The 60948-nt window shown below is 50.2% G+C and overlaps 4 protein-coding genes across 5 annotated transcripts in view; 2 read left to right on the plus strand and 2 right to left on the minus strand.

The window, feature by feature from the left end:
• Nucleotides 1-23910, plus strand: part of dnah5l (dynein, axonemal, heavy chain 5 like) — a 28601-nt gene extending 4691 nt beyond the window's left edge. The window contains exons 10-99 of the mRNA XM_028432629.1: nucleotides 71-257; nucleotides 509-674; nucleotides 794-887; nucleotides 979-1077; nucleotides 1545-1726; nucleotides 1883-2002; nucleotides 2079-2184; nucleotides 2265-2360; nucleotides 2657-2752; nucleotides 2843-3016; nucleotides 3088-3177; nucleotides 3278-3433; nucleotides 3503-3642; nucleotides 3725-3876; nucleotides 3944-4151; nucleotides 4233-4320; nucleotides 4414-4537; nucleotides 4639-4820; nucleotides 4904-4996; nucleotides 5069-5172; nucleotides 5355-5451; nucleotides 5525-5605; nucleotides 5685-5939; nucleotides 6058-6207; nucleotides 6282-6400; nucleotides 6520-6656; nucleotides 6727-6889; nucleotides 6983-7094; nucleotides 7176-7304; nucleotides 7472-7671; nucleotides 7748-7901; nucleotides 7970-8080; nucleotides 8274-8429; nucleotides 8566-8694; nucleotides 8772-8987; nucleotides 9063-9209; nucleotides 9286-9458; nucleotides 9536-9606; nucleotides 9719-9826; nucleotides 10087-10274; nucleotides 10777-10971; nucleotides 11092-11226; nucleotides 11349-11406; nucleotides 11489-11620; nucleotides 11695-11912; nucleotides 11977-12111; nucleotides 12204-12380; nucleotides 12506-12595; nucleotides 12678-12812; nucleotides 13074-13175; nucleotides 13262-13429; nucleotides 13544-13750; nucleotides 13825-13917; nucleotides 14011-14247; nucleotides 14333-14398; nucleotides 14487-14627; nucleotides 14754-14885; nucleotides 14970-15080; nucleotides 15198-15352; nucleotides 15528-15649; nucleotides 15722-15951; nucleotides 16042-16200; nucleotides 16275-16431; nucleotides 16613-16758; nucleotides 16870-17004; nucleotides 17131-17232; nucleotides 17315-17428; nucleotides 17980-18147; nucleotides 18222-18326; nucleotides 18546-18659; nucleotides 18740-18916; nucleotides 18993-19187; nucleotides 19267-19422; nucleotides 19498-19680; nucleotides 19756-19926; nucleotides 19998-20249; nucleotides 20355-20481; nucleotides 20567-20688; nucleotides 20765-20914; nucleotides 20999-21163; nucleotides 21256-21473; nucleotides 21555-21610; nucleotides 21682-21803; nucleotides 21891-22041; nucleotides 22165-22370; nucleotides 22458-22646; nucleotides 22839-22971; nucleotides 23058-23266; nucleotides 23352-23573; nucleotides 23683-23910. Coding sequence (XP_028288430.1) covers nucleotides 71-257; nucleotides 509-674; nucleotides 794-887; nucleotides 979-1077; nucleotides 1545-1726; nucleotides 1883-2002; nucleotides 2079-2184; nucleotides 2265-2360; nucleotides 2657-2752; nucleotides 2843-3016; nucleotides 3088-3177; nucleotides 3278-3433; nucleotides 3503-3642; nucleotides 3725-3876; nucleotides 3944-4151; nucleotides 4233-4320; nucleotides 4414-4537; nucleotides 4639-4820; nucleotides 4904-4996; nucleotides 5069-5172; nucleotides 5355-5451; nucleotides 5525-5605; nucleotides 5685-5939; nucleotides 6058-6207; nucleotides 6282-6400; nucleotides 6520-6656; nucleotides 6727-6889; nucleotides 6983-7094; nucleotides 7176-7304; nucleotides 7472-7671; nucleotides 7748-7901; nucleotides 7970-8080; nucleotides 8274-8429; nucleotides 8566-8694; nucleotides 8772-8987; nucleotides 9063-9209; nucleotides 9286-9458; nucleotides 9536-9606; nucleotides 9719-9826; nucleotides 10087-10274; nucleotides 10777-10971; nucleotides 11092-11226; nucleotides 11349-11406; nucleotides 11489-11620; nucleotides 11695-11912; nucleotides 11977-12111; nucleotides 12204-12380; nucleotides 12506-12595; nucleotides 12678-12812; nucleotides 13074-13175; nucleotides 13262-13429; nucleotides 13544-13750; nucleotides 13825-13917; nucleotides 14011-14247; nucleotides 14333-14398; nucleotides 14487-14627; nucleotides 14754-14885; nucleotides 14970-15080; nucleotides 15198-15352; nucleotides 15528-15649; nucleotides 15722-15951; nucleotides 16042-16200; nucleotides 16275-16431; nucleotides 16613-16758; nucleotides 16870-17004; nucleotides 17131-17232; nucleotides 17315-17428; nucleotides 17980-18147; nucleotides 18222-18326; nucleotides 18546-18659; nucleotides 18740-18916; nucleotides 18993-19187; nucleotides 19267-19422; nucleotides 19498-19680; nucleotides 19756-19926; nucleotides 19998-20249; nucleotides 20355-20481; nucleotides 20567-20688; nucleotides 20765-20914; nucleotides 20999-21163; nucleotides 21256-21473; nucleotides 21555-21610; nucleotides 21682-21803; nucleotides 21891-22041; nucleotides 22165-22370; nucleotides 22458-22646; nucleotides 22839-22971; nucleotides 23058-23266; nucleotides 23352-23573; nucleotides 23683-23910 — 13224 coding nt within the window. The remainder of the gene's footprint in view (nucleotides 1-70; nucleotides 258-508; nucleotides 675-793; nucleotides 888-978; nucleotides 1078-1544; nucleotides 1727-1882; nucleotides 2003-2078; nucleotides 2185-2264; nucleotides 2361-2656; nucleotides 2753-2842; nucleotides 3017-3087; nucleotides 3178-3277; nucleotides 3434-3502; nucleotides 3643-3724; nucleotides 3877-3943; nucleotides 4152-4232; nucleotides 4321-4413; nucleotides 4538-4638; nucleotides 4821-4903; nucleotides 4997-5068; nucleotides 5173-5354; nucleotides 5452-5524; nucleotides 5606-5684; nucleotides 5940-6057; nucleotides 6208-6281; nucleotides 6401-6519; nucleotides 6657-6726; nucleotides 6890-6982; nucleotides 7095-7175; nucleotides 7305-7471; nucleotides 7672-7747; nucleotides 7902-7969; nucleotides 8081-8273; nucleotides 8430-8565; nucleotides 8695-8771; nucleotides 8988-9062; nucleotides 9210-9285; nucleotides 9459-9535; nucleotides 9607-9718; nucleotides 9827-10086; nucleotides 10275-10776; nucleotides 10972-11091; nucleotides 11227-11348; nucleotides 11407-11488; nucleotides 11621-11694; nucleotides 11913-11976; nucleotides 12112-12203; nucleotides 12381-12505; nucleotides 12596-12677; nucleotides 12813-13073; nucleotides 13176-13261; nucleotides 13430-13543; nucleotides 13751-13824; nucleotides 13918-14010; nucleotides 14248-14332; nucleotides 14399-14486; nucleotides 14628-14753; nucleotides 14886-14969; nucleotides 15081-15197; nucleotides 15353-15527; nucleotides 15650-15721; nucleotides 15952-16041; nucleotides 16201-16274; nucleotides 16432-16612; nucleotides 16759-16869; nucleotides 17005-17130; nucleotides 17233-17314; nucleotides 17429-17979; nucleotides 18148-18221; nucleotides 18327-18545; nucleotides 18660-18739; nucleotides 18917-18992; nucleotides 19188-19266; nucleotides 19423-19497; nucleotides 19681-19755; nucleotides 19927-19997; nucleotides 20250-20354; nucleotides 20482-20566; nucleotides 20689-20764; nucleotides 20915-20998; nucleotides 21164-21255; nucleotides 21474-21554; nucleotides 21611-21681; nucleotides 21804-21890; nucleotides 22042-22164; nucleotides 22371-22457; nucleotides 22647-22838; nucleotides 22972-23057; nucleotides 23267-23351; nucleotides 23574-23682) is intronic.
• A 555-nt stretch (nucleotides 23911-24465) lies between these two features.
• Nucleotides 24466-29457, minus strand: cavin4b (caveolae associated protein 4b). Its single transcript, XM_028432630.1, has 2 exons — nucleotides 28411-29457; nucleotides 24466-25832 (listed from the first exon to the last, which is right to left on the minus strand). Exons 1-2 carry the CDS (start codon nucleotides 28771-28773, stop codon nucleotides 25260-25262), a joined length of 936 nt encoding a protein of 311 aa, XP_028288431.1. The 5' UTR covers nucleotides 28774-29457; the 3' UTR covers nucleotides 24466-25259.
• A 1644-nt stretch (nucleotides 29458-31101) lies between these two features.
• LOC114453218 (tomoregulin-1-like) lies at nucleotides 31102-38327 on the minus strand. Its single transcript, XM_028432990.1, has 10 exons — nucleotides 37698-38327; nucleotides 34998-35107; nucleotides 34500-34629; nucleotides 34390-34416; nucleotides 34189-34279; nucleotides 33958-34106; nucleotides 32954-33001; nucleotides 32756-32876; nucleotides 32447-32608; nucleotides 31102-32371 (listed from the first exon to the last, which is right to left on the minus strand). The coding sequence occupies exons 1-10, from the start codon at nucleotides 37822-37824 to the stop codon at nucleotides 32287-32289; spliced, it is 1050 nt and encodes a 349-aa protein (XP_028288791.1). The 5' UTR covers nucleotides 37825-38327; the 3' UTR covers nucleotides 31102-32286.
• A 5704-nt stretch (nucleotides 38328-44031) lies between these two features.
• Nucleotides 44032-59777, plus strand: LOC114452981 (melanoma receptor tyrosine-protein kinase-like). Of its 2 annotated transcripts, XM_028432562.1 has the most exons (27): nucleotides 44032-44215; nucleotides 52255-52406; nucleotides 52473-52680; nucleotides 53588-53722; nucleotides 54040-54108; nucleotides 54228-54346; nucleotides 54426-54567; nucleotides 54746-54859; nucleotides 54931-55057; nucleotides 55148-55221; nucleotides 55290-55380; nucleotides 55464-55669; nucleotides 55742-55874; nucleotides 55955-56045; nucleotides 56144-56301; nucleotides 56378-56410; nucleotides 56662-56806; nucleotides 57001-57123; nucleotides 57203-57301; nucleotides 57380-57565; nucleotides 57737-57892; nucleotides 57968-58043; nucleotides 58216-58362; nucleotides 58441-58538; nucleotides 58622-58765; nucleotides 58932-59025; nucleotides 59095-59777. In XM_028432562.1, the coding sequence occupies exons 1-27, from the start codon at nucleotides 44134-44136 to the stop codon at nucleotides 59448-59450; spliced, it is 3558 nt and encodes a 1185-aa protein (XP_028288363.1). In that variant the 5' UTR covers nucleotides 44032-44133; the 3' UTR covers nucleotides 59451-59777. The 2 variants fall into 2 exon arrangements, with proteins under 2 accessions (XP_028288363.1, XP_028288362.1); XM_028432561.1 differs by having other exon boundaries at nucleotides 58932-59777.
• Nucleotides 59778-60948: the final 1171 nt, after the last annotated feature.

Genomic DNA, 60948 nt, shown 5'->3' on the forward strand with positions numbered 1-60948 from the left:
TGATGATGATGATGGTGCTGATGATGATGATGATGATGATGATGATGATGATGATGCTTGTGATGTGCAGACGTGGGGGGCGGTGCAGGAAGGAGTGACCTGTCCTGATGTCCAGTCTTTTCTGTCCTCGGTGGACCAGTTTGTCTTTAACCTGAGCTCAGCCAGACTCAACATGGAGAGAAAGTTCCAGCTACAGCGGGTGGAGCTGCCCGACGCCATCAGCCGGCTGATCAGCACCGCGGACTACAGGGCTGCAGGTAGGAGGCTCGCCCAGAGGTCCCACCTCCATACGAGTGTCTGAGCACAGAGAGGTCCCACAGCATCACTTCAGATCGGATCTGTTACGCTCGTCTCAAAAACTGTTTGCTTTTACAAAAAACTCTCAGACAAACTTTGTTTATTAAAAACAAAGACGAACATAGTTGATAAATATATATATATATATATATATGTTTTCAAGGTTTGAAACAGAGACAGTATCAAAGATTTGATGCGTGTTTGTTTTCAGCCAATAACAGCGAGCTGGTGGAGCGCCTGGAGGGCGTGGTCTGTGTGTGGGCCAATCAGATCAGGCAGGTGCTGACGGAGAGTGAGCAGATGAGAAGGGAGGCCGATGACGTGGGACCATCAGCAGAGCTGGAGCACTGGAAGAGACGCATGGTCACCTTTAACAGGTGCTTCATCATCAGTCCACCTGATACCATCATCATCGGCTCTGTTGGGGTCCACCAGATGTCCCCTCTGAGACAAGAAGAACTGATTAATTAAACCTGTGTGTTTGTGTGTGTGTCAGTCTGATGGAGGAACTAAAGCGCTTGGAGGTGAGAAGGACTCTGGGAGTTCTGCAGGTTGCAAAATCTCGGACCCTGCGATCCTGGAGAGAACTGGTCAGTTTCTGAAAGACATAAATAAGAATATTTCATTTACAGCCATGATTGATTGATTGAGTGATTGATTGATTGATTGATTGATTGTCAGGATGGAGACATCACAGTTGTGGCCAACGAAGCGAAGGACAACGTGAAGTATCTTTACACTCTGGAAAAGTTCTTCGGCCCGCTGGGGAAGTGCACTCCGGTAACCATGAAGTGTTTGCGTCTTTATTAAAGGTAGGGTAGGAGATTCTGAAAACTCAGTGAGAGTCGGCCAGATTTCAAAGTAAACACACCCCCCTTTCTCTCGGAACTCACCCCGAAGCCACGCCTCCAATCACATGGACATGCATTACTTGAAGACTTCGGCCATCATGCACGTACCTCTCTGGTGCGGGCAGAGCAGGAAGAGAGTGACAACCAGCCAATACTCCACGCAGGGTCCACCCGGAGGATTGGCTGATGTTTTTATGTTTTATAGCTTCCACAGATGATTCATATTCTTCGTTTTAATGCGAAACTGCCAAACTAACTAGTTGCTATCGGATTGTAGAGAGAAGTTACACTAATTTAACAAAAAGTGAATCAGAATGAAATCTCCTACCCTACCCGACAGATTTATACTAAATAATTACTGGCTGAGGATCCTGAGGTCACCCTGTTCTCTGACAGACCAGCATGCTGAAGCACATTCCCAGTCTGATGAGCAGCATCAGGATGATCCACACTGTCTCTCAGTACTACAACACCTCAGAGAGGATGACCTCGCTGCTGCTCAAGGTCACCAACCAGATGATCACCACCTGCAGGAGCTACCTGTTGCAGGGCGTGAACCGCATCTGGGACCACAGCAGGTACCGCAGTGTGGAGCTAAGACCAGATAGAGCTCTGTAGAGGAACGTAATGTAAAATTCTGCAGAACTACAGACAGGAGGCCAGATCAGAGGAGACCAGATAGAATGACAGGAAGAGCTGCAGTCTCTGAACTGTATGTGTGTGTGTGTCCTTAGGCCGGTGCTGCTGGAGAGAATCTCTGACTGTTGTAACCTGAACTTGGAGTATCAGAGGAGCTTCCAGAGTGTCAAAGACAAACTGAGAGAAAACCCAGAGCACAGACAGTTTGACTTCAGGTAACGGCTCGGTCTGAAGGCCAGCACGCCTCCCCTGTGTGTCACTGCAGGTCAGCATCACTTGCTTTCTTTTCAGTGAGAACTACATCTTCGGGAAGTTTGATGCTTTCTGCAGACGCCTGGAGAAGATTGCTGACATGGCGTCCACTCTGGAGAGCCTGGCTGCTCTGCAGAACATGAAGGTTGCCCCTGTTTGTCCTGTCTTTACGTAGAGACTGGTATCATGAGCATAAAACTTCACAGTTCTCCCACTGTGTTCCAGGTGGAGGGCATTGACAAAATCTGTGCTCGCTATCAGACCATCGTCTCCACCACCAAGTCCAAGACCTACAACATCCTGGACCACCGCAAGCTGGAGGTGACTCAGTGTTTTATGATGGCACTGTTGAGTATGCTAACACAAACTGAAAATGCTATGTTAGCTCTCTGTATTGTTAATAGCTAAGAAGCTAGCTAAGGTCAGTGTCAGGACCAAGCCTGGGCTGTTGTTACAGTACAGGGTCAACAGCTGTGGCCTTTGTGGCTAAGTTATTTATCAAACGTACATTTGGCCCTGTACGGTTTGTGCTTTAGTTTGGTTCGTTTTGGTAACATTAACTCCCGAAAGGATTATTTTTATTTGTGTAAACAAACATAAGCCAACATCTGTGTCAGTTTGACAGTGACTACGCAGACTTCCAGCTCCAGGTCCAGGCTCTCTTTCAGTCCCTCCAGTCACTGCTGGACTTCTGGTTCCGTCAGTCTCTTACAGTAAGTTTAACCCTTTCAGAACTGTCTCCACTGATGGAGAACCTCGTTGACATCCACCCATCCTTCAGAGCGAGTGTTTGTGTTTTTCAGATGGAGCGGATGCTGGAGCTGCTGGGGGTGTTCGAGTCAGGTCCAAGTGGATGTCTGGACCTGAAGCAGTACTACCTGCAGCTGCTGCAGCGCTATGGCAAGGAGCTAGAGATGCTGAGGAAGACCTACCAGAGACAGAAAGACTATCCACCCATTGGACGGAACCTGCCACCGGTACAAACTGCTCCATCTTAGTCCCTCTGTGGTCAATAGCTCCTTGAACATTACCTCTCTCCATGTGTCAGGTGGCAGGTCGGATCCTGTGGAGGCGACAGCTGCTCAGAAAGATGGAAGCTCCCATGTTGATCCTGAAGACGAAGCTTGATGTCCTCAAGGTCTGGGTTTACCTTATTAATAACTGATCAATAACTGATCAATAACTGATCAATGTGACCCCAGTGTGCCCCCCCCCCCCCCTGTGTGTCTCTGTTTCAGGGGCCAGAGCTGACTAGAGTGATCCACAGTTACAATAAGATGGCTGTGGTGCTGCTGCAGTATGAGGTTCTGCACCTGCAGAAGTGGAGTCAGGCTGCAGAGGGTGCCCCACAGCGCTTGAACACCACCCTGCTGGTCAGACATGAGAACAGCAAGGTGAGCGACAGATCCTGGACTGTCCTGCTGTTAGCACAGACAGCGCTCTAACCACAGGCTGTTTCTCAGGAGTTCTTTGTGAATCTGGACCCGGTGGTTCTCGAGGTTCTGCAGGAGGCCCGGTGGATGAACAAACTTGGAGTGACGGTGCCAAAGGTCATCCTGAAGATCACCTCCAGAGAAGCAAAGCTCAAAACTTTGTATAACCAGTGAGTCCACCTCTGTCCTGTCCGTCTTCTCTCTGACCTGCCTGAGGTAAACTTTTAACTTTTCTCTTCACCACTGGTCCAGACTGCTGGAGTTGCTCCTGGACTACAGGTCTGTGGTCGGCAGGATCCCACCTCTCCTCCTGCCTCTCATGCAGCCCTTCATCAACCGTGTGGAGGCGGCTCTGTCCCCAGGACTCAGCACCCTTACCTGGACCGCTCTCAGCACAGACGGATGTAAGCATGGTTTTACTTCCTGACATCAGAGCCCAGCATGCAATGAGACTGTCCCCTTTGTCCTCAGTCATACAGAGTGTGTATGTGGCTCTGAGAGACCTGGACCATGTAGCCAAAGTGGCTTCGGATCTGCTGGACTGCCGCATCGGCCGGCTGCTTGAGGCCATGTCTTCCTGCTGCCTTCTGGTTCTGCCTGAGGACTCGGCTGTGGCCCCTCAGGACCTCCTGCTGGAGACGGAGCGCTTGGTGGGAGCTGCTGCTGTAACCCTGAACTGGTACTGACACACACACACACACACACACACACACATGACTACACAAACCTAAACATACGAGTGAGTCGCTGCTGTTTACAGGCAGAGTCGGCAGGTGGAGAAATATGTGTTTGAGCTGATTGAGGAGCTGAAGAGGAAGATGAAGATGACAGAGACTGTTAATTTGGAGGTAACACAAAAACACACACAAACACACACAAAGACGAAAAATGAACCAAACCCAAATAAATGTCAGTGTCCTCCTCCTCCTCCTCTTCCTCAGGAATCTTTCCAGTGTCTCCACCCAGACTCCAAGCAGAAGACCCGCTGCCTGGATTGTCTTCCTTGTCGTTTCTACAGCCTGATTGGTCAGCTCTGTCACCAGAACACTGAAGCCCTGGTCAGAGGTCAGCCTCCTCCCCTCTCCTCCCCTCTCCTCCCGTCTGCTCCTTCCTGCACTCTTTATTTATTCAGAAATTGTTGTCATAATGTTTCTCTTTCCTTTCAGCCACTAAATCCTCTCTGGAAGCTCTGAGGCGAAGACTTCATGTTCCCAGACACCAGACATCCTCCTCCTCATCTTCCTCCTTATCCACTAGCCAATCATCTCCTCCTCCTCCTCTCTTCAGAGCCTCCATCCAGCTCGCTATTCCCAACATCGTCCTCAGACCCAGTCTGGATGATATTCAGGTCTGTCTGAGTGGAGGCTGTCATGGTTTGGGTGTCCACATACTTTTGGTCAGCTAGCAGCCTCTCTCCCTTCTCTGTTTCAGGCTGCAGTCAATAAGCTGGTGAGCGTCGTGCTGTCTGTCACCAAAGACATCCCCCTGTGGACCTTCGCCCACCTGCAGTACAAACAGCAGCAGGTATGCTCCACCTTCATCTCACCTGTCCTGTTTTGGCAGACACCAGCATTGATCCCTCTCTGTCTCTGTCAGGTGGAGCAGGCGGCGATACGTGATGCTGGAGACGACATCCCGGTGAAACCACCAGTGCTGCGACCTTTGGACAGACAACTGGCCGATCACAAAGACGTCACCAAGTCAGACCAACAGCTTTTTACCTTCAAATCTTCATTTTAAGTGTCCTTCCTGTTTGTAATGTTTTTCTGAGAGACTTTCTGAGCACAACAGCTAGCCGTCATAACACTGATATCTGTTATCTGGAATGTGAAGTGACTGCACACACACACTAACAGCCCACACCTCCATGTGTTCGGAGCAGGTTGGTGATTCAGCTCAGCTCCATCGTGGGGTCTCTGAAATCTAAAGCTGCAGACACTCTGAGCAGACTCGGCCACTTCTCCACCCTGTGGAACCAGGTGTGTGTGTGTGTGTGTTTGTGTGTGTGTGTTAAAGATGCTGGTTGATGCACTAACAGCTGGGTGTGTTTAGGACCCTGAGGAGCAGGTGCAGGCCTTCCTACAGGGCGACCCCTCTCTGACAGAGTTCAGCTCTCAGATATCCTTCTACTCTGTGAGTTTGAGGCTCCTCTGTTTGTATGTGTGCTGTATGTCATGTTCTCTTTACCCATAATGCCTTGCTGCTCCTGCAGAAGCTGGAGGTGCAGATCTCGGAGCTCCTAGCGTTTTACCCTGTGGGCTCCGTCCTCTGCGACACCGAGCAGCTGAAGCTGGCGCTCACTCAGGAGTGTCGTCTCTGGAAACGAGCTTTTGGTGCTGCACTCAACCAGCGCGCCTCTGCCCACATGAATGACATCCTGTCATTCATGGACGGGCTGAATAAACGCCTGCAGCGGCCAATCACAGACCTGGAGGATGTCCGAGGAGCCATGGCAGCACTCAGAGAGGTCAGCCGGCCTCTGGTTGGCTGTCACAAAACACTTAATGGACATCATTCCTTCATTCATTTGTTGAATGAAATACCGTCAATGTTGTTATTTATTCACTGGATTGTTTGCATTCAAGGTTCGGGAAGAGGAGGTTCGTATCGATGCCACCATCGGTCCCGTGGAGGAATCCTTCGCCCTCCTCCAAAAACACGAGCTTTTCTTTAATGACGGGAATGCTGAGCGTGTCGACAGCCTGACGTACAACTGGAAGAACCTCAACGCCCTGGTGAGACAGAGGGACCTGACCTCTGACCTGTGGTCCTGAGTAGTGTAGAGATGCTAAGTGTGTGTGTTTTTCAGGTGGTCCAGAACCAGAACACTTTGGTGAGGATTCAGCCCACCATGCAGGCAGACCTGCTGTCAGCAGTGCAGAGCTTCAAGAGCCATGTTCAGAGCTTCTGTAGTGACTACAACCACAGGTACACACACACCACACACACACACACACACACACACACACACACACACACACACACACACACACACACACACACCACACACACACAGTGAGCAGGCAGTAAACTGTTTGTGTGTGCAGGGGTCCGGGTGTGGAGGGCGTGGCGCCGGCTGAAGCCAGTGAGCGGCTGCAGAGTTTCCAGGCTGAGTTTGATCAGTTGTGGAGGAGATACACCACCTACTCTGGAGGGGAGGAGCTGTTCGGACTTCCTGTTAACGGTACGTCTTCCACACTGACCTCGTCTCTTCTTCTCCGCCTCTGTCCTGATCAGCGCTCTCGTCCTTGCAGATTATCCTGAGCTGCAGAGAATCAAGAGGGAGCTCTCTCTGCTCTCCAAACTCTACAGTTTGTACAACGCCGTCATCGAAAGCGTCAGTGGGTACTTTGACATCCTGTGGGCCGACCTCAACATTGAGAAGATCAACACAGAGCTGCAGGACTTCCAGAACAGGCAGGATTTGATGCTGCCCCTTAGACTCCGCTGTCAGCCCTGACAAACTGAATGAAGGAGGTAATGTTTTCATTCTTCATTTGTCTTCTTCAGGATCAGGAAACTGCCCAAGGCGTTGAAGGAGTGGCAGGCCTTCAGAGACCTGAAGAAGACCATTGATGACTTCACCGAGACTTGTCCTCTCCTCTACATGATGGCCAACAAAGTGAGACACGAGTCTGAACTTGAGTCTCCCATTACATGTACAGACAGACATTAATGGTCCGCTGTGTGTCGTACCCATCAGGCCATGCTGCAGAGACACTGGACTCGTCTCAGTGATTTGACTGGTCACAGCTTCCACGTGGATTCAGACAGTTTCTCCCTCAGAAACATCATGGAGGCACCGCTGCTGAAATACAAAGAGGACATCGAGGTAGGTGAAACTTCTGCATATTTGTAAGATGGAAAAAATGTCAGAATAATCCTGAAGGTTTGAACTAGTCTTGATGTCTTGATGTCTTGATGGAATTAAAACCATGTTCAGGGTTCTTTGTCTGTTAAGATGTTTGCTGACAGAAGCTGATTCTAATTGTCCAACAGGACGTCTGCATCAGCGCGGTGAAGGAGCGGGACATCGACGCCAAGCTGAAGGACGTGGTGGCGGAGTGGAGCGGCCAAAGTCTCAGCTTTGCCACCTTCAGGACCCGCGGAGAACTGCTGCTGAGAGGGGCAGAGACCGCCGAGAAAATCTCCATGATGGAGGACAGCCTGATGGTGCTGACATCACTGCTGAGCAACAGGTGGGAGGGTGAGAAAAGAAAAATATGTGCAGCACAGGATGAATGACTGAAGAGTCTGCGCTCCCTCCTCCTGCAGGTACAACACTCCGTTCAAGCCCTCCATCCAGCTGTGGGTCCAGAAAATCTCCAACACCTCTGAGATCATTGAAAAGTGGCTGTCCGTTCAGAACCTCTGGATCTACCTGGAGGCAGTGTTTGTGGGTGGAGACATTGCCAAGCAGCTGCCTCAGGTCAGAGTAAAGGCTGAGGAGGGAAGACTTAAGTATTTTTATCGCGTTTAACACTGTCTCTCCTTCAGGAGGCGAAACGTTTCCAAACCATCGACAAAGCGTGGCAGAGGATCATGCAGCGAGCACACGAGATCCCCAACGTGGTGCAGTGCTGCGTGGGAGACGAGACCCTCAGCCAGGTGATGCCCTTTTGCTATGCCTGCCGCTGTGGTTGCACCATTAGTGTGTGAATGTGTGTGTGAAAGGGTGAATGGGAAGTAATGCAAAGAGCTCTGAGTACCTCTGAGTCAGTAGGAAGGCGCCACATAAATACAGAGTGTTGTAGCAGAACGTCTCTGACTCAGACCTGCTTCTTCTTCTCTGCTCCTCCAGCTGCTGCCTCACCTGCTGGAGCAGCTGGAGCTCTGTCAGAAGTCTCTGTCCGGTTACCTGGAGAAGAAACGGCTGGTGTTCCCGCGGTTTTTCTTTGTGTCTGACCCGGCTCTGCTGGAGATCCTGGGCCAGGCCTCAGACTCACACACTATACAGGTAACACACACTATACAGGTTACACACATGTATTGAGATTCGACACAAAAACACCACTGTTTGATTCAGGTTGACCACTAGAGGGTGCTGCAGATGCAAAGAGTATGTGTGAGTTTGTGACGTTTGTGTGTCTCAGGCTCATCTGCTCAGTCTGTTTGACAACGTGAACAGAGTCGTCTTCAATGAGAAAGTGTACGACCAGATGATCAGTTTTCAGTCCCAAGAAGGAGAAACTGTGGACCTGAGCCAGCCTGTCCTGGCACAGGTACTCTCTCTCTCACACACACACACACACACGCTTATAATGCATGTTATAACGTATCGACTGTTTGTCTCTTCTAGGGAAATGTGGAGGTGTGGTTAGGACAGCTGCTGGCTGGGGTCGGGCAGACCCTCCATGCTATCATCCGTCAGGCCTACATGGCCATCAGTGACCCCGGGATGAAGCTGCTGGAGTTCCAGTCAGCTTTTCCAGCTCAAGTGGGGCTGCTGGGAATCCAGATGATCTGGACCAAGGCTGCAGAGGAAGCACTTGTCCTTAGCAAGTCTGACAAGAAGGTGCTTTTACTTTGAAAACAGGATCATGTATGGAAATGTGTAATGCTTAGTGTACCTGCTGTGATTGGCTGACAGATCATGCAGACAACCAATCAGAAGTTCCTGGACATCCTGAATGAGCTGATTGACATGACGACCAGAGATCTGAGTAAGAATGAGAGGACCAAATATGAGACCCTCATCACCATCCACGTCCACCAGAGAGACATTTTTGATGACCTGGTGAGTGGACAGGGGGACAGACAAAATGTGGTTTACCATCAGTCCCAGTGGTCATTAGTCATATCATCTCCATCAGGTGCATCTGAATGTGCGATCGGCCTCAGACTTCGAGTGGCAGAAGCAGTCGAGGTTTTACTTCCAGGAGGATGCGGACAAATGTGTCATCCAGATCACAGATGTGGAGTTCAGCTACTGCAACGAATACCTGGGCTGCACGGACCGGCTAGTCATCACACCACTGACAGACAGGTACACCCACACCCACCAGAGACTCATCACACTGCTGCCTTCATCGGCGCTGACAGAGGTCATCTTCTTCTGTCCAGGTGTTACATCACTCTGTCCCAGGCGCTGGGGATGAGCATGGGCGGAGCTCCCGCAGGACCCGCTGGGACAGGTGAGACAGAACGTACAACATCCTCAAACGCTGACTGTGCATGGAGATTAGGGACGCAAATTGTCCATTAATTCATTAATCTCTATGTGAATGACACTGTGTGTGTGTCCAGGTAAAACGGAGACCACTAAAGACATGGGACGCTGCCTAGGGAAGTATGTGGTGGTTTTCAACTGTTCAGACCAGATGGACTACAGAGGACTGGGGCGGATCTATAAAGGTTTGTAAAGACTTCTGGGTCTTTCGACCACCCTGATCGGTGCTTTTATTGGCCAGAAATGGATCCAATCTCTGGATAAACAGTTCAGGTCAGATGTCAGGTTCCTTGTCTTCATACAAAGACACTTCCTGTCTCATCACTGTTCAGGTCACATAGTAAAGGTCAACTGGTAAACCATAGAAAGATGTGAACCTTGCAGGACCTCTCAGTGTGGCTGACGGTATGAAGTCGTGTCTGCATGTCTCTGCCTGTCTCTGCAGGTCTAGCTCAGTCTGGAGCCTGGGGCTGCTTTGATGAGTTTAACCGCATTGAGCTGCCGGTTCTGTCTGTGGCTGCGCAGCAGATCTACATCGTCCTGCAGTGTAAAAAGAACAAGAAGAGACAGTTTATCTTCACAGACGGAGACGTGGTCGACATGGACCCGGAGTTTGGCATCTTCCTCACCATGGTACCTAACCCATAGACAGAGCCTGTTTCTGGAGCAGCCTGTAGCTCAGTGGTTTCTAACCTGTGTGGAAGCAGACCCCTCACAGAGTTCCAGATTCTAACTATTGTCAGAGTTCTCCTCCCAGTTCTGTAGGAATGGTGAGATATTGTGGAGCCAGAAAAACTGAATCCATGGGTGTAGACAATCTTCAGAATCAGTTGACAAAAGTTCTAGAGTGCTTTACAACAAACCAGGGAGTACTCAAGTCAGGGTTCAAGAGATGTGCTGTACAGTCAACATTCTAAAACCTTCATAAGTAGATCCACAGTTTTAGATGTTCTTCAGATGCAGTTCCAAAGTCATACAGTCAAACTACCTCAGAACTACAATTAAGAAGAGTTGGGACTGAATTAGGAGTTGATCTGCCTCAGAATAAGAGTACTAGTCCAACCACTCAGTTCTAGAACCGGTCTACTTCGCCCACAAAGGTCTGGACTTTACAGGTAACCTCTCTGTCCTCTAGAACCCCGGTTATGCTGGCCGTCAGGAGTTGCCCGAGAACCTGAAGATTCAGTTTCGCACGGTGGCAATGATGGTCCCTGACCGAGCCATCATCATGAGGGTCAAACTGGCCAGTGCAGGTTTCCGTGACAACCAGGTCCTGAGCCGGAAGTTCTACACCCTGTACAAGCTGTGTGAGGAGCAGTTGTCCAAACAGGTGTGTGACCTGATGATGAGGCTGAGTCTGATGTCCATCAGGACATTGTTATTGACTTCTTATCGACCTCTAACAGGTAAACCAAACCTGATCCCGATCTGTATTCTGTCTTTACACCAGGTCCATTATGACTTTGGCCTGAGGAACATTTTGTCGGTTCTAAGAACACTTGGAGCTGTGAAGAGATCCAACCCATCAGAACTAGAGAAGACCGTGGTGATGAGAGTCCTGAAGGACATGAACGTCTCCAAACTGGTGTGTTTGGACCAGACGTGGTCTAAAGATGGATGGATGAATTTCATCTCTTATTTTTGTGTTTTATATCAATACTATTTTGTCAGACTTTATCACAGTAAAACGTCTCTGTGTCTCTGTAGGTGGACGAGGACGAGCCGCTGTTTATGAGCCTGATCAATGATCTGTTTCCTGGCATCGGTGGGTCCTTGTCTCATAGTCAGTCAGTGTTGTGTTACTTTTGTTCTGTAGCTGTCAGTGTGTGTCTCTACGTCCTCTGCAGTTCTGGAAAAAGCAGGTTATCCTGAACTGGAGTCGGCCATCTCCAGTCAGGCTCAGCAGGCTGGTCTAATCCCTCACCCATCGTGGGTCCTCAAACTGGTTCAGCTGTACGAGACGCAGAGAGTCCGACACGGTATGATCACATGCACACGCACACACACACATCCTTAGATCAGAAAGTAGTCCAGCAGTCCTGATCTCCTGCAGGTATGATGACGTTGGGTCCAAGCGGTGCTGGAAAGACAACCTGCATCAACACCCTGATGAAGGCCATGTCAGAGTGTGGCTCCCCCCACCGGGAGATGAGGATGAATCCCAAAGCCATCACAGCTTCACAGATGTTCGGCACGCTGGACGTCACCACCAATGACTGGACGGACGGCATCTTCTCCACGCTGTGGAGGAAAACTCTAAAAGCCAAGAAGGTTAGGCAGACTGGTCTATGTTTGAGGATTAGAATACAGCTGTTTATTTGTGTGTGTGTTTCAGGGGGAATACATCTGGATTGTACTGGACGGTCCGGTGGATGCCATTTGGATCGAGAACTTGAACTCTGTTTTAGACGATAACAAAACTCTAACGCTGGCAAATGGAGATCGGATCCCCATGGCTCCCTGCTGCAAGGTGGAGCAGTTCCTCCTTCATTGTCAGCCAGTCAGAATCCTTCATGACACCATGTAGAAGGTCTAAAGTGAGGGTGTGTCCTTTCTTTTCAGATTTGCTTTGAACCCCACAACATCGACAACGCTTCCCCAGCCACAGTGTCCAGGAATGGGATGGTGTTCATGAGTTCCTCGGTGCTCAGCTGGAGTCCCATCCTGCAGGCCTGGTTACAGAAGCTACCAGAACAGCAGGCCAAAACACTGAAACTCTGCTTTGACAGCTGTTACCAGGTGAGGAGGGCAAGGTCCACATTGCTCAGTGACGGTTTGTTGCCGTTGCCATTCTTCTAGCCCCACATAAAGTACTTGATTACAGATCCCCTTCTAGACTTGTGTGTGTTCTGCTCCACCTGCAGGACCTGCTGAACTTTGTCTCCACTGATGTGTCCCCTAAGATGCCGGTGTTGGAGTGTATGTACATCAAACAGACAATTGATTTGCTGCAGGTAAGACACACCTGTAAAAGGCCCTGAACACTTCCTGATGTCTCCCCTTCCTCAGTCCTCATGGTTTGCGTTGTGCTTTCAGGGTTTGCTGCCAGCAGCAGAGGAAAAACAGGGTTACCAAGGTGACTTGGGTTGCCTGTTTGTTTTTTCGGTCATGTGGTCTTTGGGTGCACTGCTGGAACTGGATGACAGGGCCAAGATGGAGGCCTACCTAAAGGTGTGTGAATGTGAGGCATCCTCCCAATGAACTTGGTTGTGGTCAGACAGACCTCAGCAGTGATTTTGGGGTTAGGGTTCGGTATTACCTGTTTACTTTGTCCAACCAAATACACCTAGACAAAGAACTGATTCAGATCTGGGGATCAGAGGTCGAAGTTGCTGTCACTGTGACATGTTTTTGTCCATATTGCTTGAACTCAGTGATTTTCTTCAGCTCTAACAATTGAAGTGACTGCCTCTGGTTGTTGTTGTGTTGAAGGGTCATAAATCCTCTCTGGCCCTGCCACACACTCAGGACGACCAGACTATCTTTGAGTTCACCATCGGCGACCAGGGACAGTGGGAGCACTGGTCCACTAAGGTCTGTGAACATCACCCTGTTTACTTTAGGACTTAGACAGAGCCCATGTTTCTTCCAAGTCTAAACTAGATTATGTCATGATCCAGGTCCCAGAGTACGTCTACCCTAAAGACCATGTCCCTGACTACTCATCCATCTTGGTTCCCAATGTGGACAATGTGAGGACAGACTTCCTGATGCAGACCATCCTGAAGCAGAGGAAGCCAGTGCTGCTGATTGGAGAGCAGGGAACCGCCAAGACCGTCATGATTAAAGTGAGTGTACAAACCTCCAAACACCCACAGACCAACCCACAGACATGCTCGGCTGGCTTCTGTGCTCAGATCAGTAATGCTAATGCTACGTGTCTCCCTCTGGCTGTCCCGCAGGGCTACACTGGTAAGCTGGACCCTGAGGTAAACCTCACTAAGACCGTGAACTTCTCTTCCGCCACGCTGCCCGGCATGTTCCAGAGAACCATCGAGAGCTACATCGATAAGCGAATGGGCGCCACCTATGGGCCGCCAGCTGGACGCAGGATGACTGTGTTCATAGATGACATCAACATGCCTGTGATCAATGAATGGGGAGACCAGGTGACCTTCAGACTTTGTGCTGATCCCACATGATACTCTTGAAATTCTAAAGCAGTCATTGTCTGCTCACACAGATAACCAATGAGATTGTGCGGCAGCTGATGGAGCAGGGAGGTTTCTACAGTCTGGACCGGCCGGGCGAGTTCATCACTGTGGTGGATGTTCAGGTGCTCTGAAATGTTTACTGTGATCTCAGAAAGGTGGATGTTTTGACTAAATGATAAATGTGTGACAAACATCTGTGGAATAACCATCCACAGTTTGTGGCAGCCATGATCCACCCCGGTGGCGGGCGAAACGACATCCCTCAGCGCCTGAAGAGGCAGTTCTCTATCTTTAACTGCACGCTGCCCTCCAACTCCTCCATCGACAAGATCTTTGGCACAGTGGCTCAGGGATACTTCTGCGAAGAGAGAGGCTTTCCCGATGAGGTCTGCAGTCTTGCCGCGGCCCTCGTACCCACCACCAGACGGGTGTGGCAGGCTGTGAAGGCGAAGGTGAAGTGTTCTTGACTCCTGGGTTATTTCAGTGCTTTTATTGTGAAGGGCAGCTCAGAGGAACAGCTTCCTCTTCTCTCCTCAGATGTTACCGTCTCCTGCAAAGTTTCACTACATCTTCAACCTGAGAGACCTGAGCAGGACCTGGCAGGTATGAAACATGTGTCTGAAAGGGGAGCAGGACGTGGCTAGGTTGTGGTGTCAGTGATCAGATGAGTGTGTGTTGTTGTGTGTTTCAGGGAATCTTAACAGTGAAGTCTGAGGTGTGTCGGAGCCGGCAGCTCCTCTCCGCTCTCTTCCATCATGAGTGCTGCAGAGTGATAGCTGACCGATTCATCGACAGCAGCGACAGGCAAACATTCAACAGCATCATGGAGAAGGTGTGTGTCTGTCTGTGTCTTTGTGTGTGTGTGTCTTTGTGTGTCTTTGTGTGTGTCTGCCCGCCTGTTGTTTCAGAGATTTTAAGGTGATCAGTCAGTCTGTCTTTTTTGCTTCCTCTCACTCAGATCACAGCAGAGGATCATGGGAGGGCTCTGACTGAGCATGCTCAGTGGGACAGCTGCTTTGTGGACTTCCTGCGTGAAGCCCCAGAGGCAACGGGAGAAGAACCCGAAGATACTGAGCTGGAGGCTCCGAAGGTGCAGACCACAAAGACCACATCTATCTGTGTGAATTTTTATTGATCTGAATCATTTATGGTGTAAAATTGATATGATTGACAGATATATGAGCCAATACCATCACTGGAGGGCCTGGCGGAGCGGCTGTCAGTGTTCCAGCTGCAGTACAATGAGGCGGTGCGAGGCGGAGCCATGGACCTGGTCTTCTTCAAGGTCTCTATTAGTCTCCATGTTTACAAACACAGTGATTGAAGCCCTGTGATTGGATGATTTCTGCCATTGTTCGTCACAGTTGTGCTAAAACGTCCACATACTTCGCTCCAATGGCAGGATGCAATGATCCATCTGATGCGGATCTCGAGAATTCTGCGGACACCACAGGGGAACGCCCTGCTGGTCGGGGTTGGGGGCTCAGGGAAGCAGAGTCTGACAAGGCTTGCGTCCTTCATCGCAGGATACCAGACTTTCCAGATCACACTGACCAGGTCTGACAGTCCAAACACACACTGCTGAGGGAGGCCGCACTGTTTCTGACTTAAACAGAAACACATAACAAACTGTAACAGGACTTTGTGCTGGTCTTTAAATGTATCATATCTAAAAGCCTAACCGATAGAAGATGTTTTATCAAAGTGTTAAGCAGGACTCTGTGTGCCGCAGGTCGTACGGCAGCAGTAACCTGCTGGAGGATCTGAAGGTTCTGTATCGACTGGCAGGCCAGCAGGGAAAAGGAGTCACCTTCCTCTTCACTGATAACGAGATCAAAGATGAAGCCTTTCTGGGTAGCTGCCCCTCACACCGAGCTGCTCTCACTGCAGAGGTGCCACATGCTGACTCCTTCTTCTCTCCTGCAGAATACATGAACAACGTCCTGGCGAGTGGCGAGGTCTCCAACTTGTTTGCTCGTGACGAGCTGGATGAAATCACTCAGGATCTGTTCTCTGTCATGAAGCGAGAGCACCCTCGCCGACCTCCAACGCCGGAGAACCTGTACGACTTCTTCCTCTCCCGAGTGCGCAGCAACCTCCATGTTGTCCTTTGCTTCTCTCCGGTCGGGGAGAAGTTCCGGGCCCGGTCCTTAAAGGTGCGGTGACTTCAAATCTTGAATCTTGATTATTGATTGATTCGTGGTGCTCAGATGTGATTGATCACCCTGCCGTCTGCCCCCGGTCAGTTCCCCGGTCTGATATCGGGCTGCACTGTGGACTGGTTCCAGCGCTGGCCACGGGACGCCCTGATTGCTGTATCGCATCACTTCCTGTCTCAGTACCAGGACCTACGCTGCTCTGAGGATGTAAAGCGGAGCATGGAGGTTACCATGGGAACATTTCAGGTAGTGCTCACGTGGTGATTACATGGGTACGATCAGTTTGTACAAGTCGACTCATCCTTCTGATGCTCCTGCAGGACCTGGTGGCAGAAAAATGTGGCGAGTACTTTGAGCGCTTCCGCCGACAAACATTTGTGACGCCAAAGTCCTACCTGTCCTTCATCGAGAGCTACAAAATCATTTACACTGAGAAGATTGCGTTGGTGGGCACGCTGGCTGAACGCATGAAGACAGGTGAGGCCTGAAAAAATGGAAAATGATCATGAAAGCTGAAGGAGCATGCATAAGGGCTGACTTCCGGTTGAGTTATGGCTTGAAGGTTTATGTGAGATATGTTGGGTCTTAAACATCAGGGCGTTCTCAGTGTTTGGTGCTCAGGCTCGGCTGGTTCACATTCTTCTGGTGTCCTCTGCAGGTCTGAGTAAACTGATGGAGGCTGAGCAGTCAGTGTCTGAGCTCTCCGAGGAGCTGGTGGTGAAAGAGAAGGAGCTCGCCGTCGCCTCTCAGAGGGCAGACGAAGTCCTGCGGGAGGTCACTGTTAAGGCTCAGGCTGCTGAAAAGGTCAGAAACAGGATCTGTGTGTGGAGTCTACCTGTCAAAAGCCTCACAAAGCTCCTTTCATTGATCATGTCCGGGTGGTGAGAGCCCTTTTCGCTGGACTTCTATGTGCAGGTGAAGCAGCAGGTGCAGAAAGTGAAGGACGGAGCTCAGATCATCGTTGATCAGATCGAAGCTGATAAAGCGGTGGCCGAGACCAAACTGGAGGCTGCCAAACCAGCGCTGAAGGCAGCAGAGGACGCACTGCAGGTACGCACACACACACTGTTTCTCTGGAAACTCTTTCTGTCTTACCAGTAGAGGGCGTCGTAGCACAGCAAGTGCAGTTTTCTGTGTTGAATGTAGAGATGAAGTGAATCCTCTTTGTGTGCACAGACCATCAAACCTGCAGACATCGCCACGGTCAGGAAGCTGCAGAAACCACCTCACCTCATCATGAGGATCATGGACGCCGTGCTGCTGCTCTTCCAGAGGAAGGTCACTATCAGGATTCTGCTATGGTTCCAACGACACAAGCAGCCTCACTTCCTCCTGCCCTGATCATTCTTTTATTTATTAGATCGACACGGTGACCAGTGACCCGGAGCGACCCTGCCCCCGACCATCGTGGGGAGAGGCCAATAAGCTGATGCAGAACTCAGCCTTCCTCAGCATGCTGCTCAACTTCAGCAAGGTCTCTCTCTCTCTCACACAGACACATACTTTGTTATGTTAAACATAAAACTGGTGAGGACAGTTTTAATATAATGTTGAACAGAGAAGAGCATTGGATTTACAGTCAACACAGAGGAGGTGACAAAATGTGCTCACAGCCTGTGTGTGTGTGTGTGTCAGAGGGAAACTCCCGCTCAGTGTGACACAGCTGCTAAGCTGTGGATTAGTGGAGCGCCTGCCGTTGGTCTGTATGTTTGGAGCTGGAAAAACCGCTGAGTGTGTTCAGAAATATCTCAGCGTTTAACACGTCATTCTATCTGTCATGATCCAGGTCCCAGGTCTGGGTCTCCCAAAACATCTCCCCACATCAGCATCAGTTAAAAGAGCTCAGATTTGGTGCTGTGTGTTCTGGTGACTGGTCATTTTTCCTACAGGGATAAATACAGTCAATCTTAAACTAAAACTAAAATGCTAAACTAAAAATTTGACTGATGCAGCAAAAACCAGCGGAGGATGCTGAATGAGTGTCTGTGCTGAGATGGCGCTCTGCACCGTGTCTTTGTGCTGCAGGACTCCATCACTGAGGAGGTGGTGGAGCTGCTCGCTCCCTATCTGGAAATGGACGACTACAACCAGGAGTCTGCCAAGAGGATCTGCGGAAACGTGGCAGGTCTCTGCTCCTGGACCGAGGCCATGGTCGACTTCTTCTCCATCAACAAGGAGGTTCTGCCTCTGAAGGTACAGCGGAGCCAATCCCAGAGGACACGTACAATGAGTGCCAGTGTCATGAACGCTCATTTGTGTGTGTGCAGGCTAACCTGGCCCTGCAGGAGGCCCGTCTGCTGGTCGCTCAGGCTGAACTTGCTAAAGCTCAGGAACAGCTGGATGCTAAACAGCAGGAGCTCAATGCTGTGCAGGTTAGTGGCCCTAAAGTCGACCTGTGGAGTGGACCCTCTGCTCCACCCATGAGCAGCAGGAAGTAGAAACTGAGTTTCAGGAAGCAGGGATCATGTAGCTTATCCAGTTGTCTCAGTGTGTTTAGCATGCTAGCCTCGAATAGATATCATAGCTCTTCACATTCTGGTTTCTTCTGAGCTTTTTAAGACTAAATAATCCGGTCTGAACTTGATCTTCAGGCACTTTATGACTCGGCTATGAAGGAGAAACAGGATTTGGAGGACGATGCTCAGGCCTGCCGCCGCAAGATGGCAAACGCTACAGCTCTGATTGACGGACTGGGAGGAGAGAAGGTCAGCTCTCGCCTGTCATCCATCACTTGATCTGGCCTTTCACATCTCGCTCATTCCCCCTGTCTGTTGGTGTGCTTCAGGTTCGGTGGACGGACAGCAGCGCTGGTTTTCAGACTCAGATCACACACCTGGTCGGGGACGTTCTTCTGTCCACAGGCTTCCTGTCTTATGCTGGGCCCTTCAATCAGGAGTACCGCAGCCACCTGATGGAGCTGTGGAAGAGAGAGATGCAGGAGAAGCTTATCCCGTTCAGTCCGGTAAGACTTCCCTGCTCCCTCACTGAGTGTCATGGTTCGACTTTAGGATCCATCGTTAAACCTTTTGTTAATGCAGGATTTGAACGTGATTGGTCTGCTGGTGGACAACGCAACGGTGAGCGAATGGAACCTGCAGGGTTTGCCCAGTGATGACCTGTCCATCCAAAACGGCATCGTGGTGACAAAGGCATCCCGCTACCCGCTGCTGATTGACCCCCAGGGCCAAGGCAAGACCTGGATCCAGAACCGAGAGAGAGCCCAGCAGCTGCAGGTGAGGATGGACAGTACCACCCTCAGGCAGACCTGATGGAATAGACTTCTTTCTTTACTCCTTGTCTTCTGTGTGCCAGGTGACGTCTCTGAACCATAAATACTTCCGCTCTCACCTGGAGGATGCTCTGTCTCTGGGGCGCCCCCTGCTGCTGGAAGATGTGGGGGAGGAGCTAGACCCCGCCCTGGATAACATCCTGGACAAAAACTATATCAAATCTGGATCCACTTATAAGGTCAGTGGACTCTAGGGGAGGATCCACAGTAAAGACTGGTATGCTAACAGAGGGATGATCCTTCCTGTCCTGCAGGTGAAGGTTGGAGATAAGGAGGTGGATGTGATGAAGGGCTTCACACTCTACATCACTACCAAACTGGCCAACCCAGCATACAGCCCCGAGGTCAGCGCCAGGACAGCCGTGGTGGACTTCACAGTCACGCAGCGAGGCCTGGAGGATCAGCTGCTGGGACGAGTCATTCTGCTGGAGAAGCAGGTCAGCACACATGGCAGTTGATGTTAGTTAAAAAGCTCTGATCTGAACGTCACCACCACACTGTGGGTCTGACAGGAGCTGGAGGCGGAGCGTGTGAAACTGCTGGAGGAGGTGACGTCCAACAAGAGGAAGATGCAGGAGCTGGAAGACAACCTGCTGTTCAGGCTGACCAGCACTCAGGGGTCTCTGGTGGAGGACGAGTCTTTGATTGAGGTTCTGAGGGTCACCAAGTCCACCGCTCAGGAGGTATGCCCGCCCGTCTTAGATTATTCTGTGGAACGCCGTCTCCTGGCTCAGCTGACACTCTCATCTTCCAGGTCAGTGAGAAGTTGTCAGTTGCTGCAGAGACAGAGTTGAAGATTAACCAGGCCCGGGAGGAGTACCGGCCAGTGGCCACCAGGGGCAGCACTCTGTACTTCCTGATTGTGGAGATGTCGCTGGTCAACGTCATGTACCAGACATCGCTGCGACAGTTCCTGGGCATCTTCGACTTGTCCATGCAGAACTCAGCCAAGTCGCAGCTCACCTCCAAACGCATCAGCAACATCATCAGCTTCCTCACCTACCAGGTACTGATCAGGCTGACTGATGGTCACAGCGTCATGATGACGTGGCAGCCCATACCTGTTGTCTTTCGTTTTGATTGGACAAGCCTCTGTCTCTCTCTCTCTCAGGTGTACTGCTACACTGCCAGAGGTCTGTACGAGGAACACAAGCTGCTCTTCACTCTGCTGTTAGCCCTGAAGATAGACCTGCAGTCACAGAACATCTCCCAATCCGAGGTTCTCACCTTCGTCAAAGGTCACACACCCCTTCTCCTCCTGCTCCTCCCACTCCTCCTCTTTCTCCATCCTTTCTAAAGTAACAGGCATCTGTCTTCGTGCAGGCGGTGCCTCTTTAGATCTGAATTCTGTGGAATCTAAACCGCGGCGCTGGATCCTGGATCAGACCTGGCTGAACCTGGTGCAGCTGTCCAGCCTGCCTCCATTCATGCAGATCCTGAGCCAGGTTAGAGGCTGGATCCACTGACATCAGAGCAGGTGGAACACAGTTACAGAGTGGATGTTTACCTGTGTGTGTCCAGGTGACCCGGAATGATGCATCGTGGCGAGTGTGGTTTGACAATCCGGCACCAGAGGACACCACGCTGCCCGACGGCTATGAGGAAAAGCTGGACGCTTTCCAGAAGCTTCTGCTCATTCGGAGCTGGTGTCCAGACCGAACCATCGCTCAGGTTTGACTGCTGGTTCTGCTCAGACCAAACAGAGACAGATGACTGTGTACTGACTGACTGAGTGTGTGTGTGTGTGATGAGCAGGCGCGGCGCTACATCTCTCAGTCCCTGGGTCCACAGTATGCTGAGGGTCTGGTTCTGGACCTGGATGCCATGTGGGCAGAGAGTGACATCAAGACGCCGATGGTCTGTCTGCTGTCGATGGGGTCTGACCCGACAGAAAACATTGAGCGGCTGGCCAAGAGCAAGGTGACTGCAGATGGATGAGGGTGAAAGTGTTAAAAAACAGGTGGGTGAACTGTGTAAAGACACCGTCACTGTGTCCTATCCTCTACCTGCAGGGGGCGCCGTGCCATCCAATCTCGATGGGGCAGGGCCAGGAGGTTCACGCTCGCAGGCTGCTGGCCAACAGCATGACAGACGGCGGCTGGCTCCTCCTTCAGAACTGCCATTTGGGACTGGACTTCCTGGACGAGTTGCTGGACACAGTCACCATGGCAACACCAGAGGGCGTACACAAAGGTTTCCGGGTTTGGCTGACAACTGACGTGCACCCCAGGTATCAAAGATGCAGATAAGACTCAGCCTGGACTGTTTGCTGTGTATGGGCTCTCATCCGTGTGACGATCTGTGTGAACAGGTTTCCCATCACATTCCTCCAGTCCTCCATCAAGTTCACCAATGAGCCTCCTCTTGGTATGACACACCCACAGGTCTTCATCTTCCTGCTCGTACTGTTCCATTTTAACCTCACCTGTCTGTTTCAGGAATGAAAGCGGGCCTGAAGAGGACTTTCAGCAGCGTCACTCAGGATCAGCTGGAGATCAGTAACCTGCCTCAGTGGAAACCTCTGCTGTACGCCGTGGCCTTCCTCCACACCACAGTGCAGGTCCACCTCCTTCAGGAATAAACTCACGCGCCGTCCTGTAAGGCGAGGAGCGAGAGTGCCATTTTCTGTCTTTGTTCTTTCTTTCAGGAGCGTCGTAAATTCGGTTCTCTCGGCTGGAACATCCCGTACGAGTTTAACCAGGCGGATTTCACCTCCAGCATGCAGTTTGTCCAGAACCACCTGGATGATCTGGATGTGAAGAGAGGAGTGAACTGGAACTGCCTGCGCTACATGCTAGGTCCGTCCTCTACATGCACCGTGCACACACACACAGACACACACATTGCTTTAACTGCGAGACAGCCATTCACTCTCACACACAGCAAAGGACACCCAATGACTCTGCTCCATCCTGACTCAGGTGAGGTCCAGTATGGCGGACGGGTGACTGACGACATGGACAAACGCCTCCTCAACACCTTCACTCGTGTTTGGTTCAGCGAGAACACCTTTAGTGACAAGTTCTGCTTCTTCAGAGGCTACACCATCCCTACACCAGCCAAGGCCAAGGCCGTCCAGGACATCCTGCAGCACATCGAGGCACTGCCGCTGGTCGACTCACCTGAGGTCTGAGCGTGCTCAGAGAGACACGAAGGATACATCACAGACAAAATAAAGGCTAACGCTGACATCATCACACCTTCCTGTCTTTAGGTGTTTGGGCTCCACCCTAATGCTGACATCACATACCAGACCAATCTGGCCAATGAGACGCTCAGCACCATCATCAGCATCCAACCAAAGGACAGTGGCGGGGGGGGCGGCGAGACCAGGGAGGCCAGCGTTCAGAAACTAGCCAATGAAATGCTGGAGAAGCTGCCACCTGACTACGTGCCACAGAAGGTCAGCTGTTTGATTTCGTATTTCGTGTCTTTTTATTAGTATGATGCTAAACACCGTTAGCTTAGCATAACTAGAAATAGCTATATGGCAGGGAGTGAAAACCTTTATGAAGGTTTATGAAGACTTTCATTATTCTGAGTGGTTGCCAGGAAGCAGCATAGAAACGTCACGTTTGTCTGCATGTGTTTAAAGGTCAAAGATCAACTGCTGAAGATGGGACCACTTCAGCCAATGAACATCTTCCTCCGACAGGAAGTGGACCGCATGCAGCGAGTCATCAGCATTGTACGGAGCACGCTCACTGACCTTAAACTAGCAATTGACGGTCAGTCACAGCTCTCTCACACACACACACACACACACACACACACACACACACACAGGTCTTCTAACAGACCCCTCTGTCTGCAGGTACCATCATCATGTCGGAGGACCTGCGTGACGCCCTTGACTGTATGTTTGATGCTCGGATCCCTCGCCTCTGGCTGCGCCTCAGCTGGCCGTCAGCCACGCTGGGCTTCTGGTTCAGCGAGCTGCTAGACAGGAACCAGCAGCTCAGTGTCTGGATCAGCAAAGAACGTCCAAACCAGTTCTGGCTCACCGGCTTCTTCAACCCACAGGTCGGTCCAGAGTTCTGTGACAGGGCAGGTGTGGGGGGTGGGGGGGTGCTTGATTTTTACTGACAGGTGAACGTTCTCCTCAAAGGGCTTCCTGACCGCCATGCGCCAGGAGACGACGCGCTTCAACCTGTCCAAGGGGTGGGCCCTGGATACCGTCGCCCTCAGCAACGACGTCACCAAAATGATGAGGGAGGACGTGTCAGCCCCACCCCCTGTGGATGTGGGTGGGGTCTACATCTACGGTCTCTTCCTGGACGGGGCGGGATGGGATCGACGTGGTGCCAGAATCACTGAGGCCCCGCCCAAGGTTCGAGCAGCATGGGCTTATAGTGATTAATATTAAAAAAAGAAAATACTGAATGCACTGTTTTTTAGTGACAAAAATCACAACAGCTTTCTCCGTGCTGTCTCCTCAGGTCCTCTTCACCCCCCTCCCCGTCGTCCACGTGTATGCTGTCAACTCAGCCAGCTCAGACAGTAAGCGGCAGGGCGGCGCCGCCGGGGTCAACCTGTACTCCTGTCCCGTTTACAAGAAGCCACAACGCACCGACCTGAACTTCATCTTCTCGCTGCAGCTGAGGAGCGTCCAGCCAGCCGAACACTGGACTCTGCGCGGCGCCGCACTGCTCTGCGACTGCAAATAAACAGGTGGCCGAGTGATGATGTAAAACTTTATTGTTCCATGACAGACAGACAAACAGATAATTTAGAGGCATTAAAAGGAAGCAGGTGGTTTTTAGGGTTTGTTGTCTCTGTGATCTGACGTGTGATATTAGATAAAATATATACTATATAAAAACAGGAAGGTGTGATGTTAGCGCCATTGGTGTTCTAATGTTACCTTCCATAAGAACCAAACACAGAAGTTCTGCTGAGGAGTTCTTCTGGAACTCTACATGCTGTGTTTATATTACAAAAAGAGTCCTGAAGCACTTGTTGTTTTCTTGTTTACCTCAGCAGGAAAATCAGAAAAACTTTACTGAAACATCACAGTTAAAACCAAACAACACTCCTGTCCTGTGTGAGAGGGTTCGAAATGAACCACTAATGTCTGTCAGACCTCTGTGACAGCTGTCACATCAGCCTCTGCTGTCAGAAACTGAAGGTTCTGTTCTGATCCGCTCACACTTCCAAACACATGTTTGAGTCTGGGCTTCACTGCCTGTGATGAAGAGCAGACTTCACGCTGGTTACAGAAATGACTCAAGTAAACTTTTTATTTTCTCAACATGACAAACACAAACTGCTTTAATATCTAAGTCCAGCCATGCAGTCACTCGCTAACAGAAGCAACACACGCCCAGAATACTGCGGCTGCACGGTCCACCTCCAGGATCGGCCTCAGCCGCTCGACCCGCGCTGTCAGTGGACCCCCCATCATTAACAGCAAACGATCAATACAACAACAACAACAAGGACTTCATGCTCTGTGTGCAGCCAAGCTGTCAGAGGGAGGACGACAGTAGTTACAGCTGATAATCCTCCCACTGACAGCCTGAACCGCTTTACAGTTATTCATTAATATCATTCATAGATCATGGTTTAAACCTGGACTCCTCTAGTCCTGTTCTGAGTATGGTTTCAGGTGTCTCTGTATCTCAGTGGTCTGGGCTGGTTCTGCTGCTGCAGGTCTTCACATCATGTTTATCTTTTCTTCTACATACAGAGTGTTTCTCTCCAATCCTCGGCATCACCTCAGACTTTATACCCACCTGCTTGATCAGAACCAGACGTACCAGAGTCCCGTTTCATCCAGAGTTTCACTCTCGTCAGCAGCAAAGCAGAGAGCAGCAGTGATGTGAGGCGCAGAACACTTTGTTTCACAGAGTTTATTCAACACAAAAATAAATATCTGGCTGATTTGGTAATAATAAAAGTCCAGAACCACTTGTGACGGTGTCTTGATGTTCGGTCAGGGTTCAAATGTTAGTCTTCATGGCTTGCAGCAGGTTCTGTGGTCTCAGAAGTCCAAAGTAAACGGAGCAGATCTGGTTTATGATAGCTGCTTCATGTCGTACATCGGCACCTCGGACTCCTCGGCTTTGCCCTCATTGTCAGCCGCCCGGGCAGCCTGTGGGCTGGCCTTGTGGCCCTTAGGAGGGGGGACGGGCACGGCCCCCTCTGCGGCACCCTCGGCTCCTTCCTGGCCCTCCGCCACAGTCCTCTCCTTCTTCAGGTTGAGCTTGGCTGGAACACTCTTGGTGATGGTCTCCTTCAACCTCTCACCTGACTGCTTCAGCCTCTCACCAGACTGGCGGATCTTCTCACGCCTCTCGGCCGTCACGATGCGCTCTCCCAGTTTGTTGACTTTGGTGCCCAGGTTCTCACGGGTCTTGCTCATGTTCTCCCTGGAGAACGTGGCCTTGAAGCTCTCGATGCGCGTTAGCCCCGACTTCTTCATGCGACCAGCCGATGAGGAGTCTGCCTCCTCCACTACCATGTACTCCTCGTCCGACTCTGGAGGGAGCTCAAACTTGTCTGGTTCCACCTCCGCTCTGGCTCCAGCACCACCACTGGGTTCTGCTGGCTCATTCCCGGGAGAGACGGCTTTCACCTCCTGGTCACCCTAAGAGAGAACACAGAACAGTGTGAACATGTGGACCATGAACTGACATGAACATCAAACCGCTTTAAAGGCCCATTAGTAGGTTCTGTGCTGGTTGGTAAACACATGGTTACAGAAACAACAACCTACAAGAAGCAAAGGGGGGCATCATCCAGGTTCCTGTGGTGGAAAAACCCCGTTTGTACAGGGGAGACGTTCCAGGCGTTCCAGTGTTTCTCCTCTTGGACAAAGTTTAATTGTGATGTCAGATTTAAATGTGGTCAGTGTGCAGGCCTTGATCCGGCCTCCAGAAATAACCTGCAGCACCTGTTTCTGCAGCTCAGCCGCGGCTGCTGGAAGCTAAATATCAGTCAGCGTAGCCAACAAGGCCGGATCACTTTCGGCTTCAGGCCGCGTCATGGCATGCATCTGTCTGTGGCTCAGGTTACACTCAGCACGGAACGGAGCAAAGATGTGGAGACTGAAGCTGCAAATGGACGCAGGCCTCTGTTCACACTCTGACCCTGGCTCTAAAAACTGGAAGAACAACACCTGTAACACCCAGTCACAGAGAGTAGCTGTCTCCACACCAGGCGCCAAAAACTCCCCAAACAGTGAAGGATGAAAGCAGCAGTTCAACATCTTAATCATGTCCTTCACTGGGGCTCGCCTGAAGCCTACCCAAGACCCCCAAAGGCCCCCAAACACCTGAGCCAGAGACAAAGTATGGACACAGAGGAGGCCTCCTGTTAGCTAACCAGTTTGTAGCATGCTAATGATAGCATTGGGATATTTAATCTCTATCGCTATCTGACACCTGATCAGGAGTCTAACAGACCGCATACCTGAGCGACAGCAGCATGTAGCAGAGCCCGCTAACAAGCTAAAGGTGCCGAAATACCCGAGCTCAGTGTTTGAAGGGTTTGATAATAAAAAATTTAAAAAATTGAAACATTACTTGAATACAACTGTGATAAAGCCATAAATAATAGGAAAAAACTATTAGATAGATAGATAGATGCTTTATTGATCGCCGAGGGAAAATTCAGGGCAAACCACGAGTATTCTGGGAGATTAACATGAAAAAAAGCAAAACAGAAATGACCTGAGCTGAACTTTAATAAACATTATTAAAAAATCACTGAGGACAAAAACATGGATAATCTCTGAGATTAAAGTGTAAGTTGTAATAGTTAATAGTCATTATGCTAAGCTAGGCTAACAGTGTCAGACTGCACTGTGCTAGATGTAAATTAAAGGTCTTCCTGTCAGAGAACAGAGGTCAAAGAAGGTCAAAGGCTGTGATCCCATGTGACCTCATGACATCACAGCTCCAGAGGATTTCCTCCATCAGGTAGCAGCCAGTTAGCGGTTAGCAGCTAATGAAATGATTGATAACCCGGCAGACTGTGGCCGATCCAGAGAGAGAGAGAGAGCGAGGAAGGGCAAGAGAGCAGACAGCTATATTAGGAGATGGTGGAGCTCAGACTCAGAATAACCTGGTCTGTCAGCGCTCAGCTGGCTCAGTCACTTACAGGACAGCCGCTCACTCTGCTCGTTTCATGAGAGCAGCCTAAAACATGGAGTTAATACAAACGTGTATTAACTCCATGTTTCCTGCCTCTCCTCCCGAGTCTTCAGGTGACGGAGTGTGGAGTGTGTGGATGTCGGGGTGGTGAGCGGCCACCAGAGGCTGTCCTGTCTTGATCCCCCCTCAGCCGCTGCATCCACCCTGCTCGGTAAAAATGGAAAATACAAAGTACGTGAGATATTCCACATGACGTGAACGCACCACGGTCAGCCAATCCCAGCATGATGCTGAGATGTAATCAACAGGCGACTGCAACCTGAGTCCAGATTACTGTAATGAGCCACGCCCTGCAGAGGCATTCATACACTGAAAGGCTAGCACGCTAACCTCAGAGCTAGAAACCTTTCCTCTGTTAAAGGAGCAGAGAGAAGTTCAGGACTGAGACCACCCAAAGTTTGAATTCTGAGGGAAATCAGCTCAAAGTGAGTGGGCTCAGTCTGAGTCTGTGCTGCAGCAGACTGACGTTTACACAGAGCTAAAATAACCAGGTCACCGCCGGCAGCTGCTGACTGTGAAGGCCAGCGAAGTAAACCGAAGCCTGTGTGTGTATGTGTGGACATTCCCCTGCTAACACTAATGTGAAGAAGAAGTCAGTTTCAACATGTTTGGTCTGTGCCTCAAGATTTGAACCCCTTAACTCATTTAGTTCCCTTAAAAATCACAGCTGCTATTTTTATACTCTCTTAAACGATCAGCTGCTCGGGGGTCCAGGATGACGGAGGAGGACGGCCATGTTTAGACCCTCTTTAAATCACCAGTCAAACACCAAACAGATCTTTAGGCCTGTCAGTTTGAGGGTTAATATTTGCCTCAGATCAGGTTAAAGATGTCTGAGCGAGCTGGAAGAATACTTCAGGGTGCGGTGGCATGTTAGCTGAAGCTCTACAGCCTGTCTCAAAGAGAAGGACCCTCCACTGCCAGGCGGATGAACCAAACCCTGAAAAGGTCTTTAAGGACCCATGAAATGACACAAGCAGCCACACAGGACCAGTCAGCGGTGGGTCTTACCTGATAGATGACCACCCTGAACTTGTTCTTGGCCAGCAGGTCGCCCTGAGTGGCCTCAACCTTCTTCACCCGCACGTTCTGGTTCTCCACGCGCACCCTGACATCCTTGACATGGCGGCTGACCTTGCGTGTCTTCTCCAGCAGCCGCTCCACGGTGGAGCTGGTGTTGGCATGCTCGCTGGTCAGCTTGACCACGTCGGCCTGGATGGTTTTCACCGTGCTCTCCAGCTCCAGCTGACGCTCCTCCATGCGCTGCTGCGTGGCCTGGACACTGTCCATGAGGCCCGACACGCGCTCCAGCAGAGCCATGATGCTGCCTGCGTCGTCTCCTCCACCCGGCGGCATGCCTGGTTTGTCTGTCATACTTGCTCGTGGGGTTTGGTTTGTCTGGTTGACTGTTTGAATCCAAAAGTCCAAAAGGTAGGATGGGACGAAGAGGAGAGACCAAATCCAAGATCTGCGGTCAGCAGAGAAATCTTGAAAAAGGTCAAAGGTGCAAGAGGGACCGGGCTGGATGCATGGGGGACCCAAAGAAAGAGAGAGGAGCTCAGAAAATGAGGAGCGGAAACCTCCTCTGGAAGGAGACGAAGAGAGGAGGAAGCAGAACTGGATCGCCCCTCTGGAACTGGAGGTTGACCCTGAAGCTGTGCAGATCAAATGAGACTCCACCCTGCTGGGCAGAGAGGGGAGGAGGGACAGGAGGCGAGAGGAGGGAGGGAGCGCTAAAAAAAAAGACGAGGGAGGAAGAGCTTCAACGATGATTAACCCACGATTTAACAGCAGACTCTGAAAGTGTGCACAGAGAAGATCCTCTGAAGAGTGTGTGATCAGAAAACCTCTGATCAATGAGAGCGATCATAAAGGAGACGTGAGCCTGTCGATGAGGCCCGGACCTGCTCTGTGTTCTCTGCTGCTAAATATACTCAGTGAAAAGTGACTCCTGAGCTTCTTTGGGACATGACACTATTAAAAGACCTGGAAACCCCCTCCCATCGACTCCTCCGTCACCCATCAACCATCAGCTTTTCACCTCTTCTCTCTTTAATCCCTCCCTCTAGCTTTAGACCCCGACATGTTTCCAGAGAGCATTCCTCATGCTAACACCTGCCGCTACCAGCTTTGTTAGTGACTTCTGAGCCAGCTAGTCCACATTTGGCAAAACAGGGTGGAGCCTGAGGTGGGAGGAGCAAAAAGCAAACGGTGGAGCGGTTGCATGCTCAGTTTGTGTGTAAATGTAGTAGCCTACATTACCCACAATGCAACAGTGTCCACGCTGTCAGATGTCTGGATTTGCATGGATGATTGGTTGAAGTCTTCCTGATAGAGATGGTGACTGACACACAGCTCATCCAGGCATATTCATTGGATGATGATGTAGCTGATGAACCTGTGAGCAAGAGCTCCAGCAGGAGATGTATAGTCTAGAGGCAACAGGGCTAACGGGACTGTTGGCTGGATGTGACACTGATGTGATCTGAGCACTTCTGTAGGTCTGTCCTGAAGGGGGAGCTCTCCTCTTATATTTGGAGGAAAACAGGTCATGTTTATTCCAAAGGTCGGAGCGCCTGGACTTGTGGGGTTTCTTGAAGACGCTTCACTGCTCCTTTGAGCAGCTCCATCAGCTCAAACAGCTCAGGTATGAGACTGCAGGAGCTGAGTCAGGGTGGTGTCATAGGGTGGTGCCGTTTAGTCAGACACACCTGAGTCAGTTCCATGAGCACAGGGTGGTGGTGGGTCTGTGTCTCCCACAGACCCCCCACTGAGCTCCTCCACCACATATAAACCATGTTTCCCCACCAAACAGTTGGAACTGACGGAGCTGCTTGGAGTCCAGATGCTCCACCCTTCTGAATGAAGATGACCTGGATGACTGAGAACCTTCATCAGCATGTCTGTTCATGGAACTGAACTAATGTACTTCTCCCGAAAGGGTTAAAGCAGGTGATGAACTCGTTTAGGAGTGATGATGATGAAGAAAGTATAAAGTATCGCAGTCCTCCACCAGCTGCTGAGACAAATTTAACTCCACCTCCCTGCAGAAGACATCCATCAGCTCTCAGGAGCTCTTGGTCTTCACCTCTTCAGCTTTCTGAGCTCCCTGCAGTACAGAAGAACTCTGGAGCCACCTGTAACCCTGATGAAGGACGAGACCAGGCTGAAAGACCTGAAGTCCTCCTGAAGTCATCAGAGACGGATGAACTGACGGTACTGAGGGTTAACACAAACCCTGGACTGCTGGACAAACTGTCAAACATCCAGAGGGAGACAAACTGAAGCCTGTGGGGCAGGAACCAGAGCCTCCCTGTGGTGACATCTAGTGGCAGCTTCAGGAAGTGCACGTTGCACACATATTGGAATATTTATTGATTTAATGTGATGTCATCTGCTGCAGAACCCATCGCCGATGCAGGCTTGGAACGCCTCCTGTGTTTATTCAGTGCTCTGAACGCAGCAGCTGATGAACTTTGGTTCAAAACTTTCCCTTCATCTCTTCTTTCAACCAGAAACCATGCAGGTGTCAGCATCAGCCTTTAACTGAACTGAGAGTTCTGTTGGACCTGAAGGCGTCTCTGAAGCAGCAGATGGTGTGAGCAGGCCCGGGGTCCTCTGGTGGAGTCTCTACATCCTGTGAAGCAGCATGAGGGGGGGGGGAAGGGGGGGGGTGAACAGATGGAGGCAGAGCCACAGCGGTTCAAACATCATAATTTAATTCTAGTTCAGCTACAGCACAGTCTAAACATCAACGTCACTGGTTCATGCAACATCTACAGTAAAACAGGCCTCAGGCCCCATGTGACCCTCAGAGTGGCGCCACGCGGAGGCCCGGGCGCAGCTGATCAGCCTACTCCTACCACGAGAGAACACGGACACTTCGTACCATCGTCACTACCAAAGAAACATTTAAATTATCCTCCGCTCCTCAAAACACACGAAACATTGGACTCCATTTCCGGAATGGCATCTGAAAATCAATCAATGCAGTAATTATAATAACAACCTGTACACGTCAGCTGCACCGCGTCACTTAGAAAAAACAGCATTTTGGTTTTTTAGGTGCGTCTCATCAAAACAAATACCAAAAAATACCAGCAACGTTTTTAACCCTGTGAGACGCCGACATCAGCTGTGAGTACTTGAAAAGACCAGAGAGGGCGCCGGTGGTCCCTGATAATCCTGCAGTCCCAGTGCAGAGCGCCCCCTGGAGCATTAAGGCGATACAACATATGTCAAAGGAAAACAGAAGAACAAGGGCAGCAGCAGCGCTTCAAAGGACCTGGAGCACAGACTGAAACTGCGACATGCTGCAACACAGAAGCACTCAGAGACGAGCTGAAGGATGCCCGGAGGTAAAAAAAAACAAACAACATCCGGGAAAACAAGGGAAATAAAAAATCATAACAAAATAGAAATTCAAATAACAAAAATAAAACGTATCATACAGTGGCCTGAATTCACAATTTAAACGTTTACATCAGGATTCAAGTAAAAAATCTGTTTAAACTCAGCAGACTCAGGATGAGGCATCACTGTGGACACGGACGGGGACATCCAGGCAGAAAGGACAGCGTCAGCACGCGTCCCACAGGGCGGAAAGAAAAGACACGGTCTGAGGACGGTCCAGAGTGAGCATACAATCAGATAAATTAGGTTTCCTGCTGGAGGATCCACAGTGTTCCAGAGTCTGAGAGGACGCCTCCGTGTCGCCTGAAGGGAACCGAAAACATGGAGGATGATCCTAAAAATAAGGCCCCTTCAGAAATGACTTAAAAAAAGAGGGAACGTAAAGAGGCACCCAAAAGTCCAGATATCAAAACTGCAGTCTGTCCGAGTGGTACGAAAAACCTTATAAAACACGGGAGCAAAAGAGAAGAGCAGCTACATCATCCTGGAGGACGTTCCTGACGGGAAGTGGCCGAGGTGCTGCTTCTGTCTGCGCCCTCGCTTCGTCTTGTTGCACCTCCTGCAGGACAGCAGAGGAAGTACATGTCAGCAAGCAGGCCAGCAGGAGTGTGTGTGTGTGTGTGTGTGTGAGCACCTGGTGAAGCACATGACCACGGCTACGATGACGGCGATCTGGACAGCTCCTATGATGGCAGCGATGAGGACGTAGTGCAGCTTCTGCCCGCTGGGCACCACGTACAGGATGTTGAAGTCCAGCAGCTGGTCGCACTGAGTGCCGCCATACGCCGCCTCACACCTGACACACAAACAGGCCGTTTCTCTGATTATTGAAGGTCATGTGACTGTTATTATTTTCAAAGCTTTGATCTGACGATGCATTCAGGGACCCTCAGAATCTCTGACCCCTCCACCTGCCCCAGCTCCCCTCAGCCTCAGCTCTCACCTGCAGGTGGGCAGGTTCTGTCTCATCTCACACAGGCCGTGCTCACAGAACTGGGCATAGTCCTCAGGACAGGGGGCGGAGCTATCCACAAAGCCCTCCCCCTCGCCGGACTTGGGCACAGCTGGAGACAGAAGAAGCAAAGGCTGGATTATGATTGGCTGTCAGGGACAGACGCAGAGTCGGCAGACAGAGTCTCACCGTAGATGTCGGGCTTGTTCTTCAGGCCGTCATCCTTCCTGCTTTTGTCTGAAACCACAGAAGAAGAAAAACATTTGATGAATTTGAGGCTCTCGGATGTTAAAATTTCACGTGAGTCATCAAAGATCAGTGATTCGTTCAAAATGATCAGCTCCTGCTGTCATTAATGATGACATCATCACTGAACACTCCTGCAGCAGCGTCCTTTGAATCCTTTTCACTGCAGACAGTTCTTATTAAATCATCTTCAGCACAGGCTGAGATTTACCACCACAGCCCCGGGACAAACGTGTCCTCTTTAACGGAGTGTGTGTTAATGTGACCGAGCAGTGGACACACACACACACACACACACACTCCGCTGCTTCAGGGCGCTGCTTCATCAGCTCCGACGATGGCCCGACTCTGTAACGTGTCTCATCTTTGATCAACTGAACTTTTTCTCGCTCACACACTTTAAACTGTTTAAACGCTGATGTTTAGATCGGATCAGAAAGAAGCTGCTGCTTCCACACTGTGACACACTGTAATCTCAGTGTTTGTATAAGGTGTAGATTAGTTCAGATTAAACTGTGTGACCAGATCTTTGTCTTCTCCTGCTGTGATCGGATGATGTCCAGCAGGTGGCGCTCCTTCTCACTGCTGTTTACTGTGACTAAAATCCAGAGGACAGAGAACAAAGACCGTGTTCCACCAGTTTGTTCAGTCAGCTGTGCTAATCCTGAGTGTGTGTGTGTGTAGTCAGTGAAGGTCCCCACAGTTATAGAAGAATACGTGTGTGTTCAGATTGGGGTCAGGGCATCATTTAATATAAATGAACTAAAAACCTTCCTCCTCCTCCTCCTCCTCCTCTCTGACTCCGTCCTCTGACCTCCTTTCTCATCCTCCATCTTTCTGTCTTCCTCCTCTTCCTCCCCTTCCCCCTTTGTGTTCTGCACTGTTGTGATTGATTTGTCGGTCTGTCACCTGACGTGTCGCGGCTCACTGTTGTGTGTTCTTGTTACCTTGGCAACGGCCCACATGCTTGATGTCGATCTTGAGCTGCTTGAGGCAGGACGCCTCTCGGACGTGGCACGGAGTGTCGTAGGTGATGCCGTCGCTGCCGCACACCGGGTTGTCGTTGTGGCCATTACACACAATGTTACACATGCAGCTGGACACACAACACACACAGTCAGTCTCTGTCATCACAATGAAGCCTCTCAGTGTGTGTGTGTGTGTGTGTGTGTACTCACAGCATGTCCTCGGAGTCTTCATCACACTCAGCTCCAAACTTGCAGTTTCCACATTTGGACACCTTTTTCCCATGACCGGAGCCCTCGTCATCTGCACACACACACACACACACACACACACATCAACACGTCTCCGCCGCGTCTGCTTGTGACGTTGTAACATTGTTTAAACCTCTCTTTGGTGAGGTTGAAGCCGTTTACCTCCGTCTCCAGATCCTGAGCCGGCGTCTGTCAGACAGAGAGGGTCGGATGTCAGTAGGCTTCAGTTCGTAACTGTTGTTAAAGGTGTGTGTAACGTGTGTGTGTGTTACCGTGGTAACATGGTCCCTCTGACATGATGGTGATGGCCCTCTGCTTCTTGCAGGCGGCTCTCCTCAGGAAACACTCGTTCTGGTACGTGTCTCCGTTGGAGCCGCACACGGGGACATACTTCTTATTGCACTAAGGCAAAAACACATTTGACTCAAATATCACTCAGACTACAAACGCTGCTTCTGACATTAATGACATCTGAGAAATATCTGATTTTCTCAGATTTGAGAAAAAATTTAAAATGTTAATGGGTGAACAATGGGTAAACATTTGTTTTGTACATTTGTAAATTACTTCCAGATTTCTCAAATTTCCATCAGTGTGAGGAAGAGGAGTCACTGACAGAGCAGGGACAGGGGCTGGAGTCTCTGTCTCCACAAACACTCCCCTTTGGTCCAGCTTTGGATCCAGACCTCATGATCCCCGAAAAAAAAAACAGGAAGAAACAGGCTGCAGGCAGGAGAGAGGTGCATTATGGGAGTGCTGGTGTGACTCACATGGAACTGGCAGACACACTTGATGTCGGCTCCGTTCTCGCGGCAGGTTCCTCCGAAGCGACACGTCCCGGCGTCGCACACGCGCAGGTCGCTCTTCTTGTCCGACAGATCTGAGAACACAAACACATCTCTGATGACTGACAGCGTGACAGTCGGTTCACCTCGGAGGGTTAAAAAGTCCTCATGATGTCTGAACCTCTGCGTGAACACACCGACATCAAGCTAACGTTTAACCTGAGCTGATGCTCTCGTGTTTTTTTAGGGTTTCAGCAGTGGCCCGTTTCCATGGTTACAGCACAAAGTGGAACTGCTGACAGAAAATTCGGCTAAGTGTCAGAGTGAAGCTTTGCACACTGTAAACAAACAGAACACACAAACACACAGTGACAAACACACACTATATTATCCAGGGTAGTAATTTCCCGATGGCAGCTGATTGGCTGACAACCCACAGGCAGGCCAATTAGAGCCTGTAATTACAGGGGCCACGACCTCCACCTCCTCTGTAATTAGTAAATACCTCAGTGTGCTGAGCCAGCCACATCATCCTGCTGACACACACACACACACACACAGAACCTCTGTTCCCAGGATTCTCTCTGTCTGATGTCATGAAGCTAACAGCTCTGCCTCAGACTCTGCATTGTTCACAGCGTGTTAGCCTGTTAGCATGCTAACAGGTGGAGTGTGATGTTAGCTGGTGGTGGCAGCTTTTTTAAAGCTCTTGTTTAACAGGCTGGTTTAAAAGGTGGCTGCGTTCGACCAATCAGGACCCTCGTCACTCCAGTCTGTGCAGTATGGCCCTTTAATGTGAGACCTCCATCAGCAGGTGATCTTTAATGTGAGACCTCCATCAGCAGGTGATCTTTAATGTGAGACCTCCATCAGGTGATCGGAGCACTGAGACATCCGTAAAACACACACACACAGTTTTTACTAATGTGTGGTTGCTATAGTTACTTCGGCCGGATCTGTAGCTTGTTTACAGGCAGACAGGTCTGCAGGGACGGAGTCAGGAGAGACCACACACTCCCAGAATGCACCTCCAGCACTCAAATATCCAGCTCTGCCCAAAGCTTTCCTGTCAAATGTTTTTGGACGCTGCAGACAGAGACTCCAGCAGCTGTCCATGCCCGGCACCAGCAGCCGCTGCTGTAACACACACACAGGTGTGTGTGACTCACAAACTACAACAGGAGTGCTGGACTTTGGTTTGTGGTGCTCAGCCTGAGGAGCTGAGGCCCGGCGCCCTCAGTGAGGCTTCTTTGGTTTGAAGTGTGTCACTGTGATGTAAAGTGGATTCAGGCGCTGATTAAAAGTCAGTGAACTGTGAGAGCGGCATTATCTCAGAGCGAGGCCGAGCGCAGCGCCGCCATCAGAAATCACTGGACGAGCGCGGAGCGTGTTACCGTCCTCCGAACACCAGTCAGACCTTTACACGACTCACTGAAGGGGACAGAGCTGAAGAAAGATTGACGCTCTGTGACATCATAGCGCAGCAGATCATTCTTTTTCTCGCTTTCTTGGTGGTGCCTTGAACAGCACACAGCCAGAAGTATGTGGACACAAACATCCATAACTGTCAGCACTTCCTGACAGGATGCTGATTGGTCCGAACCAAACGTGGTTCAATACGGTCTCAGAGAAGAGCAGCAATTATTTAGAGACAGACAAACAGAGGCAGAGTGGAGCCTCTTCCCAGGAGAACATCTGTGGAACAGAGCTGGCCAAAAAAACAAAGTGAGAGCTGCTGAAAATAGAAAAAGACCGACTCCATGTTTAGATCAAAGGCTGTCATCAATAATCTTTCAAAAGGACGTCACTGATCTGAAGGACCAGTTTTTACTGGGGACTATTTTCAGCAGCGGATGTGGTGAGTCTGACAGTTCTTCATCCTTTGGACCGAAGACTAATGAAATGTAGTAACCTAAATAAAGTACTGATACAGCTCATATATAATCAATAACATATTGATCACAACAAAAGACCTGCTCCTGTTACTACACAGTAATCAGTTGATTATTTGTCGGGTTTGCACCTCCATCTAATTTACAGTCTGTGACCTGAGCCAGCCAGAAACAGGAAGTGATGTCACAGACATAACTTTAAAAATCATCACATTTCTTGTGATTGGTTGTGACTGCAGTCATGTGGCCTTATGGCTTAAAACTGTCAGACTGAGCACGGTGGAGTTTCATTTCCCCCGCCGATGAACCTTTGATCTAGCTGTGGATCTATATGTCACACACACACACACAGTAATGACACATATGGATCTACACACATCTCTCATTTAACCTCGCCCTGTTTCTCCACCCTGTAATTAACCCTAAAATAGAGCCTGGTTAAAGTGAGGAGTGGTCAGCGTGCGCGCACACACACACACACACACACACACAAGTTAAAGTTAAACATCTGTTCAGTCCCCACATCACAGGTGTTCTCTGCTCTTGTTGCCATGACGATCACAGTCATATTTTGTGGGGACAGATGTCAGCCTCCATCAAATATCTCTTGATGGTCGTCATGGCAACATAAAGGTGTGTGGAGGTCAACAGCTGGGTCACGTGATGAGCTGCACTCCAATAAAAAAACAATAAATAAATCAAGACGGCCGTGACCTCTGACCTAAACACCAGCGACCCCCCCCCCCCCACCCACCAACCCTCCACCACCTTCCGGCGTGTTCAGGTGTCTCACCTGGGCAGTCGGCGGCCTTTCCCGGGCCGCAGTCCGCGCCGCTGCGGGGAAAGGAGCTTCGGACGGCGGGGAGGATCAGCAGCATCAGCAGGCAGCAGGAGCAGGAGAAGCGGCAGCCTGGAGCCATGATGGAGGACGGAGGGAAGGAGATGAATGGAGGAGGTTTCCGCACAGACACCAGGACAAATAAAGAGGACCGGATTTTCTGCAGTCTTCAGCGCACAGTCACACAAACAGCAGCTACACCCTCCGCTGCTCCATCGGACGCTTCCAGGAACTCCTCCAGGAGGAAACACGACGGCGGAGCCGCAGCACGAAGCCCGGGACAACAAAGCACAGCAGGGCCTGGGGCTTCACACACCGACCCCCACACCTCCGCCACCCCCTGAAACCAGTCTGCTCACAGCCCGGACGGAGCCTCCATCCCCCAGCCGGGAGAACCGCGGAGCAGCGCCGCGGAGAAACAGATCCGAGTGATGGTCCGGATGGACCCTCAGCAGCATCCAGGCCGGAGCGGAGCGAAGCGAGCGAGCGCCGGCTGAAGACGGACGGGTGCAGACGGTGAGACGGACCGGGACCTTTTTTGTCCTCCTGTTCTTCCAGCACGGAGTCACATCAACAAAGGCCCGGAGCACGTGACCTGCAGGAGACCACTCCTACAGAGAGAGAAAGAGAGAGAGAGAGGGGGGGGGGTTCCCAGCATGCATTGCGGGCGACCTGATCTCACAGCGGTGAACATCTGCGTCCAAATCATCCGATCAATCAAACTATCGATCACATTATAATAATAGTAAGTCCTGATACTCATCAATAAACACACTTTCAGGTGCAGGGCTCACCAGCAGGGGGCAGTATGTGCCAATAATACACACAACATTTCACACTGTGACTCCACCTGAGACAACACAGCTGATTATACATGCAGCACGCACAGATCTCCATAAAATACTTTTTCAAACCACAAATAAAAAACCATAAAGATATAAATTAAATATTCACATGACACTTACCAAAAACAATCATCATCTTATCACATAAAATTATTTCCTTAACAGAAATATAACGGTGATCAATAATAACATTTATCTGTAGTATTTTAAGAACTGAACATTGCAGTCATTATTATTATTATTACTAGTGGTAGTAGTAGTATTACTGGGCTCTTTATGTAGAATTACAGTGGTTGTGATGACAGCCTACAGCCAGCAGGGGGCGTTGCCGGCCTGTACAACAGCAGGAGAAGCAGTGAACTGTCCCTTTAACCGCAGGCTCACTCAGCGAGTACAGAAGCTCTCAGGTGACAGTACTCAATCAAAACGATGCAGTCACATGTTTATTCTCAGCACAAACATGTATGACCGTATGTCAGAGGTCATCAGCATCATCTACGGCTCAGAGTGGCACCGTGTGGGCCAGATGCTCTGATTCATTTACCTTTAAGTTCCTGTGGTTTTGTCAGTAGTGGTTTTTGGCGTATTGATCATCTCACTGTGTGGGGAACTGGCAGCTGCAGGCGCCCCCTGCAGGCCGAGGTCGATCAGGTGCCATTCAGAAAACGTCCTCAGGTTTGTCCATCCTCTCTCCTCACGGTGCTCACGGGTCGTGTTGTGTGAAGTTCTACAGTAATTGCAGAAGCACCATATTGTCAGTATTGATCGACTCATTACCGACTGATATTCAGGCTTCATACTGTGAGGCTGTCAGGCTGCTGCTGTGTAGCAGACCTGAGACAGAGAGTGGCATGAGAGAGAGCATGAAGAAGTGTAGCTCTGTTTGATGACTTGGATTCATTGGATCATGTGACCTGCTCACATCAGCCCCATGTGTCGCCAGGTGGAGGTGGACCCAGTGTCTCCTGAGAGCAGTGTGTGGAGGACTGTCATCAGCCTGACGACAGAGGAAACAGGAAGTAACAAAAGGAGTGTTCAATGAGAGCCACCACTCATTTTAGACTGAAGATATGCAGCCACAGCTCAGGGGGTACGAGTGGTTCCATCCCTGCCTCCATGTGTCCCTGTGTCCATGAGTCCATGTGTCCATGAGTCCATGTGTCCCTGTGTCCATGAGTCCATGTGTCCATGAGTCCATGTGTCCCTGTGTCCATGTGTCCCTGTGTCCCTGTGTTCATGTGTCCATGTGTTTATGTGTCTCTGTGTCCATGTGGCCCTGTGTCCATGTGTCCCTGTGTTTGTGTCCATGTGTCCCTGTGTTCATGTGTCCCTGTGTTTGTGTCCATGTGTTTATGTGTCCCTGTGTCCATGTGGCCATGTGTCCCTGTGTTTGTGTCCATGTGTCCATGTGCCCATGTGTTTATGTGTTCATGTGTCCCTGTGTTTATGTGTCCCTGTGTTCATGTGTCCACGTGTTTGTGTCCTTGTGTTTATGTGTTCATGTGTCCCTGTGTTTGTGTCCCTGTGTTCATGTGTCCCTGTGTTTTTGTCCATGTGTCCCTGTGTTCATGTGTCCCTGTTTGTGTCCATGTGTTTATGTGTCCCTGTGTTCATGTGTCCATGTGTCCCTGTGTTTATGTGTCCTTGTGTTTATGTGTTCATGTGTCCCTGTGTTTGTGTCCATGTGTCCCTGTGTCCCTGTGTTTGTGTCCATGTGTCCCTGTGTTCATGTGTCCCTGTTTGTGTCCCTGTGTTTGTGTACATGTGTCCCTGTGTTCATGTGTCCCTGTTTGTGTCCATGTGTTTATGTGTCCCTGTGTTTATATGTCCATGTGTCCATGTGTCCCTGTGTTCATGTGTCCCTGTGTTTATGTCCCTGTGTTCATTAGTCCATGTGTCCTGAAACCTTTTACCTGTACACACTCAGGAGGCAGCAGGTTGGTCCTTCAGTTAGTTTAGTTTGATGTGTGTCAGCTCCCAACACTCAGGGATCTTCAGTTGTGTTTTTGTCTGTGTGTGTGTGTCTGTGTGTGTTCGGTAAGATGATGTTTTGTACAGATTAACGTCTGATCCTCAGATTCTCTGGATCAATAAATAAAGGATGTGAGAACAGCAGCGTTCCTCTGAGCGGCTCATTTCACACTCGCTCCATAATCCTCAGACCGTCTTCATAAGCCATCAGGGCTTGTTAGTCTACTCTCCTTCCTCTTCCTCCTCTTCCTCCTCCTCCAGGCTAATCTCTTCTTAAACTGATCAACAGCAAAGTTTATCAGAACAAAGAGCAGTCGGTCATTTTACAAACACATTTATCCATTTATCATTTATGACCTCATTTTTCATACATGTGTGATTTCTGCTGGTTCAGCAGGCCTGATGTGTGTGTTCTCTGTGTGTGTTTGTTTCATGCAGGAAGCAACTAAAATAATCACATTTACTCATCTATTTTCCTTCCAAAATGTGACGAGATGACCTCATTATTTGCTTTGTCTTAATTACCACACACACAAAAACACTCTCTCTCTCTCTCTCACACACTCACCCTTCCATCATTTTCCACTGAAAGCTCTCAGTCAATTAACCAGATCCCATCTGCAAACACAGGAGACACTTAAAGCACAAGGAAAAAAATCTTGTCATGTTTAATCCTGATTGTACAGGAGGAAGGAAGGAAGGAAGGACAGAAGGAAAGAAGGGAAGGAAGGAAGGAAGGAAGGAAGGGAGGAGGGAAGGAAGGAAGGGAGGGAGGAAGGAAGGAAGGGAGGAGGGAAGGAAGGAAGGGAGGGAGGAAGGACGGAAGGACGGAAGGACGGAAGGACAGAAGGAAAGAAGGAAAGAGGGAAAGGCAGAAGGAAGGAAGTAGGGAAGGAAGGAGGAAGGAAGGAAGGTAATGAGAAAAAATGCATTCACAGATACTCAGCCAGCTCGGCCGGACAGTCAGCCGCGCCCTCCTGAGGGCCGTCTGGATGAAGCTATGACCAACAGTCAGCCATGTTGTTGGGTTACGATGTATTTTTGAAGTCCACCATCTTTGAACCTCTCAGTGTCGCCTTGTCCTGACATGTTAGCCCTGTCATGTGAACCTGTCAGATGTCCTTCTCCTCCTCCACAGTTCAAACTGGTGTTTCTGAAGAACCCGGGGGACACGTTTCCTGGATGTGGTGATGGTATGTGATATTTTCTCAGGTAGATGACACAGAAATAGCACATTGTGTGTGTGTGTGTGAGAGAGAGAGACAGAGAGAGACAGCCATGACTTGCTGTAGAAGACAAGCTGAGACACTGCAACTCTAACACTGTTGGACCAGGGCCAGGTCTCCCTGTGTGTGTGTGTGTAGCTTTTGTGTGTGTAGCAGAGCAGAGTGTGTGTCTGTCAGTGCTGTCCTTGTCCTCCATGTTCCTGAGTGTGTTTGTGGTGTAGAACCTGGAGGACCGTCCTCAGGTCTGAGCTCAGCTGTTTGTGACCTGCTGCCAGCTGTGATTAGAGACAAACCAGTGAGGACGTCCATTAAGCTGTTTATTCTGCCGCCACGCTTCGTTAGCAGGAACACAGAACACGCAGCGAGCGCAGAGCGCCGTTTAATTATGGATGCTGACCCCCTTAAACAGGCACATGTTGAACAAAGTGTTTGTGAGTCTGCAGCCGGTCGCTGTGTGTTTTCATGTCAGACTGACAAACTGAACCCTGTTTACAAAAACACAAAATTAAAGCAGAACATTCCACAAACAGGAAATAACAGCAGCAGCATTTCATCTGTCTGCAACACACGTCATGTCTTTAATGTGTGTCTGCATGTGTGAGTGTGTCTGTGAGTGCGTCTGTGTGTGTTTGTGTGTGTTTGTATGTGAGTATGTCTGAGTGTGTGTGAGTGAGTGTGTGTGTGTGTGTTTGTGTGTGTGTATGTGTGTGTTTGTGTGTGTGTTTGTGTGTGTTTGTGTGTGAGTATGTCTGAGTGTGTGTGAGTGAGTGTGTGTGTCTGTGTGTGAGTGTGTGTCTCTGTGTGTGTCTGTAAGTGTCTGTGTGTGTGTGTGTCTGTGTGTGTTTGTGTGTGAGTGTCTGTGTGTGTTTGTGTGTGTCCATGTCTGAGTGTGTGTGAGTGAGTGTGTGTGTGTGTGTGTGTGTCCGTGTCTGAGTGTGTGTGAGTGAGTGTGTGTGTGTCTGTGAGTGAGTGTGTGTTTCTGTGAGTGTGTGTGAGTGAGTGAGTGTGTGTTTCTGTGAGTGTGTGTGAGTGAGTGTGTGTGTGTGTGTCTGTGAGTGTGTGAGTGTGTGTGTGTGTGTGTGTCCAGCAGTTTGTCACATCACCTCAGAAACAGGCGGCTGAATGAGGACAATAAATAAATAAACTCAGGAATAATGAGGTCATACAGGAGGAAACAGGTAAACAGGCCTTGTTGGAGCACAGCAGCCAATCAGACGCTGCGGGGATGAAACTCAGCACAAAATCATAAAGTTAGTTTGTTTTCCCTCTGTGATGGTTTTAAATACATCCTGTGGATCCGGCGAGTGTACAGGACGCTAACTCACCGACAGACAGTGAACTCTTCTTGTTTGTTTTTCTGTTTGGTGCTTGAGGGTTTTGGAGTGTGTAGGTTTAGTCTGTGACGATGCTCTGAGCTCCAGCAGCAGAGTTCAGACTCACCTGAGCGTCTGACTCAGCTTTGTTTTCAGTTTGTTTGCAGAGTCTTTGTTTTTCAGCAGATCACATCACAGAGATCATTCAGCTTTTTTTCTTCCACCAGAACCAAAGACTTTTATTCTGAAGGGTCAAAGACTGAAGGGTCAAAGACTTTTACTCTGAAGGGTCAAAGACTTTTACTCTGAAGGGTCAAAGACTTTTACTCTGAAGGGTCAGTTTTATTCTGAAGGGTCAAAGACTTATTCTGAAGGGTCAAATACTTTTACTCTGAAGGGTCAAAGACTTTTACTCTGAAGGGTCAAAGACTTTTATTCTGAAGGGTCAAAGACTTTTATTCTGAAGGGTCAAAGACTTTTACTCTGAAGGGTCAAAGACTTTTATTCTGAAGGGTCAAACTGAAATACTCACATGTATATGTGAACTTAAAGACTTTTATTCTTAAACTGAGTGGCTACACGGGGCCCTGTGGCCACCAGGGGGCCGCTGGCAGGAGAAAACAACGACCAGTGTGATTTGAATGATTTTAATAAAGATTTGAACTTTATTTAAACCTGAGTGACCGGATCTACTGAAAAAACACAACTATACAAATGTTTAAAAAAAAGAAACATGAAAGAGAACAAAAGACTGACAGCAGATTGTTATTGTTGTAATTTTATGATTGTTGGTTCTTCTGCACAAAACAAACAAACAAACAAAGAGAAATGCTGATTTGCATGTGAGGCCAACGATCCAGTGAGCAGAGGGAGGCGTGGACCGCGGAGGAGGAGGCGTGTGTGTGTGTGTTAACCGTTCAGCCTCAGCACGCGCACACACTCACACAGACACACACCGTCGCTGCTGCTGCGGCTCATGGAGGAACCGACCGTCCGCCTCCACGCCGACATCCAGGATCTCTGCTGACGACCCGACATGAAGTCTGTCCCCGGAGCTCCGCTGCTGCTGCTGCTGCTGCTGCTCGGCCGCTGCGCCGGCACCAGCCCCGGCAGGAGAGGTAGGACTGCGCCCGGGGTGAGATCTCCGAAGTGAGGGCAGGTCAGAGCGGGGAGGTCCGGGAGGGCTGGAGTTTAAAAACTTTAAAAGACTTCACAGATTATATTCAGCCTATCAGAAAGCTCTCAGAGATTATTTTAGATTAAAACACCCAAACAGAAGTGAAGGAGGAAGAGGAGCTGAGAGTCAGAGGCAGGTTGAAACATTCAGGGATCTCAGGCTGAAGCATCAATTAAAGCTTCATTTCCTCTGTTTGCTTTGACATCAGACATCAGCATTTATTTTCACTCCGTGCTGCGTTCAGGGCTCGCTGTCAGTCATGATGAGCGGGTGGAGGAAATCCTGGAGCTTCAGGAACAGTAGAGGTTCTGCATTACAGTCCTGCTTCAGGGGGAGTCTGGAGTCCTTCACATGTACTGAAAGTATTCAGAGTAAAAGTACTCTCACAGGGAGCTCCTCTCAGGTGGAGTCATGTTAGAGTGCAGGTGTAGCTCCTGGTGGTTCTTCTGCCTCTCGTCTCTACTAGTGAAGGTCTGCAGCAGCTCTGTTTAACCTGCAGTCAGTAAACGCAGCATGGTGCCTTCAGCTCAATCTAATTTTACAAACATTTAAACCAAATGTAACTTCATGTCTTCTGCCGCACTGGAAGCAGGAGTCTTTGACTGGATCAGCTGATCTGTGCGGTCCCCTCGCACGCCCGCCGCCTCAGACAGGAACAGTGATAAAGGGCGATGTGATGGTCCCACAGGGAGCTTCAGCCTCACAGAGGAGGCCCGGCCAGTCTGTGGATGTCAGCAGAGGACAGACGCCTCAGCTTTCAGCTGTGTTAGTGCAGCCTGGGGCACGTCACACATGTCACTTCTTGTCGGTTGTCGGAACTCTCTGTCCACCGTTTTCATCCTCGTCACTGTGTAGAAATGACCACAGGGGGGCGCTACGTATGCTGCTCATTTCCAGGGTCTTCTTTTAGTTTTAGTGAGGACGGCCATTTTAGCATCAGGAGAACTGAGACTGGATCCTTTTCAGGCACCGCAGGGTAGATAGGGTGGGACTTGTTACCACGGTAACCACGATCTTTCTTCCTAAATGCATCGATTGATTGTCGTTTGAATGTGACCTCAGCGTGACAGCAAACAAAACCTAAACGAGTCCTCCTGAGAATCAAATAGGGACGTCCTGGGTCTGTCCCAGGTCTTTGCTGGCCTAGGTCTGGGTCTGGCCTGGCCTGGGTCCTGACTGTGTCGGGTTCTGAAATTTTAAGGTCGCTGGCGTCATTCTAACATGAAGCAGCAGTGTCCACACCTGATAAAACCACCTGCTGGCTTTGTTTGTGTCGCTCTGCATGAGGACCACATTTCCCATCAGCCCCTGCAGCTGCTTTTGTCTTTCACCTCCTCAGAAACACAAAGAAACAGCAGACTTAAGGATTTTCCAAATAATTTACTGTTCACTTTAATGAGTTTCCAAACTCTCCTATAGCTGAGATCTTTTTTCTCTGCTGAACAGTTTCTGGTCGCGCAGCTCGGCATTCTGGGAATGACGAGTGATGAATAGATTTGGGCGTATCTTGGATAAATGACTGTTATCTGTGTGTTTGTGTTATAAGTGAAAACAGCTGATGGTCCTCTGTCTCTGGCTCAACAACACGTTGATTCTGAGCGGTTTAGTGTGTGTGTGACTCCTTGTTGTGAATACACTGTTGTGTTGTCACTGAGCTCCTGCAGGTCCAGACTCAGGGTTCACTTTCCCTCCGTCCACTTCCCTCTGAATATCAGGCTCCTTCTGATGGTCTGTCTGAGACATCTGTCATGGAGGTCAGGTCAGAGGTCACAGAGGAGTGTCAATGTCTCTAAAAGTCACAGAAGGTTCTGGAAGGTTCTGAGGTCCTCAGAGGGCTTCCAGAGAAGAGGCTGTAGATGGGATAGGTCTTTGAGCACCTGTGTAGGTCCTTCAATGGTTGTAGGTACCATGAGGAGGCCTGGTCCAGAGGCCTGTAACATCCATCAGCAGGGGTTCATAGGGAGGTGCTACAGAATGTCAGAGGAATGACGGAGTCTTTTACCCCGATCACACTGGTGAAATAAATCTGGCTAAAGCGGGATTAGGGCCGCATCCAGATGTATCCAGATGTTTTTTTTCTGAGTGTGAACACCTCCAATCCGGCTGTATCCAGTTTGATTTCAATCCGGCTAGACGGATTGGCTCAAATGTGGCTCAGGTGTGAACGCAAATGTGGCTAGCGAATCCGGCTAGCGACGTGATACTTCCGGTTAGCGACATGCTGCTTCCGGTTAGCGACATGCAACTACCGGGCGCGACACGGGACAAAAAAAAAGCACGATGCATGCGCACACGGGGTCCTACCGCGTCCTGAACGGACTCTGTATATTACGAGGCGCCACCTAGTGGTTTGGAGGGCCGCAAACAAGCCGGATTAAGCCGGATTGAGTGCGGACACGCTTGTGTGATAGCCAGATTTGAAAATAGGTCTGAATGTATCCAGTTTAAAGACTATCCAGATACAATCCTACTCTAGCTGGAATGACTTTCTCCAGTGTGAACGGAGCCTTTGAGAGGTGACCTCCACTGAAGTGAGTCCAGGCCTCCCAGTCGAGGGTACTGCAGTGACCTGAGGAGGGGGGTCCAGAAAGAGCTGAGCTGTGTGTGTCTGTCTGTGTGTGTGTGTGTGAAGCGGCTGGGTTGTTTTTAAATCTGAACTTTAGCAGCAGAAACTGATGAAATGATTGTTGTGACTACAGAGAGCTGATATTCAAGGCTGCAACGACTCTGTGTGTGTGTGTGTGCAGTTGAGTTTGACTTTTTGAAAGGACCTTGGCAGTGTGTGTGTGTGTGTGTGTGTGTGTGTGTGTTTCTTTCAGCTGACTGGAACTCCACACTGACAATGCAGCAGACGTTGGAGTCCTGTGGTTGCCATGGCAGCGCTGTTATACTGAGCTGCAGCGTGTTGACTGAACAGTTAGCTGTGTGTGAAGCGCCTGCTTGTGTCTGTGGTTTGTTTGTGTCTTGTTGTGTTTGTCTCTTTATGCTTGTGTTCATCATGGCTGCCGCTCAGACCCTGAGCAGCATGTGGAGGCTGCAGCTCAGACTTTGGGTGAAGCCGTGTCGAGCCTGCAGGCTGACGGCGTCCGTGTGCGGCGGCGGCGGCGGCGTTGTCGGTGTTGACGGCCGCTCGCCGTCGTCACTGCAGCCTGTGAGATTTTCAGAGCTGGAATGTGAAGAATGTCAACAATGGAGCTGAGAAAGTGTTGCAGGATTAGACGGGCTGCTCCATCCCTGCGCCGTAGCAAAGCTCTGACCTGCAGCCGAACCTTTCACACTGGCCCTGCTGGACCAGGGTCTGCAGGTCTGAGGTCACACAGCTGGACATCAGCTGTCTGTTTGCACACCTGTAACCTGCAGAGTCTTCTTCTCTGTTTATAGAGTGCTTCTGTGGCAGCGTTACAGCGCCACTCACAGGCCTGGCATATGTACCGCAGTGTTTTCAGAGGTTTTGTTTCGCAACAATTTATTTAAGACACGAAAACGAGTCTCCGTGGTGACGGGGCCTTACTCTCTGTCAGACATTATCTTTGCTGCAAAGCTGCAACAACCAATCAGAACGCACTAAGCTTTAAGCTAACCCTCAGGCTTAGCTGTGTCCCCTCAGCAGATCCACGGTTAACTGTTAAAAATGGCGAGTGTGGAATTTTCCTTCAGCAGCAACAGAAAGAGAGTGAAGCAGCTTCAGCCTGACAGACAAGCAGAGTCTCGCTCTGACCTGCTGCTGCAGGCAGGACACACACACAGACACACACACACACAGACACACACACAGACACACACTCACACACACAGACACACACACACTCACTCACAGACACACACACACACACACACACACACACTCACACACACACACACGCACTCACACACACACACACGCACTCACACACACACACACACACACTCACACACACACACACACACTCACACACACAGCAGCAGGTTTGGTGGTTAGAGTCTGATTGAGATAAAGTGTGTTCAGGGTGTTGCATTCGCTGCCTGTTCACACGGCTGTGACAGAAACTTGTTGTTGTGCCAGTGAACTGAGCACGGAGCGGTTAAGAAGCCACAGAGACAGAAAAGCTCCTGCGGAGGATTCTGGTTTCACTCTGAAAGCGACGGCAGAGTCAGATGAACCGGTCGGACCGATCAGACCTCATCCTCCTGTCAGCTCATCTGATGTCCTCAGCTGAGCGCTAACCTGCTGAGTTCATGTTCGACAGGACAACTGATCCTCAGCTGGGCGAGACATTCCTGAAGAGTGTGTGTGTGTGTGTGTGTGCATGTGTGCGCATGGCAGAGACACAGGGCCACTGTGTTCCTGTTGTGGCATGTTGCAGGACAGCGTTATGTCTGTCTGGTCTTTGCGAGTCCGGTCGTCCATGCCCACTGCTCAAATATAACCATTTATAGATGAAAGCGAATGCACCTGAATGCATCACAGCTTGTAACTCAGTGGTTACAGATGTCAGTGAAGGCCTCATGTCATCCTGCTGTGTGTCAGGATGTTTAAAAGCATCAATAAAAACGTTTAAATCTGAAAATGTTTTTATTGATCTCTAAAGCTGCTGCAGGCAAGGTGACACTGTTCATATTGATCCAGGGCTGAACTGTCCTGTTAGTGTTTTAATGCACCATGAAACATGCAGAGACATGAAAGACATGTCCAAAACAGACCTCAGTCTGAAGGGACAGAGACCAGGAACAACTTCTGACATCACAGCAACGTGTTAAAAACAGGAAGTTTAACTGGACCCGTCCTCTGACCAGTCCACCCAGAGCAGAGCTCAGATTCGGGGCACTCTGAGTGTGTGTGTGTGTGTGTGTGTGTGTGTCCTCCTATGAAGAAGAACGGACAGGAGACATTTATTCAGGGAGGAGACATCAGAGCGCAGGACGGAGCAGCCGGCCGAGCACGGAGCTTCCTCTTCCTCACACAGAGACATCAGCAGCGTGGAGGACTAGAAGCCTGGTCCCTGATCCAGCAGACCATCACACAGGCTGCTGCTGGAGGCTTCAGGACCACAGACACCAACACCAGCCCGGTGCCACACTACACTGTCCCTGTTAGCCTGTTGGAGGGCGAGTCAATGTAGCCCACCCAGTGGATCTCAGTGGTACTACACCTGTCTGTGTCTTTGTGCTGCAGCTGTGGTTGTGTGGTTGTGTTGTTGTGTTATGGTTGTGTATTTTTTGGTCCATGTTTTCAGGCTGCTCAGTTTGTGTTCAGGTTCAGGTCATCAGTGTGTCATTGTTGTCCATCAGTTTACTGTTCAAGCAGCTGATTGGACGACTGTCAACAGGAGGACAGACCTCAGTGTGTGGACTGACTGACGGCTGTTATAGTGACACTGAGGGCGGAGGAGCAGCAGCTCACTCATTACAGCTAATTCAATCCTGACACACACACACAGAGACACACACACACAGAGAGACAGAGACACACAGAGACAGAGAAACACACACAGAAACACACAGAGACAGAGACACACAGACACAGAGAGACACACACAGACACACAGAGACGCACAGAGACACACACACAGACACACACACAGACACACACGGAGACACACAGACAGACACACAGAGACACACACAGAGACACACACACACAGACACACACACACTGACCTGCCTCCATGAGCACATTTCATTCCTCTGAGAGACCTGGATGTTGCAATAAGAGAGGAAGAACCGTGAAGGGTGTGTTTGGGTGCAGGTGTGTGTGTGTGTGTGTTATCTCTCGCTCCATCTTTCACATTGTGAAACAGACACATTCTTTGCTCCTCTCTGCTGTGATTGTGATCAATGGCGTCATCTGTCATCTTCAGTGGACATCTTCAATGTGACTTTCACTGGACCTGAGAGACGAACCGGTCCAAAAGGACCGCTGCCGTGTGTTTGCGTGTCTGTGTTTGTCCTCTCTGATGTGACCTCCTGTCAGTGTCGTCCACACAAACATTTTCATGTTTGTCAAACCCTGAAAAGGTCAAACTCCAAAACAGAAACACACTTCCTGACAGAGACACACAAACAGTAACAACACTCCGTGTCTCACAACCTGTTACCAAAAAACCAGCAGATTAAAGCAACACAAACATCCACTGAGCGCTCAGATGAATGTGTCTGATGACTCATTAGAATGATAAACTCCGCCCTCCGTGACATGTGACGGCTCCTCTGGTTTTGGAGCTGGATGTTTTGATGCTATGCTCTGTTTCCACTGTTGTGCTAAGCTAACACGCACCAAAGCTAGCACAACTGATCTAAACTGGAGAGACCTGTTTACACTGACAAACAAGACAGCATGACCCTGAACAGTGTGTCCTGTAACACACACACAGACACACACACGCAGCAGAAGGACGTCCTCCTGCTCTGGTGTTCTGCCGCACCGGCGCTGCTGACGTTTGACTCGGGTTCATAGATTGTGTCTCTTCAAGTCGGCTCGCTCTGATTCATTGCTGGTGTTTCTCTGAGCAGACTGACGTGTGCGTGCTTGAAGCACAGCACAGCTTCCTCAGGCCGGGTCAGCACAGAGTGGATTCATCCGCTGCAGAAAATAGAGCCAGACAAATGTGTCTTTAAAGTTCAGCTGGCTGATCAGTTCTGCTGCAGGGAAGTGTTAACACAACTCTGATGCTCTTTAACACACTCCACAAACTCCCATAACTCCCTCCTTCAGGCTTCGGTCTGTGTGACCACGGTCGGTTCCACCAATCAGCGCCCTGTGAGGACCTGCTGTCGGGTCTGATTGACTGCTGCTTCAGCCAAACAGCTGAACACAATGTCCACAGTGGGTCTGTGGGACAGACGTCAGCTTGTTGTGCAATCACTGCTGTCCCACCTGACCAGCGTCCCCACGTCTAGCGCCCCCTGCAGGTGCAGCTGCTGCCGTTTAAACATTTCAGTAACATGAATGAAGTATTGCAAAAGTGGTTATGTGAAATCTTTGGCATTCTGAGGAACACACACACACAGCATGCACACACACAGCACACACACACAGCATGCATACACGGCATGCACACACACACAGCATGCATACACACACACACACACACACTCCTTTCATGTGAAGTGTGTCATAACAGCCATCTTCCAAAAAACAGATCAGACCGGTTCCTGTGTAAACATCAGTGTGTGTGTGTGTGTGTCTGTGTCTCTCTCTCTGTGTGTGTGTGTGTGTGTGTGTGCTCATCCAGAAATCAGCTACAATATTTCAGTCTCGCAGGAAGACAGTCGGGAACAGAGGATGGAGGGAGGAGTGGGAGGAGGATGGATGGAGAGTCCACAACTGCATGTGTGCAATTATACTGTGTGTGTGTGTCCAGATGGTTAAACCCCTGAGGCTCGGCCCCCTCAGCCAATCGGGGGGGGGGGGGGGGGGGGGATGAGGATCCTCATCACAGCAGGAAGCTGTCCAATAGCAGCACAGCTGAACACACAGTGTTCAAACCAGTGACATCATTAGCGCGCAGAGTTCCTGCTGAGGTCCCAGTGGCGTGGAGTCAGTGACATCAGACTGGTGTCTGTGACACCACTTCCTGTCAGTGGTGGAACCTGCAGAACTTCATTCCTGCTGCTCGAAGGCCCCACCGGAGTTTCTGGCTCTAATGCAAACACACACGCTGTGTGCGTGTAACCACACAATCACACACACCTACAGGACGACAAACACACACTGTAGGGTGGAGTATGTGAAGTTGTACCAGAGCAGAATGCTGTGAAATTCATGAGAAAGTAACTCTGAAGAATGCTGTGTGTGTGACTGTGTGTGTGTGTGTCTGTGTGTTTGTCTGTGTGTGTGTCTGATGATGTGTCTGTTGTTTTATTTACTGACAAGTTTTGATTCTTTGGGCTAAATTAGAAAATAACTCTGGTACATTTTAAAATGACTTTACAATAAACAGCACCACACGGTGGCCTCCAGAGGAACAGCAGCTGACTCCGCCCCCCCCCCCTCTCTCTCAGTGTGTCAGGGGATGAGTAACCAGCTGACACTGTTGGGCACTCGTGAGAATCACTATGACAACATGGTGAGGATGTACTCCAACTGCTCAGTGGTCTTGGAGAACCTGGAGGTCACCTACAGTCTGGAGCACCAGGACCTGTCCTTCCTGCAGGTCTGTCCAAACACAGAGGTCACATAGCGCCACAGCGTCCAAACAATGACCCATCCTTTTTTTCAGTCCATCCAGGAAGTCGGCGGCTACGTTCTGATCGCCATGAACGAGGTCGCCACCGTCCCATTGGTCAATCTGAGGCTGATCAGAGGACAGAACCTCTACGAAGGACAGTACGCTCTGTTGGTGATGTCCAACTACAACCGGAACCACTCGTCCACCACGCTCAACTACACCAGCGGACTGAGGCAGCTGCAGCTCAGCAACCTGACCGGTACACACACACACACACACTCAGACACACACAAAGACAGACAGATACACACACACAAAGACACACACAAACAATGACACACAAACACACACAGACACACAACACACACAGTTACACACAGACACACACACAGTTACACACACAGACACACACTTACACACAGTTACACACACACACACACACACACACACACACACACACACACACACACACACAAACACAGCGCTGTAGGAAGTTCCAGGAAATAGCCCGAGCCTGTGGGTTGAAGTGGCCTTGAATTGTGAATCAGTGGAACGTTCAGCAGACAGTGTAGTTCAAGGCAGGCATGGAGTTTTAAGCTTTCCAAATAAAGCATGGGACGGGCACTTCAGGGACCTTGTTTCCAGCCTACGGCTGCAGCTCCCCTTTTTTCATGTTTTCAGATCATGTCTCAGACTCAGCTCAGCTTATTGCTCTCCGGCTGCCTCTGCTGCCGCTCGCCATGTTCGGCTTCATCTGTCTTTATGAGCCGCAGCAGAGGGGCGGTGACTGGTTGGCAGCCGGGCGGGTGGGCAGAGTCAGCGAAGCATTTTTAATCTCCTCAGTCAACAGCAGATTGTGCTGTGGCAGCAGGACGTAGACCACACCCTGCCATCCCTGTCTGAGCTGATTTGAGGTGTGTCGAAGCATGAAGACGATCTGAGACATGATTGGATCAATAAATACAACGTTTAGTCAGAACCTTCAGTCGCTGCTCATTCCCTCAGTCAGCCTCACAGTTTACATTAGGGATGGAGGTTTGTCAGACTCAGACCTCGTCCCGTGCTGCTCAGAGGTCTGACATGGTCTGTACGTGTCCCCCTCAGACCTGGTCTGCTTTCCTCATGTGCTTTTCTATTTTCTGCAATCTCCTGTCGTCTCCTTACAGAGATTCTGAAAGGCGGTGTGAAGATGACCCACAATCCTTTGCTGTGCCACATAGAGACCATCCAGTGGTGGGACATCGTGGACAAATCCAGCAATCCCAGCATGCTTTTCAAAATGGAGACCGTCTCACAGACATGTCTGTTTTAAATTCAGTTTTTAAACTCAGCTGAATGAGCCAAGGCCTGAAGGTTTACTGTGTTTGTCTGTGTGTGTATCTGTGTGTGTCTGTGTGTGCGTCTGTGTGTGTATCTGTGTGTGTCTGTGTGTGTGTCTGTGTGTGTCTGTGTGTATGTGTCTGTGTGTGTCTGTGTCTGTCTGTGTGTGTGTGTGTCTGTGTGTGTGTATCTGTGTGTATGTGTGTGTGTCTGTGTGTGAATCTGTGTATGTATGTGTGTGTTTGTGTCGGTGTATCTGTGTGTGTCTCTGTGTGTGTGTGTCTGTGTGTGTTTCCAGGTGGGAAGTGTGACCTCGGGTGCGTTAACGGTTCGTGTTGGGCAGTAGGACCTGATCACTGTCAGACCTGTAAACACCTCGTCTTTCTGCACATTGATTGATTTTATTTGTATTGATTTTGTTGATTGATTATTGATTTGAATGCAGAGCTGATCAGAACCACTTCCTGCTTGTGTCTCTGTCTTCAGTCACTAAGCTGCCGTGTGCCGAGCAGTGCAGTCGCAGGTGTCGCGGCCCCAAACCCATCGACTGCTGTAATGAGCACTGTGCTGCTGGATGCACTGGACCCCGAGCCACCGACTGCCTGGTCAGTGCAGATCGGTCCCGTATCAGTCCTGTGTCCCGGATCAGCTGCTGTAATGATGCTGATTCTGTGGTGTGTTCAGGCCTGCAGGGATTTCAACGATGACGGAACCTGTAAGGACACCTGTCCTCCTCTGAAGCTCTACAACGCCAAAACACACCAGGTCGATGAGAACCCCAACGCCAAGTTCATGTTCGGAGCGACCTGCGTCAAAGCCTGCCCACGTACGTTTCAACGTCCAGTCAGTCCACTCAAACCCAACAGAGGTTCTGTTTGTGGATCTGCAGTAATTTATTGATCGCTGATATTGAGCTGTTGAACAGCGGTTAGAGGATTTTGAGCTCAGATTTCCACTCATGATGCCTTCAGGGACTGTCAGTCAACTGATGTTCTATGTTGTAGATAACTACGTGGTAACAGACGGCTCATGTGTCCGTGCATGCAGTGCGGGGATGTACGAGGTGGAGGAGAAGGGGGTCCAGATCTGTAAAGCCTGTGATGGACCCTGTCCTAAAGGTAGAGAGACAGAGACACACACAGGGAGACAGAGAGAGAGCGGTAACAGACGGGGTTTGTCTTCCTTCTAGCCTGTGACGGCATTGGCGTTGGCTCGCTCATCAACACCATCGCAGTCAACGCCTCGAACATCGAATCCTTCAGGGGCTGCACGAAAATCAATGGGGACATCATCCTCCTGGAAACCTCCTTCACTGGGTGAGACACTCCTGCCTTGACCTGACATCTCTGTGATTGGCTATGAGGTCAGTGTGTCTAAGTAAGGCTTGATCTGATTGGCCGTTTCAGGGACGCGCACTACAACATCCCGCACATGGACCCAGACAAGCTGGAGTACCTCAGGACAGTGAATGAAATCACAGGTAAGCCTGTTTGTGGTGGAGGGCTGCTGGTGTGAAGCAGAGCCAGCCTCAGAGCTTCTGTCTTCCAGGTTTCCTGCTCATCCAGTACTGGCCAAAGAATCTGACGTCTCTCTTCGCGTTTGAGAACCTGGAGCTGATCAGAGGCCGAACACAGCATGTGTGAGTCTGGTGTTAAGTAAACCTGTATTTTCAGGGTCGCTTTGGTCGGTCCTGACTCTGCCTGCTGTGACCCCCATCCTCAGGAACAGGTACAGTGTGGTGGTGGTCAAAGTGCAGCACCTGCTCTGGCTCGGTCTGCGCTCTCTGAAGGAGGTGAGCGATGGGAATGTGATTTTGAAGGACAACACTGCCTTGTGCTACACCCAGTCGGAGCAGTGGACCCGCCTCTTCAGATCCCACCATCACCAGAGAGTGACCCTGAGTAACAACAACCCCCCTGGCGTCTGCGGTGAGTCCTGTGACCACGCCAAGTCACACAAACGTCACAGAAGCCCTTTATGATTTTCTCTGCTGCACACAGAACAGCAGAACCGGACCTGCGATGAGGAGTGCACGGAGCAGGGCTGCTGGGGGCCGGGCGCCACCATGTGTGTGTCCTGTCGGCACTTCAAGCGCAGGGGGCGCTGCGTGAGGCTCTGCAACGTGCTGCAGGGGTGAGAATCATCCTCTGTACTCTGTTCCTCACTGTGCTGCTCATGAAATACCAGAATGCTGATTGGCTGTCCTCCGTCAGAGAGCCCAGAGAGGTGGAGCTGAACGGCAGCTGCATCCAGTGTCACCCAGAGTGTCTGCTGAGAGCCAGTACACCCACCTGCCGTGGTCCGGTCAGTGTCCACAGGCATCTCACTTCTCCGATCTTATACATGGTGTTTCTAGACAGATAGTAAGGGCACCAACGACTCGTGTCAATCTCCACCGGCAGGGTCCAGACCACTGCTCCCAGTGTGCCCATTTCAAAGACGGCCCTCACTGTGTGCCGCGCTGCCCTCATGGCGTGCAAGGAGACCGAGACACGCTGATCTGGACTTATGCTGATAGGACGGGCCAGTGCCAACCCTGCCACCAGAACTGCACACAGGGGTGAGGCGGGTCACAGAGACCACTGGTGTCTGCTGAGATCAATAAAACGTGACTCTTCATGTCTCTGTGTCTGCAGGTGTTCTGGACCGGGACTGTCCAAATGCACCGGGTAAAACTTTTGAGGGTGGCCTGCCTGAATATTCTGTGTGTTTCTCTTCTTTTTCTGTGGGCGGGGCTGTGGGCTGGGACCTGTTGTTTGTGGATGACTGGGGACACCTGGACTGGGGTCCCCCATGTCTTCTGTATTTTGGCCTTAAGCTGCATCACGTTTGGTTTGTGTCGGCCTTCGGACATCAGGGTGGAATCTGACTTCAGTCATTGTCTGTAAGATTTAATTGAAATCGATTTGTGTCCTCACAGCACCCCCACACACTCCACATTGGCGGTGGGCATAGTTGGCGGGCTCCTGGTTGTGGTCATCGTGTCATTGGTCATCTTTGTGCTGCTTCGAAGACGGCGGATCAGGAGGAAGAGGACTGTACGACGCCTGCTGCAGGAGAGAGAGGTGGAGAGCTCACCTGCCACTGATGTGATATTTTGGGACATTCTCTAACGCGTGTGTGTGTGTCTGTCTGTGTATCTGTGTGTGTGTCTGTGTGTGTGTGTGTGTGTGTGTGTGTGTGTGTCTGTGTCTCTGTGTGTGTGTGTCTCTCTGTGCATCTCTGTGTGTGTCTGTGTGTGTGTGTGTGTGTGTTTCAGCTGGTGGAGCCGTTGACTCCCAGCGGTCAGGCTCCTAACCAGGCACTGTTGAGGATCCTAAAGGAAACAGAGTTTAAGAAGGTCCGGGTGCTGGGATCTGGGGCATTTGGGACGGTCTACAAGGTGCCTGTCTGACATGTTCCTGGTCAGTCACGTGACTGCAGCAGCGCATCGTTTCTGAGTGGGAATGTTTTGTGTTTAGGGTTTGTGGGTACCAGAAGGGGAGAGTGTGAAGATCCCAGTCGCCATCAAAGTTCTCAGAGAGGCCACGTCCCCCAAAGCCAACCAAGAGATCCTGGATGTAGGAGTTCTCCTGCTCTGTCTCAGATAAAAACGCCTCTCTGCTCATGTTTCCGCTCTGACCTGTGTCTCTGTGCAGGAGGCGTACGTGATGGCGAGCGTGGACCACCCTCACGTCTGTCGCCTGCTGGGGATCTGCCTGACGTCCTCAGTGCAGCTGGTGACACAGCTGATGCCGTATGGCTGCTTGCTGGACTACGTGCGTCACCACAGGGACCAGATCGGCGCTCAGTGGCTGCTCAACTGGTGCGTGCAGATCGCCAAGGTGAGTCCATCAGCTGCTCCGCCTCCCTGCCTGAGGCTGCAGCTCATGCTAAGCCTGCTGAGGCTAGTGTGAATCTCATTTGGATGTTTCATGGATGAGAAAATCACAAACAACAAGGTCACGAGTGAAATCTGTTAATACCCAGTAAACCCTGTGTGTGTGTGTGTGCAGGGTATGAACTACCTGGAGGAGCGTCACCTGGTGCATCGTGACCTGGCAGCAAGGAACGTCCTGTTGAAAAATCCGAACCATGTGAAGATCACAGACTTCGGCCTGGCCAAGCTGCTGACGGCTGATGAGAAGGAGTACCACGCTGACGGGGGGAAGGTGTGTGACCTGACCGGACCTGTGCTGCTCTGCATTGTGGGACACATGTTTTTTGACCCCCTCCGTTCTCTGTAGGTTCCCATTAAGTGGATGGCGTTGGAGTCGATCCTGCAGTGGACGTACACCCATCAGAGCGACGTGTGGAGCTACGGTGAGTCAACCTCTGGCTCTTCGTCCTGCATGATGCCCTGAACACACAGTGTTTGAATAACTAAACCGATTTTTTTCAATTAGCGCTGACTGATCATGTGACAGGGGAGTGAGCCTTTGTGTTGCTGTGTGTGACTTGTGTGACCCTCTGAGCGCCTTCTAATGGTCTGCAGGCGTGACAGTGTGGGAGTTGATGACATTTGGCTCCAAACCATATGACGGCATTCCGGCCAGCGAGATCGCCTCGGTGCTGGAGAGAGGAGAGCGGCTGCCTCAACCCCCCATCTGCACCATCGACGTCTACATGATCATGGTCAAATGTAAGGGAGGGGCCTGCAGGTGGTGCCTCGTCCTGAGGGGCACAGAAACACCTGGACTGACGGAACTTCTCTCTGCAGGTTGGATGATTGACCCGTCCAGTCGTCCCAGGTTCAGAGAGCTGATAGTGGAATTTTCCAGGATGGCCAGCGACCCTTCCAGATACCTGGTCATACAGGTGCAACAACAGTCTGAGATGTTGGTTGATAACCCTGAACGAGAACAGGAGGTTAATATAATCTGACCTCTGACCTGTCTCAGGGTGACCTGCCCAGCCCGTCCGACAGCAGGTTCTACTCCCGCCTGCTGAGCACCGGGGACCCCGAGGACATGGTGGATGCAGATGAATATTTGCTGCCTTCCAAAGGTCTGGGTAACCACGGCAACCAGCGCTGCAGTGCCACGGTATGAACACAAATGTCTGTCCGCTGGTGTGTTCTGACTTTTGAAGTGTCTCTATAAGAATACCTAAAGGTAGCAGAGGCTGCGCTGTTACCACTGACCACAGGGGGCAGGGTTTCACGTTTGGAAAAGCTTGACTCTGTGGGTCTTTCTTCCTCTGTTGTGTCAGAATGGTCATCTCGTCAGAGAAAACGGCGTCGCCCTGCGGTACATCACCGATCCGACCAACAGTATGCTGGATAAAGAGGACTTCCCCGGTCATGGTACTCAGCATCACACATTCAGATCAATGAAAGAAGCAGATTATCATCTTCCTCCTCTCCCTCCTCCAGAGTACATGAACCAGAGTGTGAGTGACACCAGCCGCAGCAGCCGTTTGTCAGAGGTTCAAAATCCCAACTATGAGGACCTGAGCCTGGGCTGGGGCGCCTCCTCATTCCCCTCCCCGCTGGAGGACTTGAAGTTCTCTAAAGGAGCTCCGTATGGACCTGAATACCTGAACACCACCCAGAGATTGCGCCCTCTTGTGGATGGTGGCGACAGCCTCGACAACCCAGACTACCAGGAAGACTTCCTGCCACAGACTGCCACCGCAGCATCAATAACCAGGAGCAGCTTGTTCCTGCCGGCGGCAGAGAACCTGGAGTACCTGGGTGCAGGAGCTGCAGTCTACGCTCCTGTCCGCTAACAAAGAACTTGTCTGTGTGGACCATCAGACTTCAGTCATGCTAAATGACTGCAGGCTGAGCTTCTCTCCACATCCAGCATCACAACCGCACAGCAAGCCCACATCAAGACTGAGCTAAAGAACTCTACTGTCAGGCAGTGAGGGGTTAATGGGAACCTCAGGTCAGTCTGACTACATTTAAACGAAAATGTGAACAAATTAGTTTTTTACACCTCTTTGCATGTCTGTGCACATAAATCATTCATCTAACATCAATGAGCTGACTGTTGAGTAGAAAAGGAGGCTCCGCCCACAGGCGCTGCCATGTTGCACTATATTGGAGCCAAAGTCAGCGGTGGTGGTGGTGGTGGGGGTGGTGGGGGGAGGGGGTGGAGCACCATTATTCTGTTCCATCCAAACACCACCTTCCTGTCAGCCAGCAGCCACTGGTATCCTTCATCATTTTTACCCAATATTAATCAAATACAAACATTTTTTAAAAAAAGAACACTTGAATCAGGTTAATTGGTTAAAATAGTATTTTACATTTTTAGTTGGTGTTTGAGCCACTAACATAGAGGAGGCGGGGCTTGTAGCACCTCCAGAAAATTGTAGCTATGCATCAAGATGACCACAGGCACTGTGACTGGTTGGCTTGGTAGCAACATATTTCTGCTCTCCCGTGCTGCCATTTTTGAAAACTTCTTGTTGACCGTGGATGTGATGATGTTCCAGACCAAGGAGCGACTCGTCCATGAACTGAGGAAAGTAGTGTGAAGGGTTCAGCCAGCAGCGGTGCCTCAGATGTCAGCTGGTCACAGTGTCCTGATGAGGACATGACAGATCCTGTGCTGCTCTCTGCTGCTCGCATGAAGACACGAAGAAGCAGCAGTTTGTGTTGGTCCCGGGACGATGCATGTGATAATTGTCTGGGTTCTGAGCTCCCTCAGACCCACAAAGACACACTCACTGTGTCAGGAGCTGCTTGTCTTCAGCCATTCAGAGACGCTGCCTCAGCGTTTGTCTCTCCTGCTGTGGACTTCCTGTTCTGTAAAACTACTAAAACCTTCTGTTGTTTGAAACATTTGTGCATGTGTAGCAGTTTTTACTGAAGTGTAAGAAGTTTTAGATTTTTTTTCATCACCCTGCCAAGAACGAGCCGAACGCTGACTTCATGTGTGTCACTGAGCTGAACGGAGCTGATCCTTCTTCAGTGGTTCCACAACATGAAGTCTTCTTTTTAACTCATGATTGAAAACTGTGTCGAAATAATCTCATCATGTGAATTTGTAAGATTTGGATGATTTTCGAGACTCTCCTCAGACATGTAGGGCGTGCAGATTCTCTCAGGTCTGTGAGGACTCTCTGACATGTCAGCTGATGGTCGGCCTCTGTGATCAGGTCTAAACTGTGTTTCAGTCTGAGCTGTTTGGAGACAACATGAAACAATGACGACAATAAAATTTCACATGAACAAAAAGCTGCTTATTGTCTTGATGAGAGGACGACGTCCTGATGT

This window comes from Parambassis ranga, chromosome 20 (genome assembly GCF_900634625.1).
Source record: "Parambassis ranga chromosome 20, fParRan2.1, whole genome shotgun sequence".
Lineage (NCBI taxonomy): Eukaryota > Metazoa > Chordata > Actinopteri > Ambassidae > Parambassis > Parambassis ranga.

Coding starts and splice junctions, on each gene's coding strand:
- cavin4b (XM_028432630.1), bottom strand. CDS start 28,773: ATGACAGACAAACCAGGCATGCCGCCGGGTGGAGGAGACGACGCAGGC. Junction 25,833..28,410: donor TCAGGGTGGTCATCTATCAG/GTAAGACCCACC, acceptor GTTCTCTCTTAG/GGTGACCAGGAGGTGAAAGC.
- LOC114453218 (XM_028432990.1), bottom strand. CDS start 37,824: ATGGCTCCAGGCTGCCGCTTCTCCTGCTCCTGCTGCCTGCTGATGCTG. Junction 34,107..34,188: donor GAAGACTCCGAGGACATGCT/GTGAGTACACAC, acceptor TTGTGTGTCCAG/CTGCATGTGTAACATTGTGT. Junction 33,002..33,957: donor GCATGTGGGCCGTTGCCAAG/GTAACAAGAACA, acceptor CTGTGGTTTCAG/ACAAAAGCAGGAAGGATGAC.
- LOC114452981 (XM_028432561.1), top strand. CDS start 44,134: ATGAAGTCTGTCCCCGGAGCTCCGCTGCTGCTGCTGCTGCTGCTGCTC. Junction 54,860..54,930: donor TGATGGACCCTGTCCTAAAG/GTAGAGAGACAG, acceptor TCTTCCTTCTAG/CCTGTGACGGCATTGGCGTT. Junction 55,381..55,463: donor AGAGGCCGAACACAGCATGT/GTGAGTCTGGTG, acceptor CCCCATCCTCAG/GAACAGGTACAGTGTGGTGG.